This window comes from Suncus etruscus, chromosome 1, assembly GCF_024139225.1.
Source record: "Suncus etruscus isolate mSunEtr1 chromosome 1, mSunEtr1.pri.cur, whole genome shotgun sequence".
Taxonomy (NCBI): domain Eukaryota; kingdom Metazoa; phylum Chordata; class Mammalia; order Eulipotyphla; family Soricidae; genus Suncus; species Suncus etruscus.
In genome coordinates, this window is record NC_064848.1 from 38,147,875 (window position 1) to 38,219,963 (window position 72,089).

General features: G+C 32.7%; 2 non-coding genes across 2 annotated transcripts; both read left to right on the top strand.

Annotated features, from left to right (window-relative positions):
* Positions 1–31,570: 31,570 nt before the first annotated feature.
* LOC126027848 (U6 spliceosomal RNA) lies at positions 31,571–31,675 on the top strand. Its single transcript, XR_007502338.1, has one exon. It is a non-coding gene; the product is annotated as a U6 spliceosomal RNA (small nuclear RNA).
* A 20,954-nt stretch (positions 31,676–52,629) lies between these two features.
* LOC126032272 (U1 spliceosomal RNA) lies at positions 52,630–52,797 on the top strand. Its single transcript, XR_007503839.1, has one exon. It is a non-coding gene; the product is annotated as a U1 spliceosomal RNA (small nuclear RNA).
* Positions 52,798–72,089: the final 19,292 nt, after the last annotated feature.

A 72,089-nucleotide genomic window follows, 5' to 3' on the forward strand; every position in this document is an offset into this window, starting at 1 on the left:
ACAAAGAGCTTTTCTGTACTGGCATCTCTGGAAAAACAGAAACTAACACCTCCTTCATACAGTTCTTTTAAAACAAGGATAAGGATGTGTTAATGGTATAGAGTCATATATCATGGAGAAAACACTCTGAGGATTTAATTATTTGCAAAATAAGAGTTAGTACAATGATATCAAGACTGTACAAAAGTGAAATAACAGAGATGACAATTCAAGACAAAATATAATGTCACACACCAAATTTATAGAGGTTCAAGTAAAAGTTTAAATTATTACAAAATAAAGGTTGTATATTATGCATTCCTGACCATGAAGTTTCAAAAGAAATTTAAAATAGTATAATGAAAACTGAGTCAAAGAAGTTTTATTTGTGCATTAGATAGAATCGTTGAGAGAAATAGTAATTAAAATTAAATAGGTAGGCATATAGAAATAAAATTAGAAATAAGAAAAAGCTTTCATTCACTTATTAGTGGCTATATTTTGGAGTGACCCTATTTTGAGGATGGATTAATGATCTAAAAAGGACCTATATTTTTCACCCTAATTAGTTTTACAGGAAACTAATTAGGTATGTACATAACTGTTATTTGTGTAGATATTCCTCAAATGTTCTCTCTAAAGAGATAATTTCTTCAGTGAACTTCAGTTTATTCAAAAATATTCAAAAACTTATAGAGGAACAATACTGTGTAAAATTGTAAATATAATTTAAAAATGAATTAATTCCTTCTATCGTGGCAATTATAGCTCAAATTATTGTTATTTAGCAAGAAATACTTGAAAAGTGTTACATAGTTCAGCCATACTTTAGTACTAATAATAAATATGAAGTAAATAAACATGTATAAAAAGGCATGTCAAAATCGGACTACATTAAACTAAGAAGCTTCAGCAACTTAAAGAAAACAATGATTAGGATAGAAAGACTACTCATGAAATTGAAGAAACTGTTCACACAATGCCCTTTTAAAGGGCATTTAATATCCAAGATATTCAAGACACTGGTAGAACTTAGCAAGTAAAAAGGATCTAACCCCAACCAATAATTGGAAGAAGAAATAAGCAGACATTTCATCAAAGAAGAAATACACATCACCATGAAAACATGCTCCGCTTCATTAATCATTCAGGAGATATAAATTAAAATGACAATGAGATATTATCTCATGCCACAGAGACTGGCACACATCAAAAAGAAAATAAGCAACAAGTGCTTACAAGGATGTAGGGAGAAAAATACCCTTATTCAATGCTGATGGAAATGTAGACTTGTCTAGCCTTTATAGAAAACAATATGGACATTACTCAAAAAATAAATATTAAGGCTCCATATGACCTAGTAATTTCATTTCAAGGAATGCACCCTGGGAACACCAAAATACAGTGTAGAAAATAACTCTGCATCCTTATTGAAGCACTATTCACAATAGAACTGATTAGTGACAAAGAAATAGTGGTACATTTACAAATTAGAATACTATGCAGCTGCTAGGAAAAATTAAGTCATGAAATTCACCTATTATTACAAGATATGGAGAGTATTGCATTGATTGAAATGAGTCAGATGGAGAGGGATAGATATAAAATAATCATACTCATTGTGGAATATAAAAAATAAATATTGTAAGGTAATAGTGTCTAGAGACAATAGATATAATGACCAGAAAAATACAATCCATGGTAGGAAACTAGTCACAAATAGTAGTGGATTGTCCTTAAAGCTGTAAAGAGACTATTATGACAATGACAGTTTGAAATTATCACAGTGGACAAGAACTGGATTTTGTAAGGAGATAAAGTCTTGCAAACCAGTTTCTAAAAGTGAAAAAAAAAATAAAAGAAAGGATGGTAGGAATCTCAATACCTTAACTGAAGCTCTACTACAAAACCATAGTGATCAAAACATGTTTTTGGAACAAAGACAAATATTTAGACCAGTACATCAAAAAAGAATATCCAGTGACAAAGTCTCAAGTATATAGTTAGTTAATCTTTTATGTACAAAAACGTACAAGTGGTTTATGAAAATGTGGTACATATATGTAGTGAAATACTACATAGCTGTAAAGAATGATGCAGTCATGAAATTTGCAGCAACATGGATGGAAATGAAAGCTATTATGTTAAATGAAGTAAACCAGAAGAAAAAGGATAAAAACAGAATGATACCACTTTTTTGTTGTACTGAGAATAACTGCATGAAGAAATGCAATGGTTCAAATGGGAGTTGTCTTGAACACATTTGCCCCAGGGTATATAGCAAAGAGTATGAAAAAGAAATGAGTGGAGAAGAATCTCAAATATGAGAGGATGGGGATCAGTTGCTCTGAAGGAGAAAGAAAGATCAGAACCAAATATCCAAGCCTAAGTCAACAACAATGAAATCAAGAGACCCAAACTCTAATAATCTAAACTTTAAATGGGCCTGTTATACTGGCAAGCTAGGAGACAATGGGTGGTGGTTGGATAAATTTTGGAAACATGGTGGAGAAAGGTCAACACTGGTGGTGGGAATGACCCTAATTCATAGTATATCTGAAACCTAACTAAGAAGAATTTTGCAAATCACAATGATTTTAATAAAATAAAGTTAAATGTAAAAAAATAAATTATGAAAGAGAGAGAAAAGAAAATTGTCTTCCCCATAGGCAGGCAGGGCAGAGAGCAGAAGAGAAATGGGGAAAATTGGTAGTGTAAAATATGTACTAATGAAGGGTTTTTACCTTGCTTAAATAAAACTCAATCATTAATTACTGTGTATCTGTGGAAAAACAGTAACTCTTTTATGAACAACTGTGCACCTGTAATGTATAAAAAAATAAAATAATGAATAAAAATCATAATCACTTTATAGACAACACTTAATTGCCACGCCATCCCTGAAAGTAACCAAATATGACTTATACTGTGGGTTACATGTTGACTAAGATAAATCACAGCCTCCAATTCCACATTTTTTTTAACTTTGTACAGATTCTAATTCTTTTAATTTATCTCTTATACTTATGGTACCTAGAGATTTGTAAGGAAATGGAACTACTATCTTAAGTGTATGTTTCTCTCTGATGAATTACACCTTTAATGAATCCGTTGCTTGCTTAGAAATATTTCCTGGCTCCCTATAGCATATACCCAATTCTTATCATTGTCTGTAGATTCTTGTTTTAATGAAAGGCTTGTAGTGTAGCCTTTTCTTTAGTAAACTGCTATCTCTATTTTTTCCTGAATAAATTTCTCTGGAATTTCTTTTGCATAATTCCCTGGACGAAAATCCTCTAGGATTGTCACAGTAGGTTAATAGTTTAGTCACTAACCTGGGTTTTCCTATAATAGAAAGTAGTATCATGATAATTACAAGTATCAAAATTATAATAATATTGTGTAATATTAGAATAGGTTTTTATTATAATGTTTAAAGTAGTTTTGAGTATCCTCTAACAATTTTTCTAACATATTGATACTCATAATTTAAAAGTAAATAAGAATTTTTCAAAAGAATTTTTCGAGTCAGTGTTTGAGGCACTTGCCTGACTCAAAGAATTCTTTTGCATTTTCTATCTGATCGTCCATTCAAACACAAAAACTAAATATTTGGGGTTGGAGAGACAGTTGAGTGGGTAAGCCAGCCTCTCTTCAAGTGGCTCTCATCGTTCAGTCCCCACCACCATATTAGATTCTCTGGGCAACACAGGAAGTAATCCCTGAATACCTCTGATGATGCTCTGGAGATACTCCTGGATCTTAAATTAACATAAAGTAGAACAGGTCTCCTGAGGGAATGTCGAATATTAAATAAAAAGCAACTCTGCACTGACATTACAGTATATTGCTAAGGTAAATACTGGAGGACTTAAGTAGATACACATGTCATACTTATAACTCTATTACTTAGCTTTAATTTTTTCCAAGTTGATCTTTATCTGAGGAAAAATAATAGCATGTTTTCTTGAAAAAGAACTATGTTGTTAATTTTGAAACACTTAATTTTGAAATTTATTAAAAACTTCTGACATATAAGGTGGGAGTCTTAATATAAACATAAACAATTTTATGTTGTATAATAAACTATTCAGACATAATTCTGCTTATATACAGTAAATTGATTTATCACAAAACATCAAAGCCACATAAAGGTGAATAAAGAAAGTCAGAGATGTGGTTCAATGACAGAGTATATTTTGTAATTTTGCAAAGATTTTCGATTAAACCCCAGTATTTCATGCTTTCAAGAGTCTCAGGGTTTCTTGAGCACTGTTATTGCCTATGGTACAAGTACTGCTAGTGTAGCCAACATAACAACTAATTACACAACCTAATAAAAATTTGAAGGTCATGCTTTCAACATATAGTCCTATGACAAACCACTATCTAATTTTGAAAGTAAAAACACAATAACAATACAAGAACAACATTCTCTATACTATTATATAAAAATGATCTGTAAAAGGAGCATAAATGAACTTTGTATATGGCAGATATTTATTATAGTATCTTGTAAAAATCACCCCACACGCTGTGTATCTCCAACCCAGGTGAATGTGTTTGAATCCAGATTGCACATAAAATAATCCAAACCAGTCTGAGGGTGAAACACGTGTAGTCTGGCAGTCTTCTTCCTAGTATAGAGCCCCTGCTTCCTGACAGAACTGCCAGTTTTTATTTAGTACAGAGATCACCCGTGGGTGGGGCAGTAAACCCACCCAGGTTTACAAGAAAATCTTTGTTTTGGGTGAAATCAAGTTGTAAACAGATATAAAGAAACCAGGGATAAACTTTGTTTTAGATAAAATAAGGTGTAATCCAACAGTATCTTTCTTATCTTTTTTGTAAACCATGTTTTTTAGACAAGCCTAAGGGGGATTATAGGTGTTACAGACAAAGATGGTAGATGATGCCTATGGTGAAGCATATGTTTTCCAGAAACACACAAAAATTGACAAAACAAATTTTAACAAAGTATTGTTTTTTTGATTGTTAATGACTGGGATAACATGTTGAATACAAAAATATCACATGTAGAATTTTTTATCCAGGATTTATATAGTACAAATTACTATTAAAATAGACTTTATTTAAGAATTCTTATTTGTTGTACTGGAAGAGTAGTACAGGGTTAGGACCCTTGCTACACAAGCAAATAATCTCCATTTTATCACTAGCATAACACATACCTATTGGTAGCACCATGTGATACCACATAGTACCACCAAAAGTAACCCTTGAATAAAGAATCAGATATAGACCTTAAGTAGCAGCTGTGCTCCCAAAACAAACTACAAATAATTTTCTATGTAAAATATACTTAAAAATCCTATGAAAGTTTTGTTTATTGATCCCATTATTATTATTATTAGTAGTCAGAAGAAAAATATAAATTTAATGAAAATGAATTACTACTATAGACAAAGATTTTAGAGGACAAAATAATGCATTTTATATTTCTTCTCCTTACTCCCAGTACACATAGGGAGAAGTGTAAAATGTTATTTCTGAATAGATTTCAAGCTGTTTTATCTTTGTAGTCTTCTATTTCCTTTTATTCTATAGTCAGTTTAATGTTTCTTTATCTCTCTGTGTATCTTTCTATCTCTGTCTCTTCCTCTGTCTCTCTCATGTCCCTTGGTGGTACTGAATTCTTTGTTTTTGCCCAGCTTAGTTTTATTGCTATTTTCTATTTTAACATTATAATAATATTTATTTCTGCAGGATGAACTTTTCCTGTAGGCAATATTTTTGTGGCATTATATACATAAGTGATACAAGTTTATAATAGAGCATCAACTGATTTTTGCATAAAAACATTTTATAAATAATTATGTTTTACTATCATGATTAGGAGAACAAAAATCTATTACTAATTTTTTCTTCTCAAAATACATTTTTATGAGGAAGTTTGAGGCTAGTTTGATTGCTGGTAAAAGGTTGATTGTTGGTAAAAAAAGTATTGATCTCTAAGTGTGTTTGTTTTTCTCATTTGTTTGAGAATTTTTCATCTTAATTCCTTACGTAAGCAGAACTTAAATATACATCACTTTTGTCTTAGTTAAAGTTTTTAAGATAGAATCTGAAATCACATGGGATAATTATCATTCTCATTCCATTACAGTCACATGTAAATATGTTAATAGATTCCTTTTAGATTTTTTTATTATTTCATCAAATTCATAATTGATTATTTGCCATACTAGAAGAACTCAGAGGATACTGTATAATTTTCTTTATGCTCAAACATTGACAAAGAACCCCTCTTCTTTAGAGTAAGGTGAAGCAGTGATAAAAGTGAATTTCTATTCAATACTAAATTTTTCTTTTCTGTAATTCTTATATATTGGGAATTATTTGTTTCTTTTTTCTCATTCTTTGGTTCAGTCATTGGCAATGTTCAGGAAAACAACGGGCTATCAGAGATAGAACTGAGGTCGATTACATGCAAAGCCATAGACTCTGTGCTTTTATTTTTATTTATTTATTTATTTATTTATTTATTTATTTATTTATTTATTTATTTTTTGGGCCACACCCGGTAACCTTCAGGGGTTACTCCTGGCTCTGTGCTCAGAAATCGCTCCTGGCTTGGGGAACTATGGGACAATGGGGGATTGAATCGTATTTGTCCTGGGTCATCACGAAAAAGGCAAACACCTTACTGCTCTGCCAGTGCTCCAGCCCTCTGTATTTTTACTTTTAGGAAATGATGGCATAGTGGCCTTCAAGAAATATTACATTTTGGGGCTGGAGAGATAGAATGGAAGTAAGGCATTTGCCTTTCATGCAGAAGGTCATTGGTTCAAATTCCGGCATCCCATATGGTCCCCCCGAGCCTGCGAGGAGCGATTTCTGAGTGTGGAGCCAACCTGGCGCTGCTGGGTGTGACCCAAAAACCAAAAAAAAAAAAAAATTACATTTCATTTTATATTCTTTGTCACTCTTCTCTCCATATTCCCCGTCAGTTATTTTTTCTGATATTAAACTTTTTTCCCCTAGGCTCCCAAGAGCAGGTTTCACATGGTTGCTAGTCTTTGCAAACTATAACTGATAATTAAGTTGATATCTAAAATGTAAGGTGTTAACTGAAAAAATTTACAGTAACAGATCACCTTGGGATTGAAGCTATAACAAGAAACAGAGGAAAAACTCATTTTGTCACTTTCATTAGAAAGTTTGTCTTCAGTAACATTATATTTATTCTAAAACTTTAGAAAACACTTAAATTAATTAAGTTAGGGTAAAGCTATTAAATATATATTAAAATAAGATCCTATTTTTTTTGATTTCTGCACCTGTATTATTTATCACCAAAATTAAAAAATAGGCAATCTATGAACTGCAGCTACCTGGACCACATAACATAGAGCTAATTTAAGTTATTTTTATTGTCTTTGTCAGTCTGTCAATCCTAAAAAGTGACAATTAAGAAAATTGTCATTTCGGGGCCGGCGAGGTGGTGCTAGAGGTAAGGTGTCTGCCTTGCAAGCGCTAGCCAAGGAAAGATCCCCCGCGTCCCATATGGTCACCCCAAGCCAGGGGCAATTTCTGAGTGCTTAGCCAGGACTAACCCCTGAGCATTAAACGGGTGTGGCCCGAAAAGCAAAAAACAAAAAAAAAAAAAAAGAAATTGTCATTTCAAATCAAAGCATAACACAGCATATAAGAATAGCTCACCTTAGTAAAGTAACTCTTAACTTTAACTCTTAACTCTTTAACTTAGTAAAGTAACTTAGTAAAGTAACTCCCACTCACATAAAAGCAATTTTGGTAATTCCTTTATAAAGAAAAACTCAAATGATTATTTTAAGAATGTTTTCAATCATTTTACTATCATCCATCTTCTAATTAACTATACGACAGGAAATTAATATAATTTGGAAGTTGGCATATTTAATCACCTGTAAAGTCTCATAATAACAGACTATTTTATTAAATACTTGTGTATATATGTAAATATACTTTTAAATTTTGGACATAACTAGTATAACTCATGCATTAAGTCTGGTCTATTAAATTTTATTTCTATCTCTGATTTTCGTATATTTTTATATATTATATTTGGGTAATAGTCCTTAAAAAGTGTGTACTATTCTAATGAGTATAATTTAGCACTTACATTATTTTTGTTTCCAGAGGAAAAAAAAAGTTTTGTGTTGGATTTTCTATTTGCTGTTCAGACCCACACCCATGTTCAGCCCCACACCCCTGGCTATTTTTGTAAGTTTTTTTCAGTCAACCTGGCAAGGGGTTCAGAATTTGAGTCTTACAGCACAACCACAAGTGCTATCCCAATGGTGCTCAGGGACCTCCCAATACACACCCAATGGCAATAAGAGTATTGAGAGCTACATCAGGTGCTTCTCAGAGAAAATTAATTCCATTTAACTTTATTCTTGTTTGGGAGACAAACCTGATAGTATTCAAGAGTTTCCCTGGCTCTATATTCAGAGACCATGCCTGATGGTCTCACCTCATATCTGCTACTTAGTAAATTTCCTACCTGTCATCTTATAGTTTTTGCATTGAAAAAATAATTTGTAAGAAATCCTCATCTTATCACACTCTCCTAAGAATTATTTTCTATCCTTGATATATAGTTAGAATCAGTTATTGGTGATAAGATAGCTATTTTTGTAGTTGATAAAGGACTAAAATACATTAAAATCTAGATTATGAAGTGAAAAGATTAATCTATCATTAGTACAAAATGATTTAGGAGATACTGAAAGTCAGAAGACAATATTAAGGCATTAAGTGACAGTAGGATAGAAGACAATTATGAAGCCTAAATTTTTAATTTTTACAGAAGGTAGATCTTATGTTGCCAGATAGCAATGACTGAGGAGGGAGTTTACAACAGTTTTAAGAGTTAGAGTGACTATGAGTATAGAAGTGGTGCTAACTAAAATGAAAGAATATTAGAAAAGATTAAAAAAGAATCAATTTAAACTTAAAAATTCAATTTGACCTGTAAGGAAGTTATGTATTTTATTTCAAGAGTTTTAGTCACTTTTAATTTCTATAACAGAATATATTAGAATAAATGGGCTTAAAACAACAAATGCTTATCATTTAGAGTACTTCAGTCTAAAAGTCCATTAACAAGATGTTGGCAAATTTACTGCCTGGTGAAAACTTGCTACTATTGTTATATTTTCATAATATTCTTAAGTAACTGAGAGCATAATAACGTTAAAAAGAAGATAGTGAGCCCCTATATTATTACTTAACATTTATATTTCCAAGTATCTCACTTGGGAATTAGTGTTTCAACACGTAAATTTTCATTAGAAATAAACATGCTATTCATAGTGAAGAGAAATGATACTATCTCCTAGGGAATTTATAAATAAATAAAAATAGTAATAGATTATAATTACAGAAAAAATGAGAAAGGGATAATAAAATGTTATATTACGAAGAGATAATAAAATATACTTGTAACTGGTATATTTCACAGAAACAGACACATCAATAATATTTAGAATAGTGTTGTAGGCAAGAATATAGGATGAGTTATGGTAATTATGTTAGTAAAAAAGTTCCTGAAACTTGTACCAGGCTGAAAATATTGAAGCTTTTGACACAAAAGAGTCATATTAGGCACCAAGAAAGCCTTTGACATGCAGAATTCTAGGTCAAGTTTGAGGAAACTTCATGAGAGAAAAAAATGATTATGCCAAACAAAATGAGGTAAAAATTAGAAAAAAGAAAATGGAGTATTTCAGAATCTGACTTTAATTACACTGCAGTGCAAATCAAAACTCTGTGTAATATTGGAATAAAGATGAACTGAGACTAATGAACAGATTTGAAGGACCATAGAGCCTCATACTTTTTGACAGTTAATCTATGACAGAGGTGTTTAATGCGTTAGGTAAAAAAATGAGTCATTTCAACAAATGTTGCTGGGAAAATTGAATAACCACATGCTGCCATTTTAAAACAACTAAAGGAAAAATTAAATAAATCTATATCTTATATAATACATAAAGATTACCTCAAAGTGGATCAAGACTTTTAGATTTAACCAGATATTATAAACACATCTAAATCAATATAGGAAGAATTCTCTAGGATACCAAACTCAGAAATTTCTTCAATGATTCAATGCTATTGACAAAACAAAACAAAAACAAAACAAGTAAACAAGATTATATCAAGTTAACTTGTATTTCATAGCAAAATAAAATTGGGCTAATGTAGAAAGACATGTTATGAAATAGTAAAAATATTTATGTTCTACACATCTGACAAAGGGATAATGTTCAAGATACATGAAATATTCACAAGCTAAAAAACAAAAGTTATAAGACACACAAAAATGGGGAATGGATAAAGAGTATTCCCAAGGTGCTCAATAACAATTATTGAGTAAATGTAAAAAAAGTAATAATGATATATTATCCCACTCCTGTGAGAATATCATATATCAAAAATACTGTAATCAACAATTATTAACAAGATGTAATGAAAAAGAACACCAATTCATTATTAGTAGAATGTCCTTACTTTCAATTTTTATAGAAAACAGCAATAATATTAATCAAAAAGTAGAAAACCCACACTTACACCAATTCCTCATCTCAGCATCTACCAGGGGTCCTCAAACTTTTTAAACAGGAGGCCAGTTCACTGTCCTTCAGACTGTTGGAGGGACAGATTATAGTAAAAACAAAAATTATGAACAAATTTCTATGCACACTGCATATATCTTATTTAGAAGTGAAGAAACAAAATGGGAATAAATACAATATGTGGCCAGTGGGTCGTAGTTTGAGGACCATTGAACAAAATAGTACATTAAATGAAAAAGATAGATGCATACTTTTGTTCATAATAGCACTAAATAAACCAACTGGGATATTGATACAATCCAGATAGCCAATGATAAAGGAATAGAAAAATTGTTATATATTCGAATACTACTCAAAATAGAAAAATATTAAATTTTGTAATTTTTTACAAGTTGGATGAAACCATAGAATATTATATTAAATGGAAGTATTGGCAAAAAATGCAAATACAAGTTTATTTTATTCATCTGAGTGTAGAAAAAATGCACCTGTGGTAAAGCAAAACAAGGAAATGAAAAATATTGACGGATGACAACTTCTTGCTTGATTTTTAAGCATAAAACTTAAAATAACTTTAAAAAAAAGAGAAAAGGGAAAGAGAAAGAGCATATTCGAGTGACTTAACTGCTTTGCTGTGAATTCTTGGCCAGTTTGATGTGAACGTAACAAATTTTTATAACCATATAAAAAAGCTATTTCTAATGGAACCATGCTAACTAGAAAAATTAAAAGCAATCTATGTGCCAGATTTTGTATTCAATGATGAATATATTGTAACAAATTTAAAATAATATACTCTGTTATTAATATTATTAGTTCAATAGTAATCATAAATATTAGTATTAGAAAACGTAGGTGACTTACTGAATTCATGGGAATATTAAAAATCTAAAAGTTGAATTTAAAACTTCTGTGAATATTATAAAGCCACTAAACTCTATTATATTATGGCAATACAATAACTTTAAGAATGAAAGGATTTCAGAGATATTTTCCATCTAATAAGTAATTTTGAAAGAACTGCTCGAAAATATTTAACAATATTCTAATAACAAGTTTAGAAACTTAATGTCAAGGAATTACCATAATTACATAGTAGACAATATAGATAAGGACATGAAATTTAGTGTTAAAATATTATTAAATTTGGATATATACTGGATTAGAATGAAGGACATTATATTAAATGTTTTTTTTAATTAAGGATACTAGAAAACTGTATGTTCACAGTAATATTTTACATTTGTGGTATAAATGGTTCTATGCATCATTGACTCAGAGATAAAAGCTGACAACTAAAATTGCAATTTATATTCACTGATACATCACCAGAAAATGACCTAAATTAGATAGTCCTTATAAAAAGTAATTACTTAAATGGAGTAAAGAAATAAAATGTTAAAATACTAGATAAATGTATATAACCTCTTTTTTCTTCAAGAACTACTTCTTGTTTGTTTTTTTTTTTATGATATATATGTATCCATAAAACAACCTATATCATTTGGTGGTACAAATTTATAATTTTCTAAAATTTGAGTATATGTGCATATTTTAATAAGAAAGGCTGTGGCAACAATATTATATCTCTAAGTAAGAAGAAAATGTTTAGAAAAATATGTCTGATTTATCATTCTCCATACAGTATATCTATAATTTTATAAAAAATGTTACATTGTACTATCATAATCTCACTCACAGAACATTTATTTTGCTAAGAGTCACTGTTGCTGCATTGTCAGTATATTTGTTAATTTATCATTTGATTAAAAATTCTAGTTAGTTTAAAAAATTTTGAAATTTGAAAGCTAACTAAATGTAAGAAAAACTGGGCCTGCAGAGATAGCACAGCGGCGTTTGCCTTGCAAGTAGCTGATCCAGGACCAAAGGTGGTTGGTTCGAATCCTGGTTTCCCATATGGTCCCCCGTGCCTGCCAGGAGCTATTTTCTGAGCAGACAGCCAGGAGTAACCCCTGAGCACCGCCGGGTGTGGCCCAAAAACAAACAAACAAACAAAAAAAACATAAGTAAAACTAGGGCAATTGTTGCTAAGACCTATAAAAATAGAAAAAAATTTAACTTATTGATATATGAATTTCATTGTTGAACAGAAGACAAATACTCTTTTATCCTGTAGTGTCTCACATCTAATTAAACAAGCAATCAACCACTCTGACAGTAAAGAATTTTTTTTTTTTTTTTGGTTTTTGGCCACACCTGGTTACTCCTAGCTATGCACTCAGAAACTGCTCCTGACTTGGGGACCATATGGGACACGGGGAGATTGAACTGCAGTCCATCCTAAGTTAGCATGCGCTTGTGCCACTGCTACGGCCAAAAAAGTATTATAGATTCCTAACATAATATATATAATTCTGGTCAAGTATTGGAAAATTAAGATCACATTCAATATTTTCGTATATTTCAAATAATTTATCATACTCAGTTAAATTGTTATCAAATTTTGCTATTTTATTATTTCAGTAAATGCTAGTTTGATATAGATAACTATATATATCTGTAAGTATTTATGTTATTATTTCTGTAGAAGAAAACAAAAAAATATTCAAATTTTTGACATACAGTAAAAATAATTACAACCTTTCCTCCAAAAAATTAAGTTATGGAGCTATAAAATGTTTATTTAATATAGTCTTTCATTTTATTTTTGTAACATGATTAAATTATTTAAATGGAAATATTATAAAAGTATACTTAATTTTATAAGTAAAATAATATAAGTAAATTTTTACTAAAATCGTACATAATAATAGTTATAGTGATTGTAGATTTACCTCACATGGTTTGAAATGCATGTGTTTTTATGTGGGAGCCTTATTTGCTCCTGTGTATCACATGGTCCTCAAAGCAGTGCCAAAAAGAGACCTCTGACATCCGCACTCAAAGTTGCTCCTAAAAACCAACAATGTGACCATCTCAAAATAAAGTAAATAATAACTCAGAAGTTGGTATCTGCTCTTATACATATGAGATATATTTAATGTCCATTAAAGGAAAATGATAATCATTTTCTAGTTTTTAACATTTCAAAAGATCATTAACATCAATTTACTCTTTTTTTTCTATATCACTTTCTCAAGAAGCATCATAAGGTTTAATTTATAGTCTTACCATTCTAGTAATTAAAATATAATTACATTTGAATTGCTTTCTCGATTACTATGAGTTGAATTTAATTCTTTTTTGTTTTCAGGAGTAGGTGACATAGAAAATAAACAAAATATTCCCTTGTATTTACAGTACTAAACCAAATGCCACAAAGATCTGGAGCTAAGACAAAGGGCATTACATTAACTTTTACTGTTTCCAAATAGAAATTCTGTAGTATAGATTGAGCATAGAATAAAGTATTTAATGTTGACTTTAAAAAAGAAAATGAGATGTTTCTTTGATGTATGTATTTTGTATGTTCTGTTTATTTGTATAATTTGGAGGAGAAATTGCTAAAGTATTCCTTAGAAATAAGAGGGGGAGATCTGCCTAGAAATTGTGATTTTAGGACAGTAATTGAAATACCTGAAGTGATGTGAATTAAATGGGATTTAAACGAAAACACTTAGCAAGGCTTATTTTTCTAACCTTTGAATGGTTAAAATGGAAAAAAAAGTATGGAAAACAGGCTAGGGAATGTATGTACAATAAAAATAAAATGCATATTGTGTATTACCAGAAACATAAGAACAATAATAAATAAATAACCTGAAAAATGCAGGCTTTGTCATTCAGGCATCAAAGACCTTTATACCAAGAAGAAATTTCTTTAAAATAAATGGAAGAAAATCCCAAATAGAGGATATTGTTCAATTTAAAAATTTATAAGCTCCATCATTCTTCACAAAAAAGTAATACAGTGCTGAATAACACCAAATTGCCATTCCGCCCTCATGCTATGCCTGAGGAGTACATAACTGTTAGAAAGACAGATTTCAAGTGATATGAGAGAAATGTATAGAGAAAAAATGTACAGAAAGAAATTCTAGGTGTGTTTAATTAGATGCCAGTAATGCAGTAAACAATATTAAAGAAGGCATGAAAACAGAGTGCTAATGAGATTCAAGTTAATCAGATATCACTGTTGGACTGGAGATAAAAGATAAACTGCAGTATATCTGAATTTTAATAAGCCAGAGTTTTTATGATTGTACCAAAAGGACTGTTCTTTGCTCTGTTTTCACAGTGAGCGAAAAGCAACAAAAGGAGCAGTTTTGATTCTCACACTTCTTGTCAGATAAGTCATATGGAATTAATGTTGGGATTCATAAAAGATTGTTTTTAACAAAGATCATAGTTTTCACTTCATATACAAATTGTCTTTTTTATAAATGTGATATTTAGAAGCTTGGTTAGCTAATTAACTTGTTTCAGCAACTGGGCAGGACCTTAAGATATACCTGAGCATGATTTAGATGCACGTGTAAATTGACAGAAAGAAAAATGCATATTCTTAGCCCAAGTTTTCTGAAACAAGAACATCCATTAAGATACACTAATAAAGTAAAAAAACTTGAATATGCTGCTAGTGAAATTTCATATCATTAAAAATTAAGCTTATGCTCAATGTATAAAAGCTAAATTTTATAAATTAGTTTTATTTTAAACGAATTTCATTTTTAATATATTTTACTTTTAGAATATTTTATTCAAGTTGGTTCATTATAACATGAATTGTCATTCATTAAAATTCTATATTGTTAGCACTATAAATTTACATCATTGAAGTTACCTGGTTTATATCCTTTGATAAAATGTCATACTTGCTTTTTTTAGGAGTTGTAGATAAGATATAAGACCTTAAAGAAGCTCATAAATTTCTGGAAGAGAAATGGCCTTTGCTCAGCTCTTGCCCTGCTCAGCTTCATTTGGCATCCGAGAACTATCCCAGCCATAACAACTCATGAATATCAGCAGAGGTAGGCTGTCTCCTCCCACAAAGGATGGAGACTGTTTCCTGACACGTTTTTCTAGGGAAACATTTTAAATGTATTTCTGGAAGGTTGCTTGTGACATTCAATATCCATTAGTAGTAATCAAAGTGAAAGTGAAATATAAGTGCATAGTCAAGATTTCTTGGAGTGTAGAATATCACCTGGATGCTATTTATCAGAGGAAACATTTAACTTCTCTCTTTAAGAGTGAAATAAGTAACTATATATTAATAAATGTGTATTTAATAGCATTTTATGCATTGCCATGTTTAACACTTTGTTAGGCAAAGTTAAATATTGTGGTCAGGGGCCAGAGAGATAGCATGGAGGTAAAGACTTTTGCCTTGCATGCAGGACGGTGGTTCGAATCCTGACATCTCATATGGTCCTCTGAGCCTGCCAGGAGCAATTTCTGAGCATAGAGCCAGGAGTAGCCCCTGAGCACTGCCGGTTGTGACCCAAAAGCCAAAAACCAAAAACCAAAAAAAAAAAAAAAAATGTGGTCAAAGTGCGTAGAAGAGAAAAGTTTATTCATAGGGACCAAGATTTCAGGTAGCTATGCCAGCTTTCTGTCCAGAACAAAGGTTCTACTAAATTTTAATGTCTTCAAATGTGGAAGCAAATATGCAAGTAGCAAGTGGATTGATACAAGCAAAATTACAGTTACGTTTGATGGAGCTTTGAAGAACAAAGGGTTTTTCACTAAACTAACTTTTGGTGCAGTTTCAATGCACTGATGATCTTAGTGCCTCTAACCTCTCTACTTTGTTTTCACCTTCTTATAACTGTAAATCTTCACCATCTATATTTTCTCTGATGCTCTGAAGTCCTTGTAACCTGCTTTCATACTTCAACTTTCCTCAATTTCCTTCATTACCTACATTTCCTCCCTGTGGCTGCAGATCTAACAGAATTAAAAAAATTAAGAGAATCTAAATCAGAATTAAAAAATTAGAAATTAATTAATTAAAAATTAATCTAGGATTTTTAAAGTCTTCAATGAGCTATTTCACAGTTTCTATTTGCCCCACTAGGCATACTTCAGGACCTAGTTGTCATCCACTTGTTCTGTCTAGTGTGGAAGTTAGTCAGCAAAAGCTGATTTTACTGGAAGCATTGGACTCAGGTTGGATTGATGGATTCCTATTGCAGGAAAGTCAGTCTTACTCTGTTGCCATTCTCTCAGAAAATAATTTTAGGAGAAGACATAAAACAAGTTTTATTTGGAGGTACTGAGGAAAGGAAGGGAGAGGATATGAAAGAGTGTACCTCACTCAAGAGAGAGAATGTACTCCAGAGAGAGAATAGGATATTTTTTGTGTGTGTGGCTTTTGGGTCACACCTGGCAGTGCTCAGGGGTTACTCCTGGCTCCATGCTCAGAAATTGCTCCTGGCAGGCACAGGGGACCATATGGGACGCCGGGATTCGAACCGATGACCTTCTGCATGAAAGGCAAACGCCTTACCTCCATGCTATCTCTCCGGCCCTGAGAATAGGATTTTTAAGAGGGCATAAAGTCCCTGTACACATACAAGAGTTAATGTATAAAAGTTTATTAGAGATGTACAAAATGTATACAAGAGAGAAGATGCTAGTGGCATGTGGATGGAATGCAACACACACATGCACACGGAATTTTATAGGATTTTCCCTACCTGCTCCTTGTGGGATTTTCTACCTAGGTAACATCCCTGGAATTAAAAGAGTTTCCAGAGTGAAAGGTTCAAAGTAGTTGATAGTTTTTTTTATATTCCATTCCTGCTATGCTTCTCTAGTACCAAATTGAGATTCTCTGGGTCTGAAATTGCACCTTGTGAGATTCTTATCTCTCACTGTATATATAATGCAGTGAAAGGTGAGAGGCAGTCCTGACAGTGAGTACAGTCTCAATAATTAATTACCAACACCATGCAAAAAGATACAATCAAAATGGATTAAAGACCTGGATATTAAGCTAGAAACTATAAGGCATATAAAAGGAAACATAGGCAAATCACTTCATGCCATTGAGACTAAAGGCATCTTTAACTAGGAAACACCACTGACCAAACAAGTATTAACAGAGATAAACAAATGGGATTACATTAATCTGAGAAGTTTCTGCATTTCAAAGGAGGGAGTTCAACACTGGTGGTGGGAATGACCCTAATTTACTAACACTATGTTTTTGAAATACAACTGTGAAAAACTTGTAAAAAATAAATAATAATAATAATAATAATTAAATAATAAATAAGAATAAAAATAATTCATTACCTGCTTAATTTAGGTTTGAGAAATGGCTCAGGAAGACCATTGGTCCATAGACTTAGGAGGACCAGGTTTAATCTCATGTGTTCTGAGTACTGCCCAGAGCATCTCCTGAGTGCCACAAGGTGATGAACCCAATAAGGAAATAAATAACTAATTATAAAATACTATAAGACATATAGTAATAGACAACTGCATGACTAATCTAACATGAAACTTTGGACAATATTGTTTTTAAAGCAAATGTAGTGTCTTGCGATATTAATATAACCTGTCACCTAATATGACTTCAACTTTAGATTTCCTAATGTAAAACAATAGGCATTTCATTTTGTAAAAGTTTTACAATTTAGTTTATATCCAGACAAATTAAATAGATTTATACAGCTTTCAGTTTATGTTATAAGTAAATTAGTTTGAAGGGCCACTTAAAGTAGTGTAGGACTGAGAGAAAACGTACAGCCTGGACTTTTCTTGAGTGGCATCCTTCTGTCTAAGGACTAGGAAGTTTCTTTGGTATTCATTCAGATTTGAAATTCATAATGACATGTCTGAATTAGTCTCATATGATTTTAGACAGACTTCTTTGATAGTAGCCATATCAGCAATCCATTGATTAGTGAAACTAACTTTAGAGTGATGGGTTTCCAATAAGCTGGCTATCTGGAAAAAGATAAATATGCAACAAACTAACTATGGGGCTAAAGAGCTAGCACAGTGATTAAGGTGTTTGCCTTAAATGCAGCCAACCCAAGTTTAATCCCTGGCATCCCATATGTTCCCCTGAGCCTGCTAGGAGTGATCTATGATCACAGAGCCAGGAAAAACCCATATGAGTCACTGAATATGACCCAGAAATCAATAAATAATAAAAAATATAAACTAGAGAAAAGTATTATTTTATGTAAAACAGAAAATGTTAAAAGTGTGTTATCTGTTGGGAGCTGCTGGCTAGTGGGCACATGCATAAGGAGCTGCCCTAAGAAAAGGGTCCATGTGTAATCAAATGTCGCAAAAGAATATAGCTCTTCAAGAAATCCTAAATGGAGCAGGGAAAGCCTATTCAACAAGTGGTGTTGGCACAACTGGTTAGCCACTTGCAAAAAAGCGAACTCAGACCCACAGCTAACACCATGTACAAAGGTAAAATCCAAATGGATTAAAGACCTTGATATCAGAACTGAAACTATAAGGTATATAGAACAACATGTAAGTGAAACACTCCAAGACATTGAGACTAAAGGCATCTTTAAGGAGGAGACAGCACTTTCCAAGCAAGTGGAAGCAGAGATAAACAGATGGGACTATATTAAGCTGAGAAGCATCTGCATCTCAAAGGAAATAGTGCCCAGAATACAAAGGCCACCCACTGAGTGGGAGAAATTATTCACCCAATACTCATCAGATAAAGGGCTAATATACAAAATTTACAAGGTACTGACAGAACTATACAAGAAAAAAACAACTAACCTCATCAAAAAATGGGAAGGAGAAATGAACAGACACTTTGAAAAAGAAGAAAGGCAAATGGCCAAGAGGCACATGAAAAGATGTTCAACATCACTAATCGTCAGGGAGATGCAAATCAAAACTACTATGAGGTACCACCTCACGCCACTGAGATTGGCACACATCACAAAAAAGGAAAACAAGCAGTGCTGGCGGGGATGTGCAGAAAAAGGAACTCTTTTTCACTGCTGGTGGGAATGCCGTCTAGTACAACCTTTATGGAAAGCGATATGGAGATTCCTTCACAAACTGGAAATTGAGCTTCCATACGATCCAGCTATACCACTCCTAGGAATATACCCAAGGAACACAAAAATACAATGCAAAAATCCCTTCCTTACTCCTATATTCATTGCAGCGCTACAATAGCCAGACTCTGGAAACAACCAAGATGCCCTTCAACAGATGACTGGCTGAAGAAACTGTGGTACATATACACAATGGAATACTATGCAGCCATCAGGAGAGATGAAGTCATGAAATTTTCCTATACATGGATGTACATGGAATCTATTATGCTAAGTGAAGTAAGTCAGAGGGAGAGAGAAAGATGCAGAATGGTTTCACTCATCTATGGGCTTTAAGAAAATTGAAGGACATTTTTAACAGTATCTCAGAGACAAGAGAGATGAGGGCTGGTAGGTGCAGCTCAGGACATGCAGCTCATCACATAGAGTGATGAGTGCAGTTGCAGAGATGACTACACTGAAAACTATCATAACAATGTGAATGAATGAGGGAAGTAGAAAGCCTGTCTCGAGTACAGGTGTAGGGTGTTGGGGAGGAGGGAGATCTGGGATGGTGGTGGGAATGTTGCACCAGTGAAGGGGGGTGTTCTTTACATGACTGTAATCATACAACTATAATCATGTTTGTAATCACGGTGTTTAAATAAAGATAAAAAAAAAAGAATATAGCTCTTAATGCAAAGTCATAGCTCTCGCTATTCCTGCCCTATTTGGTGAAGAACAAAATACTCCAGCAAGTAGCCATTTGTTGAGTACATGAAGAACTTATATGGGATGAAAATATGTAAACATTCATGGTTTATATAATCCTAACATGTGATTCTTATGTAACCACGTTATGTAACTGTGCCTTAAAATATGAGTTTAGAACAGTAAACTCTGGCCATTTTTCAGGTTGACCTTCTGCCCTCCTTCTTTCTTATCTTTCATCCAAATCCCTGAGGGTGAGACTTGAAAAACATTGATAAACAATTGAGTGAAGTGCTACAGGCATTATTTATCTAAAGAAAGTGGTTAAAATTCAGTACAATTAAAAGTATACAATAAGTTAAAAAATTGCCTTTGGGAGACTGGCAAAAGAATAATCTGGGCCCCAAAATCTATGAGAAATGAAAACTGTGTAAGTCACATTCACAAGAATCAGATTGTTACTGCTGAACAATGAATGAAGCTTATACAGAGACATTTTACCAAAGTAAAAGATTATTACTACTTTTTTCCACCACATCCTCATAAAATCTCCTTTAACCCTCTTTAATATATGTAGTCCTCTATGTTGTGAGATGATTTCTCATAACAAGAGACCTTCAGCACATTCTATATACTTCCTGACTGATCAACCATACTCAATAGAAATATATATTCAGCTCCATTTTTGGTGGGGTATTTTATCGGATGTATGGTATAAAAATATTACTTCCAGTCAGCAGAATACTTTTAAATTTTAGTCTATTTCACTTGCCATGCAAAAATCTCTTTGGGCCTGGAGAGATATAACAGGGTTTAAGACAATTGCCTTGAATATGATCAGCCAGGGTTCAACCCATAATACCCACAATATGGCACTGCATGCTCTCCGAAAGGCTGCTGGGAGTCACCGAACCTGGCAGTAGCCCTAAATACTACCATTATGGCCCAACAAACCCAACCCCACTCAAAAAAACAAAGAACAAACAAACAAAACCCCACTTTTTTAAATTATCTTTTTTTAATTATAATTTTTATTTTAATAATAGTGGCTTACATATCGTTCACAGCAATATTTTAGGTACATATTAACATTGAATCAGGGGAATTCCCACCATCGAATTGTCCTTCCTCTACCTCCGCTCCCATCCTGCCTCCCATAGCCTCCACCCTCATGTTTTTTATCTCAAGACAAGGCAAGTATGCGATGCCTATCTTTATTGCTGTAGTGCTCACTGGATATTTTATTCAATACTTCTTTTTATATTGATGTGGTGTTCCACCTTCTTTTTTCCCTTTGTCTCTCAAACTGAGGATGAGAGCCTCTAGAAGGACTCTGCCCATTTTCGGCATATTTGATTTTTACCCCATTTTATTACTTTTCTCTTCTTCAAACAAAAACCACACAACTTTAACTATCTAGTCCCACCTCCTAATTAGAGGGAAATATAATGGAGGTACCATGACCAAATAGTTGAAAGATCACTAAGTTTGATGTAATCTTATTAAGTCATTTTCATTTTTGTCTTTCAAGAAATTGAGTTTTAATGCTATAATTAGTCATTTTGCTATCCCATCAAGGTCATTGTTATTTAAATTTATATTGTTTATGACAATGGAGTTACATCAAAGTGCAAATTTTCAGTATGTTGAGGCCCATTTATTCTATTATTTGATTCATGTAAGAGTGGAAACATTTTCTTTCACTATTTTGCCAGTTTCCCATTTTAAAGTGTAAATAAATGTCTTACCATTCATACATTCAAACAATTCATATTGAATAAGTTTGAACTGCCAATTGCCTGAAAATACTTGAATATGTTTAATAATGATACTTTAGAAATCAGTTTGACTTTGTAAAATATTACAATCAAGTAGCTATTTGCTCTGAGAAATAATTTATCTCTTTGATGTTAACCTCCAGTAAATTACTATACATCTTAATATGACTGGCATAACACATTTTTTACAACTGCTTACTCATCATATTGTTTATAAGGAAATTTTTTACTCTAAAAATGTGCTTTGTTTTAAAAACTAATTCTGTGTTCATCTAATCAACTATAGTAGACATTATTTATGTATATGTTAACATGATATAAGATAAATACGGTGTAACATATATATGAGATAATTATTTAATGTCATTTATCTTATATTAGAAAATTGCACATGTTTGTTCTTAGACATTTATTTTGTCCATAAGGTGCATCACAACACTGGAAATCAAAGTACCAACTGCATATCACTGAATAGCAATGGCACACATGCTTTCAAATTTGAGTAATGTTTCAAATTACTTACAATCTTTTAAAAAGGACAAAATTCCTCATTTTAAGACGACTTTATTTTTGGTTTTGTCTTTTAAGCAAGTAATGTGACTGACTACAAGGTAAAACATTCAAATTCTGATGTTATAACAGTGCAAACATTCTTACATAAAAATGCATAATACAATGGTTATTCAAACCAAAAAATAATAACATATAAGTCTAGACTAAATTTTATTTACTTATTCTATATTTATGGTAACTATATCCATCTTTAAGTATCTTCTGGGGTCTTCATAATATCATCTGAGAAATCATATTAACAAGTTGGACTCTGTGCCATACCTTGAAACTTGCTATTTAGGGCATGAAATGTTTTGATTTTTAACTACTTTTAGTTTTGAAAGTTTTAAAATTGTGATTTTGTACAAGTACATTAATAATAATTGTTTAATTTAACTTTAATTTTATTTGTAATGCAAGTTTTAAAGATTCAAAATTATTCCCAAAGTTTGTAGTCACTCACTAATTTATGAAAATCTATTTAATTATTCATTAATTTTCTATAGTTATATATAAATTTTTTATAATTCTATAATTATGGTTTATATTGAACAACTCAGTGATTTTGCTTTCCTGAGGGGTTAGGTATTGTGGTCATAACTAGCTGTGCACTGAGATTATTCCCAGAGGTGTTCAGAGGACCATAATATTGTGCTAGGGATAGAACCAAGGTCAGCTATGTGTACAGCAAGAAGTCTAACTTTTGCACTATCTCTCAAGTTATCTGTGATTTTTCTTAATTAAAATTAAAACGTTCTCAAGGTTCTCAGGCCAAACATTAAATGTGAGCTTTAAAATTACTAAATTAGAAAGCCAATAGAAAGTTTCTAATGAGTCATAGCTGAACTTAACTGGAGAACTTTGAAAAATAAAAGACACAATGACAAATTTAATACCATGGATGAATCAGTAGGTAGTTTATACTAAACATCTGTTTCTACATGTAATTTTGATAAAAATAATTGGAATGTATTTATATTCTTCTTAAAAAAACAACTATGAGTATTTTATCAACAATAACAGGCTTTACTTTTATCAAATACATAACCTAATGCAAATTTCTTTGTGTACTATGTCCAGGTGTTAGTACAAATTGGAGAAATTTGGAAGTTATGCTTGTACTTAATTTTGGAAATTATGAAAAGGCAAAAAACGTGTTTCAAAAATTATTTGACTTAATTTTATTAAATTAGAGAAATTATATATTAAAACAATTAAGAGTATAAGGTATTTGAGTTTATTTTAGACAATTGTTCCAATTGTATGTGTTGCATACATTTTAATGCTGTGATGTTTCATGGACTTATATGCCAGACAGAAATAATAAGTTGAAATAATCAAAATTGCTTTTTAATATCTACTTCTCTTAGTACCCATACTACTTGTCCTTAGTCTGATAAATGAGGTACTTTACTCTCCAGCATTATTTTGGAAATAACAAGGTATAATTTATACTGTGGCAGCATCTTGATGTCTCCAAAAAAACACACAAACTATTTATTACTCTCATAGTGAATCTGACCGAGATAAGAGAATGTCAAATTTAAAAATGAAGAGTCATTATAATGACTCCATTACTAATAATATATATGTAGTGTACATAAAGAAAGTATGCATATAAAATAGGATATGTATTCCTACAAGTATAAGATATGTGCACACTGAAATTAAACCTAGTATATATTTCCTTTTAAATATCCCATGACTAAGCAGAGAATTAATGAGTTATTGAAAATAGCAATGCAAAGCACACCATATTTCTAGGTATTACATATAGCAGAGTGATAAAGTATGATCTCTAATTGCTATGATAAATCAGTAGCATGCTTTTCCAGTAGGTATTTCCCTAAAATTTAGTCCAATAGTTTAATTAGACTTTATTTGATATTTTCAAAGAAGCAGAATGTGAGGAATATATAATAATTAGATATCAAATATCACTAGATACATTGTATGTAATAGTCATAGTATATATTTTCCCATGGAATCGTTGGTTTGTAGTACCAAAGGTACCTAGGCTACACACAGAAGTACAGGGGACCTCTAACGTTTAATCTGGCTGTACTTTGAAGTTCTGAGAAAGATACCCAGGTTGGGTGTCCTTATTGCTGTTCTATCTGGAGATGTCTAGCTTATTCTTAATTTGAATTTACTCTGCTTTGTTTATATGAAAATCAGTGTGACCTGTCAACAGATTAAAAATAGCTCTTCAATATTTCCAATAAATTCTAGTTGTTAGCATCTACCTCTGAAAGACACAAAATATAATTTCAAAGTATATATTACACCTTTATTCAATATGGCATTATGAACATAAAAGAGCAAATCAAACAAACTAATAATGAATAAGAAAACTAACAGACTCAGTGGAAAAATAGTTAAAATAAGGGGAAAAAAAGAGTTAGTCAAAGGGTTCTTTAAGTAGTGTCACAACTTTGTATGTTAATGCTGGTAGTTCTGATAATTATGGGGATTTAAATAAAGATACAAAATTCATTATACTGGAAAGAGAATATAAAGTAACTAGGCAAAAAAAGCAACTTGTGATGGGCAATTGTTAGAAATAGAAACCTAAAATGAATCTGCAGAATGCTCACAGTATTGGGAAATTCAGCACTTAGTTCTTTATAATTTAAGGAATAAGGTGATTTTGTCAATGTAAGTATTACCTGAAAATCCAGTCAAGTCAGCATTGCAAAGTATCCATTGGACTTGGCAGTTTACACCATGACATGTTGCATCTAATTAATTACACTTTCTTCTTTTGATATTTGGCAGTCACATCAATCTACTAATTTATCCTGACTGAGAACTATGTCATGGTGCTAATGTTTTTTGTATGATCTGATTTTATGTTATTCTGCTGTCATATAGTGGATTTCAATAGTTTAAACAAATGCCATATCTTAATTACTACAAAGAATTTTCATTTTGACATATTATAATGTTAATAAGTTGCAGGGCTATCATTTTTTTAATTTTCACTTGAAGTCAACAGTAAATATCAAAAATGCTTTACTAAGTATTGTGACAATGGTCAACTGAACTTATTTAAAACAGTTTGTGATATTAAAGGTATGAGTTAATTATAAAGAATAAAGTTAATGTTATGTAAAAATTATACTTAAAATAAAATAAAGCAATTAAATGGTGTTAAGGTGTTTTCTCATAAATAATTTTAATCAAAAGAAATTAGTACATACTACTTAAACAATGTGTTTCAAATTAACCTTTCTTAAGTTAAGGAATGCATGATCTTATACTGTTGATTTACTGATATACAATTTCATATTATCACATTGATATAAATATATGCACATATATTTATTTTTATTTGCTCTGAGGCCACATCCTCAAAAGACTCAGGTTACTTCTGACTCTGTGCTCAGAAATCACTACTGGCAGGCTTGGGGGACCAGATGGGATTCTAGGGATCAAACCAGGGACTGTTCTGGTTCCGCCACATGCAGGGCAAATAAATGCCCTCCCTCTGTGCTATTGCTCCAGCCCATCTATTTAAAAAAAATATATATATATATATTTAATACTATATATTTATAATAAATGCCTCATCCATTATTTGAATTATTCATTGTTTGATTACCTGCATATATGTAAATATATATGCTTACTAAAGACATGGAAGTCGGAGTCAAAAATTAATTTGGTTACATTGCTAATGTTGAGCCTTTTTTGTTGTGTTTTTGTTTTTTAGGAGTCACACCTGGCAGTGCTCAGAGGTTACTCCTGGTTCAGTGCTCAGATGCTCCTATCAGGCTCAGGGGACCATATGGGATGTCAAAGATCGAACACAGGTCTGTCTTCGGTAGGCATCGTGCAAGGCAAATGCCCTACCATTGTGCTATCACTCTCCCCTGTTAAATCATTTTTAAATCATTGAATTAATTTGAATAGAAAAATCAATGATGAAATATACATGTAAAATATATAAACTGAACCACATTTAATACTACAAGTTATTCTTGTAGCTTTAAAGAAATCAGATGTCACTTGGTTGGGAACATTCTTAAGTTCATAAACAATGAATAATAAGATAAAATCCCAATACAAAACTAAACTATGAAACATATTAATAAAATAGGAATATTGTTCCAAAACATAGTATACAGAAATTAGTAAAAACAAAGCAGGAAATACAAAAAAATTTTATAAATTAAAACTAAAAGTTAATGATGCATGAGGTAAAAATATTATTTACTTGGATAAAGAGAAACAAGTAGTAAAAGTTATAATAAACTGTTTTAATGAGAGCTATATAGGTCCAAAAAGGTGTTCAACAGAATAAATCTACTGAAAAACAGAAAGTGGGAGATATTTTAAAGTTAGAAATGGTCACTTATTTTAAGTATATTATTGTTCTTTTTATTAAATCACATTTTAACAATTTATTTCAGCAAAGTAAATTGTACCCTAAGATCTGCCACAGTTAATATATCTCTATAAACTCAGCTATTAGGTACTTTCCAATGACATTTGGAAAATCACTGCCTTCTATGTAGAAAGGAATTTCACATATTAGGGTATTAATAAATCGATTCGTATGGGAAAATAAAGCAGGATTTAAAAAAAATAAAGTTAAACTGGATTAGATTTTTATGCATATGGCTAGAAGTACAAAAAATCAACATGTTGCAATTATTTAAAATATTATTTCTTATTATTTATTTCTTGAGATACTTTAAATATATATGTGCCTAGAAAATTACTTTAGTAAGAGCAAAGAAATGTCTTTATTCAGAGCTACACATGATTCCACAAGAAACTCTATAGGGATTTGTGTAGCAAGAGTCTAATTAGAACATTTATCTAACATGTTGTTATACATTTTATAATATATTCAATTACATGTATATTCACTCTTTAAAATGCTGTATTGGCACTTTTGTATTCATGCTTTCTAGATTCTTTAAAATATGTACCAGCATTTGATAAGAACATAAATAGTTGTGCCTTGTGGCAGGAGTTCTTTGACCCTATTATAGACAATAAGTGCAGTGAGGTTCCATGAATTTTACAGAACAGTTTCATAGCAATAGACAAAGTAGTTTCATTACCTCAGGATCAGTTTTCTCTTGTGAGTCTTAGGCAATTCTTTTACTGTCCTTATTGCAACCTATTTTTTATTTTAACTGTTTTTCTTTGAAGTCAAGTTGTTGCTTTGAGATCCTTAGTCTGGCTCATCTCTCAAGGCTCTCTTTAACCTAATGTCATTCTGATAGGACTATGAGACAGGAGTTACTCACAAAATCAATTTGAAGATTACAAAAATATTTAGTGTGGTATTTGGAATAAATATTACTTTAAATTGAAGCACCCATCCCTGAAGGGCAGGAAGTAATAGAGTTCAAGTAATATGCTTTTGCCAGAACTTAAATAAGTTCTATTCTCTCATGGGTTCAGAGCCATATAGTTTATGCTTCATGAGAGCTAAGATTCTTGTCATAGCTACATTAAAAATGACCATCTATCTATCCAGAAGACCATTCCATCTATTTAAAAATTTTAAGTGTGTATACTTTATTGGTTTTAAGAAAATATATCTATTTTTTCAATATTTCACCCTCTTGACATCATTAGCAGATTTTCTTATTTCCAAGCACATTGCCAAAAGCAAATACCATAAAATTTAGTGATAGATTGTTCAGGATTATGAATTGCATCCCATATAGTCCCCCAAGTCAGGCAATTTCTAAGCACATAGCCAGGAGTAACCCCTAAGCATCACCTGTTGTGTCCCCAGAATAAAAAGAGAGAGAGAGAGAGAGAGAGAGAGAGAGAGAGAGAGAGAGAGAGAGAGAGAGAGAGAGAGAGAGAGAGAGAGAGAGAAAGTTTATGGCAAGCATTGCTACCATCACATAAGCTTTCTAAGAGATGGATTAAAGGCTAGAGTGATGGTGCTTTGCACGCAACCAACCTGGGATGGACCTGGGTTCCATCCCCAGTGACCCATATGGTTCCCCAAGCCAGGAGTAATTTCTGAGCACATAGCCAGAAGTAACCCCTGAGGAAAAAAAAAAGTATTTCTTTTTATTTATTTATTTATTTTAACATGTACATTTACTTTGTCCCTCGAGTCCCCAGATTGTAGTACATTATAATATTTCTTACACAAAGCAATCCAAAGCCACAAAATTTATGCAACTCCCTTAACATTAAAAGCTGTATTATTTTTGATACAATTGATCATAATACAATAATTCATTAAGAATGAGTCAAAGGAGCACAGCAAAGACTATGTTAGTTTGGAAATTGTTTGCATAGGCCCAGCAAAATATAGGGGACATGGAAAGAAAAAAACCTTAGCCTAAATATAAGGAAACCTTACCCCTGAAGTTTTATGGCATAAGACCAACTCTAGGCTTCAGACATATTAGGTTGTCCAACCCAAGTCATTATCTGTAGTACCAATACACTTTTATTTTTCACATAGTCACTGTTGTTGGTGTCAGGTTTCTGTAGCCAAGGAACTCGGAATATGTCCATGTCCTATATAAGAGTCAGGATGATGCGGAGCACCCATTAGTTTCACTCACAATTAGAGGATGATGCAGAGAGCTCAGTCTTTAAAGCAGGTTGTTATTGTTAAGTTCTCTGGGTGTTGAAGGGAAGTCTCTTTTGAATAGGTCTATGCCAGAGCAATGGTAGGATCTTCCCTGGTAGAAGATTGCATTCAGGTGATATAGTACACAACCATGGTTGTTTTGTAGATGGCATCAGGGGTAAATGGACAATGCCCATTCAAGACATGACCCAGGTCTTTATGACAATATTCAGGGTGTAAGGTCCTACTGCATTACAAGATTTGTGTGTTCCCATCTCTATAAGATAAGAACGTGTTTGTATATAATTTCCCATTTTAATGTGCCTATGCAAAAAAAAGAACAGTATCACATGGCGAGATTGGTGCCTATGGGGATGCTGCAACAAGTTCCAACAATCCAATTGACTTGGTTCTTATGTAAACGTTAAATGGAGGGGCACTTCTACAAACTTCCTTATTTAATTTGAATTTGAATATATATGGTACATGCGGGGGCGCTAACCGCCGTGAGGTTTTTAAAATGGAGACCAATGAGAGAAAAAAAAATACCAGTGAATGTCACAACATTCACCAGTGCTGCATTGGCCCACCCTCCACCCCTTGCGCCACCCCCCTTAGTGTAGGACAGGGGTCTCAAACTCAATTACCTGAGGGCTGCAGGAGGCAAAGTCAGGATGATCCTTGAATTCAAAGTCAGTAGTAAGCCTTGAACATTGGGGGGTGTGACCCAAACAACTAAAACAAAACAAAACAAAACAAAAAAGATTCCTCTAGGACAGAGCCACAAAATGTTGTATGGAGGGCCACAAACAGCCCGTGAGCTGCGAGTTTGAGACCCCTGGTGTAGAGAGAGAAAAGGGGAAAGCCTGAGGACCACTATAGAGTCCACCTGAGCCGGCACCAGGGAATTCCTGGAGTAAAGGGGGGAAAGAAGGGAATGGCTGGAGGCCTGCCAAACCTCCCAGCACCCCCCAAGCTAGGGAGTAGGCCTCCGGCATGGGGTGTCCCCTAACCCCCATACCTGAGAAGAGCTGGCCTTCAGGATCAAGGAACCGGAAGCCAGATATCTGCCTGTCCTGTCCCCATGCTCCTTCCCCCTAGAGTAGGGAGGGGGGAGGAAGCTTGAGGACCCCTAAAAGAGTCCACCTGGAACCCACTTCAGGCCACCTGAGCTGGCACCAAGGGAAGGCCTAGAGTCCAGGGGGAAATAGGGGAACGGCTGAGGCCTGCCAAGCCTCCCAGCACCCCCCAAGCTAGGGAGTAGGCCTCTGGCAAGGGGTGTCCCCTAACCCCATATCTGGGAAGAGCTGGCCTCCAGGATCAAGGAACTGGAAGCCAGATATCTGCCAGGCCCCTCCCCATGCTCCTCCTCTCTAGTATTTCTTTATAAATCCTTTGTTGTCTTTCAGAATCTACACATTATAATCTGAGTTGTTCTTTTTTCTTTTCTTTTTCTTTCTGTCTTTTTTCTTTTCTTCCTTTCTTTCTGTCTTTTTTCTTTTCCTTCCTTCCTTCCTTCCTTCCTTCCTTCCTTCCTTCCTTCCTTCCTTCCTTCCTTCCTTCCTTCCTTCCTTCCTTCCTTCCTTCCTTCCTTCCTTCCTTCCTTCCTATCTTTCTTTCTTTCTTTCTTTCTTTCTTTCTTTCTTTCTTTTTTCTTTCTTCTTTCTTCTTTCTTTCTTCTTTCTTCTTTCTTTCTTTCTTTCTTTTTTCTTTCTTCTTTCTTCTTTCTTTCTTCTTTCTTCTTTCTTTCTTTCTTTCTTTCTTCTTTCTTTCTTTTCTTCTTCTTTCTTCTTTATCTTCTTTCTTTCTTTCTTTCTTTCTTTCTTTCTTTTTCTTTCTTCTTTTTATTTCTTTCTTCTTTTTATAAATAAGTATCAAATAAATGTTTTTCTGACAGAATTTAAATACAAATATATGTACATTTTATTGTATTATAATTATAGGTTATTAACAGTGAATAATTGTGCACATAAAGAACCTTTGTGTTTTCTGTATTTAAAAATATAATCAGGTTAAATTATATCATTAGAGTTTCTGATTTTGCTCCTGATAAACTATGATCCTTAATTATAAAATATTTTCTATTTGTTCCTTTTCATTGCAGTTTTTGTTTGCTTGTTTGTTTTTGTTTGGGCCACATCCAGTAGAGCTCAGGAATTACTCGTGGGTCTGTGCTTCAAAAATAGCTCCTGGCAGGCTCAGGAGATCATATGGGATATCGGGGATTGAACCCGGTAGGCAGCATGTAAGACAAATGCCCTACTGCTGTACTATCTCTCTGGCTCCAACCCATTAAAACCTGCTAATGCTGAATTTCGAACAATGGCTTCAAGTATTCTGGAGTCCAGGATGGACTCTGTCTGTTGGCACATAGGTTTATAACTCTGTAAGAACAAGGTGTGTGTGTGTGTGTGTGTGTGTGTGTGTGTGTGTGTGTGTGTGTGTGTGTGTTAAGTTTATATAGTGGTTGTGCTCACTTAGGCAGCACATATACTAAAATTGGAACTATACAGAGAAGATTAACATGGTCCCTGCTCAAGGATAACACCCAAATTTGTGGTGTTCCATATTTTAAAAAAAAAGTTATACACTGCCTAAGGCACTTATCTGAAGCAGCATTTTTCATCTAGGTCCCCAGTGAAGAATATGACTCTTGGTGTCTGCTCTTGCGACCAGTCACTCATTTTGCAGACACAGGTGCTCTTTGCAGATTAATGGGTTACAATAGTTTCTGCTCCATCAGTCTATGGTATGAATTGGTGAGCCAGTCCTTACAGCTGCAATAGCTATGCAGCCCTGGTTTGGGGCATCATTGCTGGAGGAGGGGAGCCTTCCCTCACTCTAGTACTCAAGACTGGTCTCAAGAACGTGAGACTGGTTTGCAAAGCTTTTTCACATAATGTCACTACTGAGGCCTGCTTCTCTCTCCTTGGGGAAGGCTGTTGGAACACACAAGCCCCAGGCAGGGTCCAGGCCTGAGCCAGCTCCATATTCATTCCTCAGATCACGATAGAAACTCAGTAAGCCAGTGTGGTAAACTGACAATCTGGCTCAGGCGGCTCTGGTAGGACATCCTCTAGTCTGGTCATCATGCAGCTGGGCCAATCAGGTCTCTGTCCTTACCCACTAGAAACACTGGTGACTTCCTGGCTAGAATATGGCCACCTGCATGCAGGCTTTGGCGCTTATCTCTCCAACACTGAAACTATTCATTCTTATCAGGAAACACATGTCTCTATTATATAGTCTGTTAATAGAATAAGGCAGAAATAATTTACAAAATATCAATAGTTATTTAGAATATTATAGAATTAGAAAAAATGAAGAATAGAAAATATTAGTAGGATTTTTTTTATTTTTGTGGTCAAACATTTCAATTTTTCCTGAGTTAATATATTTATTCTATTTTTTAAACATGATGTTTATACAGACATTTTAATAGTTGTTTTATATATCTGAGTTGTAGTTATGTTATATTATTACAGAATCATTTTTATCAGTGGAATTTGAATAGCTACAGTAATAGAGTTATAAAGAGGTATTTGGGAGCAGGAATGATAGCACAGCAGATAGGGAATTTGCCTTTCATGTAGCCAACCTGGGTTCAAACCCTCACATCGCATATGATTCCCTGAGTCTTCTAGGTACAATTTCTAAGTAGCTAGCTAGGAGTAACCTCTGACTGTCTATGGAATCTTGAGTGTCTCTGGGTGTGGCATAAAATAAAAAAGTAGATATTTGATGGAATTAATAAATTAGTAAATTATCTGTCAAACATATAAATCATAATTCTGTAATTTCAGGATATTTTAATTTTCCTAAAAAGCAACCCAATGATCATAGTGCACTATTTTCTGTTTTCTTTTATAATTTTACTATTTTTAAAAGTGTTTACATATACATTTACAGTTTACATTAATATTTTTTGAATCTGTCTGTGTTTGTTTTCTCATGGATTGCAACTTTAATCAAATTTTGACCAGTAATATGTAAGTGTAAGAACAGCTGGCTCATTTAGTCAAAATTATTGTGCAATTTTCAAATTAAAAAAAAAACTTCAAAAGTTCTGAATGAAAAAATTTAGAATCATGTAGATACTTTATATAATTCAGTCATATGAACTATATTAAAAGGGAGAATGAGTCACACTTGTAAGAAGATGGAATAGTTGAAAAAGAATAGTCTTTCTCTTCACACTAAAGGTCATTCCTTCTAAGCTTCACTAAATTGCATTTCAGGACAATTGAACATTCTATATTTCCTGTTATCTTTCTTTTTCTGCTAGTAGGCATATATTTAAACAGAACAGATTATTTATTTGTTTGCTTGTTTTATGTAGGGGCCACACTATACTTTGAGTAAGATTGAATCCTGACTCTTGTGGTGTTTGGGGACCATATGTGGAATCAGCGATCAGACCTAGCTGGCCTTCTGGAAGGTAAGTGCATTTTTATAATTTGTACTTTTTCTCAAGATGAAATTAAGTAAGAAAAATGAGTGATCATTTTTTTTCAAATATCACTCACTCTCCTAATTTGATATCTTTCTTCATCTCCCATATTATGAAAACAGTCACTAATACTTTACACACATAAAATGTTTATATAGTAAGTAATTTGACTAAAATTTTAATTTTGCTTAACATTGCACAGCATAAAATACAGTACACAAATATATCTAAACTATTGCTACATAAAATATCTTGGAAAATGTCCATTTCTACACCTTGTTGCTGTCTGTGCATGTATTCAGTGAAATATTTTGAGCTTACTATAATCTAAAGTTCTTTAAGTAGATTCTGACAGTTTGATTAATTATTCATTATAGATGAAATATAGGATAAAAAATTAAATGTTTCAAGAAAGAATTGACTATACTCTGTCACTTTGAAATTAATATGACACTAAATTTGCTTGGTACACTTACATTTTAAATATAAAGTAATTATAATAAATTACTTCTATACATTATTGTACATTGCTTAGTCATAGGATATGTAACTTGAATGGTTGTTGATTAATCTAAAAAACACAATTATTAAAATTTTACACAAATTATTAAAATAAGTATACAGAACATTGAAATCAAAAAATTATCACTCACATATAAAGAACATGAAAAAATTTATCACCTATACTATTGTTTTAAGAAAGTTCTACATATAAATGTATAAAATGTCACAAAATTTTCAAAAATAAATTTGCAATTTTTTTTTGTTTGTTTTTGGGCCACACCCGGCGGTGCTCAGGGGTTACTCCTGGCTATCTGCTCAGAAATAGCTCCTGGCAGGCACGGGGGACCATATGGGACACCGGGATTCGAACCAACCACCTTTGGTCTTGGATCGGCTGCTTGCAAGGCAAACGCCGCTGTGCTATCTCTCCGGGCCCTAAATTTGCAATTTTAAATCAGTGTTTCAAACTTCAATTTGCTGTTTATTTTCAACAGTGTAATATATCATATTTAAGGTAAACTTTTATATATTTGCCAATCTTTATAGAATCTTAACTGTACTTTAAATCTTGTCTATTTTTGATAATTGCTTCTATATATAAATCATAGCCTAGGAGAATTAGGAACATTCACTCCATAATTTCATATTTTCAGGATCTACTATAATTTAATCCTATGTTATAGGATTAATCCTATAATAATTTAATTCTATATTTATATTTCCTTAATATTCACAATCATATATAAATAATAAAAATGCCCTTGTTCATCTATATAAAATCTTGAGTCTCCTCATTACATTATACTGTACTAGAAGTCTACAAAATTAAAAAATATAAGTAAAGAAAATAGAAAGAAAATTTATTTATATAGTATAGTATAATATAATATAGTATATTCTGTAAACTATTTTAAATATATTTCATTAATTTCATTGTGAGCTATAACATAAATAAGCACATGCTTATTACTGGACATGCACAACTTATATATAGCATGGCTAAATTAATTATAAAAGTTAGTTAAATAATTTAAAAGTAATTATGTTTAAAATTTGGGTAAATTATACTTTAAAATAAAAACTATGTACAGTTGATATTTAATTAAATAGGATTGCACTCAGTTCAGAATTGAGTTGAAATTTTTTGTTTGTTTGTTTTTTCGGGCCACATCCATTTGATGCTCAGGGATTACTCCTGGCTAAGGGCTCAGAAATTGCCCCTGGCTTGGGGGGGACCATATGGGATGCCCAGGGATCGAATCGCGGTCCTTCCTTGGCTAACACTTGCAAAGCAGACACCTTACCTCTAGCGCCACCTCGCCAGCCCCTGAGTTGAAATATTTTAAAGTGAATGATGTGCTATAGATCCTTATTCAATTAGCACTTCAGAAAACTGATTACGAAATGTAAGTTAGGAGATTAAATTAAAAAATAAAAAGTGAATCATTTGAAAATAGTGAAATAAATGCTTGGGTCTATAACTGATTTTATTGTTAGTCTGTCACTTACTTTGATTCCACATGTTAGGATAACAGTACCTGTTTTTGTTACTATCACTACCATTTAGATTGGTTATAAGGATAGATATTTAGTGCCTACAGAGAGTTATTATTATTATTTATTCTTCAGTATTATGATAATTTGCATATAATTGAATATTCAGTTAGGGCATATTGCTACAGATGATTTGTCCCTAGCAATTTATCTGCTGTGATAAATTATCTGTTCTGAGAAAGTTGAAATTCCTGGAGTGAGTGAAAATACCTGGTCACTCAGCATGAGGTCACAATGCAACTTCTTTCTTATATTCATAGGATCCCTAAAGGCTTCAGCACTTTAATTTATTCTTTTATATTTTTCTTCGTGAATTAATTAAGAAAGCATCACATATTCTTGAACTTTTGTATCAAAATTACAATAATACATGCCAAAAACGTATTGAAATCACTTATTTCAGAAACCCATCATATTCATTAAAATGTGGTAAGTTCTTTAACATACTTGCATTCTTTAATTTAAAAATATGGCTAAAATATGTAGAAGATAAAAATCGCTTCAAGAAATAAAAGAAAAGACAAAAAAGTTAATTTCTTCCTTTCCTTGGATGTACTTTTATTTTTTCTTTGTTATTACTTCTTATTTTTTTTATAAAATTTATATTTAAGCACTATTTTTACAAGCATGATTATAGTTGGGTTTCAGTCATAAACAAGACACCCCCTTTCACCAGTGAAACATTCCCACCACCAATGCACTTTTAATATTTTTCTAGCTTCATTGTTATAGTACATCTAACTAGTACTCTAGTACTTCTAGTACTATATTGAATAGTAGTGGCAAGAGGGGGCAAACTTGTCTCATGTCAGATCTTAGAGGAAAGGTTTCAGGTTTTACTCATTTGAGTAAAATATTTGCCATAGACTTGTGATAAATGGCCTTCACTTTGTTGAGAAATGTTCCTTCAATTTTCTTTTTGTTGAGAATTAGCATAATGATTGGGTGCTTGACCTTGTCAAATGCTTTCTCTGCATATATAGGTATGATCATGATTTTCACTTTTGTTTATATGGTGTATTATATTGATTGACTTGCAAATGTGAAATCATCCTTGTATCTGTTGAATGAATCCTACTTGGTCCTAGTGTATGAAAATCTTGATGAACTGTTAAATTTTATTTGCTAGTATTTGGTTGAAGATCTTCATATCTGTTCATTAGGGATATCAGTCTGTAGTTCTCTCTTTATGAATGCTCTCTCTCTCTCTATGCTTTTGATATCAAGATGATGAAAGATGCATAGAAACTACTTGGGACAATTTCTGTTTCTTCAATTTCCTGAAGAGCTTAAAAGGAATTGGCAATGGGGCCGGAGCTATAGCAGAGCATTAAGGTGTTTGCCTTACACGCGGCCAACACAGGAAGGACCCAAGTTTGAAGCCTAACATCCCATATGATCTCCTGAGACTACCAGGAGCGATTTCTGAGCACAGAGCTGGAAGTAACCCCTGAGTGCCCCCGGGGAACAGGTTTTGTTGTTTAGGGAAGATTTTTGGTTACTATTTCAATTTCTTCAATAGTGATAGATCTGTTCAGGTATTCCAGATAAACTTTGGGAGATTATAGGATTCTAAGAATTTTATCCATTTATTTCATGTTCTGTTGTATGTAAAGATTTTCAAAGTAATCTCTGATTACACTTAATATCTATGGTGTCTGTACTGACATCGCCTTTTCATTTTCTGATTCAAATTACTGTTTCTACTTATTTCTTTGTAAATTTTAATATAATGGTTTATTGATCTTAGTTATTTTTTCAAAGGACTTTCACTTTCTTTGTTCTTTTGCGTTGTTTTTGGCTTTTCATTTCATTAATTTCTGATCAAAGTTTTATTATTTCCTTTCTCCTATCTGCTTTTAGCTACTTCTGTTTATCATCTTCCAATACCTTAAACTGTGCCATTTATCTATCTATGTAGACTTTTTTCTCCTTCCTAATGAATGTTTGTAAATATATAAACAAATGGTATTACATTAAGCTTCTTCACCTCACAGAAAACATGACTAGGATACATAGAGTACCTACAGAGTAGGAGAAACTATTAATCCAATATCCGTCTAATAAAAAATTATTATAAAATATATACAAGCAACAGGGGAGAACTTAGCAAGAAAAAAACATCTAACCACATCCTAAAATGGGGAGAAGAAATAAGAACATCTCCTCAATGAAGAAATACAGATGAACAACTGAAATACAAATGAAATACAAATAAAAAATTTCTTTACATCACTAATCATAAGGGATATGCAAATAAAAACAAGTACGAAATAGCATCTCACATCACAATAACTTTCACACATCACAAAGAAAAAAAATAGACTTGTGCAGGCACTGATACAGTGCCTGCAGATAGTACATAAGACCAGGTACTTGATTTTTGTGCTTGCCATTCTACAACAGCTGACTGCAGTTGATATTTAGAAGCATAGTTCCCCATGCACTGTTCAGGATTTATTTCTGAGAAAAGAGGAACACCAAACATTCAGGAATTTTGCATCTCATTTAAAATAATATAACAAAAAGGGTAGAAGCTAGCATTATTCCCTTTTGAAATACCGAAACATAGAATTTTATTCTGTTCAAATTCTAAACTAAATCAGGAAAATATGTGAAACATGATTATTAGCACTTTAATAAAATAAAACCTTTAGGACATCATTCTGGAAATTAGTCTAACTAAATTTTCCAAATCACATTTATTAAGTAGCACAGTACTTTTAAAATTTGTAACTATTATTTGTTGTTAGCCTTCTCATCATATCCCTAGCAACATGTACAAATTATATAGTTCATTTCATTTATCTATTTTCTTTTTTGTGAAGTGGGTAGTTTGGACCACATTCCATAGTGCTCATAATTTACTCCTGGCAGTACTCAGGAGATCAGATATATTTAGTGCCTGGATCAAAACAGGGTCAACCACATGCAAGACCAGCGCTTTAATCCCTGAACTTTTAGAATATACCTTTAAGTTTAAATATTTTATAAATACACAATTTTATTTACATGAATTAGAGAGATATAAATGGCATTTATAAAAAAGCTAAATTCTACAAGATATTAAACATTCAACATTTTGTTCAATCATCATTCAACATTTGCCTACAAGTTTTCTATAACATATAACTAGAATGTTCTTATTTAGTATATTTGATATTAATTTTTTGCATCTTAGGACATTATCACTCTTATTTTTATAAAAAGAAATTAAGATTTTTAAATTCAAAACCACCAAAATAAACATAAAATTCATATAAAATTATAACAGTCCCATCTTGAATAATTGACGATCTGTATTATAATAAAACAATAAATAATAAATCAGAATACTCAAGTTTTATATTTTTGTTTTCACAAAGTAGTTAAATCAGAAAGACTTTATAGTAATTATGCCATTATTTGTCTGGGGATAGTTTTCAGAACACAGTACAAAATATGCGTATTGTATATATTAAATTTTAGTCATGATAAAAAGTAAAGATCTACCAATAAATTATTATAGACAAATCAAGATGATTAAAGCACTTGGGTTTGATTGCATGAATTAATCTCCACTACTTTGCACAAATCTAATTAAAGTCTCATGCAAGCTACATTTCTTTTTAATTTATTAGCTTGTTGGCATTTGATGCTCTTGCGAAACAATAATATGTAAGTATATGAAGGGAGGGAGTCACCTTTCCTCTCACAGTAAAAACATAAGACTAAAATAAGTGGTTTTGTTTTATAAGTCCTAGCAATTTTTTTTTTTTTGGTTTTTGTGTCACTCAGAGCTCAGGGGTTACTCCTGGCTCCAAGCTCAGAAATCGCTCCTGGCAGGCTCGGGGGACCGGGACTGTATGGGATGCCTGGATTCGAACCAATGACCTTTTGCCTGAAAAGCAAAATCTTACCTCGATGCTATCTCTCCGGCCCCAAGTCTACCAATTTTTATTCTTAGAATAAGATACTGTTGAATACAATGCTTATGTTACTTAAATTAATGCTTGATGCAAACATATGAACTACCCTGTTCTGATAGCCTAAGGAAGAGAAATATTTTTAGTTAATGAAATTATATGCATATACAGGATAAATAAGAAACAGTTTTTTAAAACATAGTTACATAGAAGAAAAATACAATTATTTCAATTGATTATAATTATATATTTTATTGTTTATGTTTGATTTAAATTCAGTTACTCAGATGAGAAGATATTTCTCAAATGTTAATTGGAAACCACACCTATAAACACAGTTACAATGCCTGCACAAGGCTGGTGTCTTAGATTCACTCTGTTCACAAAAGAGATATAAACCAAGCCATAAAAAACATAGGTACACCAGCTATACAAACAAAACATGACAATCTTGGAATAGAGTTGGCAAGCCCCACCCTGTCAAGCCATGTCTGCATAATCGCCACTTTACCTGTGGCCTTGTTTCACTACTTTTTGATTCTGCAGTGACAGCAATATGACCAAACTCCAGGTATGTTGTATTTGGGCTTTTTGGAATTGGGTGTGGGCATTGCCCTTTCCTCTCCACTAGCTTCTCTTACTTCTGGAAGACCTGGCAGCTGATAACAGTCTCAAAATAGTTGCAGTATTAGCAATGATAATTTGAATTCTGGAACACAAGGCCACATTCACAGTCACATGACAACTTAATTTTTGTTTAACACTGTTTTATCTATGCAAACACACCAACTTAAATGCTAATATGTAAATTTATATAATGAAATTATGATATAAATATAGTAATTGTCAACCAAAGATAATTCAATTTTGTATACAAATAAATAATACAATTTATTATACAATTGCTAAACAATTATAAGATTATTGCAAAATAATTGTAAACTTCTTAGCTTCTAGAAATAACCACCAGTACAAGTTGAACACTCTAGAAATTGCTGACCTAAAATTGGAAGAGTTGTCAATCAAAAATCTTTCTCTGCAACACTGGTTCTAGGTTTATGCCTTCATCTTTGCACACACACACACACACACACACAGAAAGAAAAAGAAAAAGATTATTTTGCATTTTTCTATTATCCTTGATTAAACTAGAGAACAAAAGAAATTCTGATGCCAATCAATAGTAAAATCAAATTGTCTTGAACATGTTTCATAGCAGGAAATTCACTCATCAAATAAATTATCTCCTCAGAGTACTCTATTCTTACCTTTCAAATCACCTGTATATTTCACTTATGGAAGTAACTACATCAACTTAAAAATTTTAAAAACTAGACAATTAGAGTTTACTTATTTATTACAAGGAAAAATAACAATATAAAATGAGAAAAATATATAGATAATAATTTTGTTGAATGATTCTTAACATTTATTAAAATAAATGAAATTTAATTAGAAAAATATTTATTTTTACAATACCAATTTAAAATATCAATATGCTGCATTTTAGTTAAACTTATGATATATTCCAAAATTAAAAATATGTAATAAAAATTTGTTTTTGTATTCCAAATACTTTTAATAATTGGCCAAATAGAAAAGCTAATTTTTTTTCTGTTTGTTTCTGCATTCAATGTATTTTACATACCTTTGAATTAATGTACAAAGAATATTTCATTTCACTCAAATATGTCATTGAGAAGAGAAAAATTGAGTTTTGGAAATTTTCTTTGTATACTAGTTCAAAGTTATTAAAATATATTGAATGCAAAATCAAACAAGTACGTACAAATAATGGTTTTCTGTTTGCTTTTCTTTTTTGTGTGCCTTATTCATGAAACTGTTCTGGCCTTCAAACCAGGTATTAATAGTGGATAAATGATGCACCATCTGCTTTGTCCCTGACTGATCTATGAGCAACACTACCTGGTATGTCTTTCTTTGTTTATTGCCAGAGATAATATTAAAATTTATTTTAAACTTTGTGTATTCTGAATTTTTAAGAGTAAATATATATAAGTATAAATACAGATATATGTACTCTCATAGAATCATAAAAACACATTTCAATTTTTAAAAATAGGCAATAAATCTTCTTCCTCATATGTATAACAAAACAGATCTTTTAATGCACCAGAGATTTTCCCTTTTGAGACTACTATGTAGTCTGGATCATACAGTCAGTAGCTGTTCAGCTTATTTCCTTCCACTGATTAATGTGATTTTAAAGCTCTTCTGTGATTTTTATGAGTTAGTGGATTATTTCACTTTTGTGTGGCTAGTAGTACATTAACATTTTTATGTACATTTGTTTATACCATTTTAAAATAAAACAAATATCCTAAATTTTCAATTACTTAGAAAAGACTAAACATAATTTTGGCTTCATATGGAATCAAAAAAAATTATCCAAAAACATTTTTCCTTCATTTATATTCCATAAAATTCTAACTTGCGATATCCCACCCCCACCCCCCAAGAATGAAGAACTATAGTGGTTTTGTTTTTTAAATGGTTGATTAGTAAAGACAATTTCACACTGAGACTTTGTGGAATACATAAAAAGAGGAAGGAATTTAAGCCCTTCCAGTTAATGGACTGCACTTGCAATTATAGTTCAGTTGGATTAAGTGACTGTAGGGGAAATCAATTTACTCCTCATCACCAGTGAATGTCCTTATTATACATAGCAGTTGCCAATTAAAATGATGTTTAAGAAATAAACACATTCAAAAAACAATTTTTATTTTATATTATGTCACTGGTTTTTAGATATTTTTCTTACTGTCCCTATGATGAAGCAGTAAAGGCAATGATTTCACTAAATTCTTAGAGAGAAAAATTAAAGAACATTAATTATGGTTTCAAATGGATGTATAATTACCTGTCTAAGATCTTGTCAATTTCACATAAAGAAGTAATTTAAGAAGATGCAATGAATAAATTAAAGCTGCGAAGGTTTAAAGTGTTTAATAAAATACTTAAAATGGAGAACTCTGTACTAAAAGACATGTATGTATGTATTTTCATCATATAAAAACATGGTGGCATCTAAACCAAGCTATATTATTCTCTGTTTTGGGAGGTGAGTATATTAGACTATGTGAATTTATAATTTATGTCTGAAATATTAAGACAGAACAAAACTCATTTTTCTACTACCATCTAACTTTGTTTCTTTACCACTTTTCACTTACTTTCTCATTTGATATTATGATAAGTGGAGAAATATCTCCAATATTATTTTCTGTGGAAGTAAAATGCTCATAAAAACCTTACTTAAGAGACAAGGACATAATGTGAGAAGAGTTTTGTTCTGTGCCACTTGAACCTTGGTCTTTCCACACAAGCATTTGACAAGAGTGCTAAATCTGGTAGCAGCCTCCAATTTATCCTATGATGTGTATTTGTGTCCCTTAAGCATTGTGCCGAAACCTTCTATCCATTTCCAAGAGACCTTGTTCACTCACCATATGGTGGCTCTTTTATTTAAAACAAAACTGAGTTTTAACTTCTGATGAATCAAACTGTTGTATACTGTATTTCCTTATGACATATGTTGCCTTTTTTTATCAAGAAAATGTAATGCTTATTACTCTTCAAATTTATAGCTAATTGTAATGAATAGATAATTGTAATATTGATAACAAATTATTTTCTATTTTATTAGATTATATTTGTGAATTTTCTAATTATTATTTGATAAAACTCAATTATAATTGATCTATTTTGTGTGCCGAGCACATATATTACCATTTTCATTTCATTACTCAAAATCTAATTACTCAAGGTGATATGCTGAAGTAATTATCAGCATCATTTTATGGACAAAGAAACCATAGCTCAAGGTGATACGTTATATTTTTAAGACTCACAACCAGTCAGCAATATACTAACCTGAACAAAAATGTGAGTATCCTTGACGTTCATGTTCATTTCATTCCATTTAAGAACTGGTTATATTCTTCCTTGAAAATTCCCTGATCATGTACAGATATCAAAATTTTCTTCAACTCGTTTCTTGCAAAGTTTATAGTTATAAAGATGTATCACATTTTAACTTTGAAGTGAAATCATACTATATGACATTACAATATCATACATTTGCAATTGTTCTAAAAATTTTTTTCTTTTTTTAATTGTTCTAAAATTTTACACTGTCCCTGCAAAATTAAGTATTTTTCTTCAAATATATGAAATAAATCCATATCCTCAAATGTTTTACTGTATTCACTATATTACTTTATCCATTAATTATATATTTTGTACTTAAAATTAGAGGAATATAAACTATATTGAAAATCATAGCACAACACAATAAAGAGAATAAGTAGCTTCAATAATTGTAGTGGGGCAAAAATTATCTTGAGAGGCAATTTTTTTTTATTGAAGGTCAGAAATAATGTACACATAAAGATATATTTGAGCTAAAAAATATAAATGGGGATATATAATGGAGGGATCAAGCACTTTGTCTGTGGAAGTGACTTTGTCCAGCATTCTGACAGAAATTAACACTGTGGTAGCCTTGTTACCTAAATTATAAAATATAGAAAAAGAAATCATAAGTTATAGTCATTCCTATTAATTAGCATCACCAGAAAGCAAGTTACATGTCTACTGCAATTAAGCATAATTTTAATAAATTAAATAGTAATGTACTATTTGTTAAAAACTATTAACGAATATTTTTAAAGCATGTTTTTTATCTTAAGATATTAACTACTGGCAGTAGAAAACCTTGAGCATCGCTGTGTGTGACACCAGGCGGGGAAAATCCGCGAAAGTACACCAGCCCTGTGGGGCCCAACTGTGAAAAACTGTGAGTGTGATCTGTCTATGTCTGTCTACTGTCCTCTTGCGTGAAACTCTAACCAGTGGGGCAAAAAGAGGCTCCAGAAACCTCGCTCGCCCAGACGCCATTTTCAGGGAGGGACTACAGAGCATGAAAACCGGCAAGGCTTTGCAAAAGCCGGCTCCCTGTGTGTGACACCAGGCGGGGAAAATCCGTGAAAGTATACCAGCCCAGTGGGGCCCAACTGTGAAAAACTGTGAGTGTGACCTGTCTATGTCTGTCTACTGTCCTCTTGCGTGAAACTCTTGCGAGTGGGGCAAAAAGAGGCTCCAGTGGAGCACGGCCGCTCCGCATCGCTACGAGGCCGTGCACTCTTTCTAAGGAAAGAACACCATTGCAACAAAAAGGAAAAATCACAATAAGAACGGCACTATATCACAGAAGCAAACATTTCTCTCTGCACTGTCTTCTCTGTTGCATGCTCGGGCCTAAGATTTGACCCAGTGTGAGGCTTCATCCACGGAGGACTCCCCTCCCTTAGAGGCAAGTCAGCCCATCCAGAAAGGGAGGAGCCAGAGGAGTGTGCTGCCTGCATCATATAGACAATGAATACCACCACATCACGTAGAAAAACCCACAATACAAGTGTGACAATGGGGAAACAACGCAAGCCAGCATCAGACATAGAGAATGAAGATGACAATTCTGAGGACCAGATAATGACCAATCAACTAATCAACCTCTCAGATAAGGACTTTAGACTAGCAATATGGAAGATGCTCAACGGACTCCAAGAAACCATGGATCGAGTTGAACAGAACACTAATAAGAACCAAGAAAATATGAAGACAGAAATCACAAAACTCCAAACTGAAATAACATGTCAACTAACAGGACTGAAAAAGTCAGTAAACGAAGTGAATGACAAAATGGATAAGCTCTGGGACAGGGTATCAGAAGCTGAGAATAGACTTGGTGCTGTGGAAGATGAGATACATAACAATTCCATACAGCAGGAGAGATTGGACAAAAAACTTAAAGCAAATGAGCAGACAATGAAAAAATTAGTCAAAGAATGGGAACAGATGAAAATAGAAGTCTATGATAAGATCAACAGAAACAACTTAAGAATCATTGGAGTACCAGAGACCCAGGAAGAAAATTTCCAGGAAGAATCAACGGTCAAGAACATCATTAAAGAGAAACTTCCAGAGCTAAAGGATATATGTGATCAAATCCTGCATGCCCGAAGAGTACCAACCAAAAGAGACCCCAGAAAAACCACTCCAAGACACATCCTAGTCACAATGACAAATCCCACAGATAGAGACAGAATTCTGAAAACAGCAAGATCAAAAGGGGAAATCACGTTCAAGCAAGCTTCCCTGAGATTTACAGCAGACCTGTCAATAGAAACACTCAATGCCAGAAAGCAGTGGTGGGATATTGTGACAAGACTGAATGAAATGAATGCTTCACCCAGAATACTATACCCAGCAAAACTCACTTTCCGGTTTGACGGAAGAATACATGGTTTCACAGACAAAAAACAGCTCAGAAACTTCACAGACACAAAACCAGTCTTAAGAGAAAAACTGAAAGACCTAATCTAAGACAAGACTACCCAAAAGACACACCAAATTTTGAAATAAAGATGGTGTTAAATCCCAGGACAATTCTTTCTCTCAACGTCAATGGAATAAATGCACCAGTTAAGAGACACAGAGTGGCTAAATGGATCAAAAAACTCAATCCAACCTTCTGCTGCCTACAAGAAACGCACCTGAATAGTCAGAACAAACATAGACTCAAAATAAAAGGCTGGAGAAAAATTATCCAAGCAAACAACACCCATAAAAAAGCTGGAGTGGCCATACTAATATCAGATAATGCAAACTTTATACTCAGGAAGGTTGTAAGGGACAAAGACGGACAATTTATATTAATCAAGGGGTACGTAGAGCAGGAAGAATTCACTCTCCTAAACATATATGCACCGAATGAGGGGCCAGCAAAATATTTAAAACAACTGTTGACAAATCTGAAAAATAATATCAACAACAACACAATATTTCTGGGGGACCTTAACACGGCTTTGTCAACACTGGATAGGTCAACCAGACTGAAACCCAACAAGAATATACTAGACCTGAGGAGAGAAATGGAAGAATGAGGCCTAGTGGATATATAGAGGACACTCCATCCCCAGAAACCTGGATACACATTCTTCTCCAATGTACATGGACATTCTCCAGGATAGACTACATGCTGGCACATAAAACATACTTCCATAAGATCAAGAGGATAGAAATTTTGCAGACTACCTTCGCTGAGCACAAGGCTCTGAAATTATTTGTGAACTCCAAAGGGACTCAGAAGAGACACTTTAACACCTGGAAGTTAAAAAGCCTCATGCTCAATAACCAGTGGGTTCGAGACGAAATCAAGGAGGAAATCAAAAGGTTCCTGGAAACAAATGACAATAAAGACACAAACTATCAGAACTTATGGGACACAGCAAAAGTAGTACTGAGAGGAAAATTTATAGATTTGCAAACACACATCAGGAAGGAAGAAGGAGCTTACCTGAGTAGCTTAATGACACAGCTAATAGAACTAGAAAATGCTCAACAAAAGGACCCAAGACTAGGAAGACAGAAGGAAATAACAAAGCTGAGAGCAGAAATCAACGAAGTGGAAACTCAAAAAACAATCCGAAAGATCAACGAAAGCAGAAGTTGGTTCTTTGAAAAAATAAACAAGATTGATAGACCACTGGCAAACCTAACAAAGAAAGAGAGAGAGAAACTTGATAACTCGTATTAGGAATGAAAAAGGAGAGATCACTACTGATATGACAGAGATTCAAAGGTTAATCAGAAACAACTTTGAAAAACTCTACGCCACTAAAAATGAGAACCTGGAAGAAATGGATAAATTCTTGGACTCTTATAATCTTCCATGGTTGAAGGAAGAGGATGTAGCATATCTAAACACCCCCATCACCATTGATGAAATTAAAACAGTAATCAAATGTCTGCCGAAAAACAAAAGCCCAGGTCCAGATGGATTCACTAATGAATTCTATCAAACTTTCCAAGAGAAACTACTGCCAATCTTGGCAAGACTCTTTCATAAAATTGAACAAACAGAAACACTTCCAAATAGCTTTTATGAAGCCTACATCACCTTGATACCTAAACCACACAGAGATGCTACCAAAAAAGAAAATTACAGACCAATATCACTGATGAATGCAGATGCAAAGATCCTCAACAAAATCCTGGCAAATAGGATTCAATGCCTCGTTAAAAAGATCATCCACTACGATCAAGTAGGTTTCATCCCAGGAATGCAAGGCTGGTTTAACATCCATAAATCTATCAACATAATACACAACATCAATAACAAGAAAAATAAAAACCACATGATCATATCAATAGATGCAGAGAAAGCATTTGATAAGGTCCAACACCCATTCTTGATCAAAACTCTCAGCAAGATGGGAATGGAGGGAACCTTTCTCAATATAGTGAAGGCCATCTCCCACAAGCCAGTGGCAAATATTATCCTCAATGGAGAAAAACTGAAAGCCTTCCCTCTAAATTCTGGCACAAGACAAGGCTGTCCTCTCTCACCACTCCTATTCAACATAGCACTGGAAGTACTTGCTATAGCGATTAGGCAAGAAAAGGATATCAAGGGAATCCAGATAGGAAAGGAAGAAGTCAAGCTCTCACTGTTTGCAGATGACATGATACTCTACTTAGAAAACCCTAAAGACTCTATCAAAAAGCTTCTAGAAACAATAGACTCATATAGCAAGGTGGCAGGCTACAAAATTAACACACAAAAATCAATGGCCTTTCTCTACACCAATAGTAATAAGGATGAAATCGACATTAAGAAAACAACCCCATTCACAATAGTGCCACACAAACTCAAATATCTTGGAATCAACTTGACTAAATATGTGAAGGACCTATACAAGGAAAACTATAAAACTCTGCTCCAAGAAATAAGAGAGGACACACGGAAATGGAAACGCATACCCTGCTCATGGTTTGGCAGGATTAACATCATCAAAATGGCAATACTCCCCAAGGCATTATACAGATTTAATGCCATCCCTCTAAATATACCCATGACATTCTTCAAGAAGTGGATCAGACACTTTTGAAATTCATTTGGAACAATAAATACCCTCGAATAGCTAAAGCAATCATTGGGAAAAAGAATATGGGAGGAATTACTTTCCCCAACTTTAAACTGTACTACAAAGCAATAGTTATCAAAACAGCTTGGTATTGGAATAAGGACAGGTCCTCAGATCAGTGGAATAGGCTTGAATACTCAGAAAATGTTCCCCAGACATACAACCACCTAATTTTTGATAAAGGAGCAGGAAATCCTAAATGGAGCAAGGAAAGCCTCTTCAACAAGTGGTGTTGGCACAATTGGATAGCACTTGCAAAAAATTGAATTTAGATCCCCAGCTAACATCATGTACGAAGGAAAATCAAATGGATTAAAGACCTCGATATCAGCCCCAAAACCATAAAATATATAGAACAGCACATAGGCAAAACACTCCAGGACATTACAGGCATCTTCAAGGAGGAAACTGCACTCTCCAAGCAAGTGAAAGCAGAGATTAACAGATGGGAATATATTAAGCTGAGAAGCTTCTGCACCTCAAAGGAAATAGTGCCCAGGATACAAGAGCCACCCACTGAGTGGGAGAAACTATTCACCCAATAGCCATCAGATAAGGGGCTATTCTCCAAAATATACAAGGCACTGACAGAACTTTACAAGAAAAAAACATCTAACCCCATCAAAAAATGGGGAGAAAAATGAACAGACACTTTGACAAAGAAGAAATACACATGGCCAAAAGACACATGAATAAATGTTCCACAACACTAATCATCAGGGAGATGCAAATCAAAACAACGATGAGATACCACCTCACACCTCAGAGAATGGCACACATCACAAAGAATGGGAATAAACAGTGTTGGCGGGGATGTGGAGAGAAAGGAACTCTTATCCACTGCTGGTGGGAATGCCGTCTAGTTCAACCTTTATGTAAAGCGATATGGAGATTCCTCCAAAAACTGGATATCGAGCTCCCATACGACCCAGCTATACCACTCCTAGGAATATACCCTAGGAACACAAAAATACAATACAAAAACCCCTTCCTTACACCTATATTCATTGCAGCACTGTTTACCATAGCAAGACTCTGGAAACAACCAAGATGCCCTTCAACAGACGAATGGCTAAAGAAACTGTGGTACATATACACAATGGAATATTATGCAGCTGTCAGGAGAGATGAAGTCATGAAATTTTCCTATACATGGATGTACACGGAATCTATTATGCTGAGTGAAATAAGTCAGAGAGAGAGAGAGAGAGAAAAACGCAGAATGGTCTCACTCATCTATGGGTTTTAAGAAAAATGAAAGACACCCTTGTAATAATAATTTTCAGACACAAAAGAGAAAAGAGCTGGAAGTTCCAGCTCACCTCAGGAAGCTCACCACAAAGAGTGATGAGTTTAGTTAGGGAAATAACTACATTTTGAACTGTCCTAATAACGAGAATGTATGAGGAAAATGGAGAGCCTGTCTAGAGTATAGTCGGGGGTCGGGTGGGGAGGAGGGAGACTTGGGACATTGGTGATGGGAATGTTGCACTGGTGATGGGTGGTGTTCTTTACATGACTGAAACCCAAACACAATCATGTATGTAATTGAGGTGTTTAAATAAATTGAAAAAAAAGATATTAACTACTGGGATATGAGAAGGCACATGAAATGAATAGATCATTTTTTATAATTAAACAATGATGCATAAGAACCATATAATATGGTATTATATCTGAGGTATTATTCCCTAGTGATTTGAGCAAGTTTGGAAAGTAGGACACAATTATTTTAAAAGCATAATGCTGTAATAAATACTAAGTTCTGTGTCAGGTCAAGTAAAAAAAAAAATTGTCCACACTAGGAAAAGTAGAATAGCCTGTAAAGAGCAATAAACAAGATAAGTTCCTTTAAAATGTTGACATGGACTGGTTGAATTTTTCCTTTGTTACTATCTTTTTTGCTTTACAGGGCTGGGCTCATTCCTGCTCTGTGATGAAAAGTCCCTCTGGCTCACAAACCATTTGTAGTTCAGGAACCACTTGGATCCAACCTAGGTGGGCCACATGGAAGGCAAGAACCTTACTTTCTATACTATATCTCCAATTAATTAGTGTCCTTATAAACACTTATTTACTGTCTGTCCTACCGAAAAACTATATAAAGAACTAGGCTTTTAGATTATCCCTCCTACTTAGCTAATTCTAGACAGAGCATTCACAAGACTAGGAAATATATAAATATATATAAATTGTTAAGAGTTTATCTCTTTCTTGATGCTGGAGAAAGAGTGGACAGGGAATTTTCCATGTTCAATCAATGGCATCCAAACTGTCCTCTGAGCCCTACCAGAAGTGATCCCAGAAAAGATAGCCAGGATGAAGCCCTGAATCATGCCAGATGTGGCACAAAATCCAAAAAGGAAAGAAAGGAAAGGAAAAGAAAAAAGAAGTTTTACTTTCTATACTTTCAGTAACGTGATAAACTGTTGTCCCAAATATACAAAAAAACATACAAAAATATATGAAAAAGAGGAAACAGACTATCTTAACTTTATTTTCTGTATGAGAGTACATAATTAATTATTTAATATTATCTTAATATGCAAAATTTATAATAAGTATATATACAAATTAGTTCTTAATTTGGTGACCAGTGTAGTTAATTTGTAGTATACTTCTGTGACATTTAAAAGGCCATAATTTGATTCCTGAAACCACCTAAAATTACCTCCTTCTTCAGGATTGCATTGTTGTTGTTTATTTTTGTGATATATGCTCGATTTTATTTTGTTCTGTTTTTTTTGGCCACACCGTTTGATGCTCAGGGGTTACTCCTGGCTAAGCGTTCAGAAATTGCCCTGGCTTGGGGGGACCATATGGGACACCGGGGGATCGAATCGAGTTCCTTCCTTGGCTAGTGCTTGCAAGGAAGACACCTTACTTCTAGAGCCACCTCACCGGCCCCAATATGCTTAGTTTTTTAATTCATATTTTGAATGTTCATTTTTAAAGGTGACTACAATTTTAAAATATAATTTTTATTAAATATGTAATCATAGGTTCAATCTTTGTATTTAAATTTTAAAAGAATTTTCTACATTTGTAAATAGTTTATTATGAGAATACTATAGGTTACACTCTTAAATTTTCCTCTTTATAAACTTATAAATGAAATATAGCAAAGGGACTACTTTGTGGTCTCTAAAAATATTAAATCATATACTTTTCTTTTCAAAAGGAAATATTTCAAAATCTTTAAAGATTTTTTTAGTAGTAAAACCATGTCCTGTATACTAAACGCTATGAAATTTTATTCAGATAATGAGGTTATGAGGACTATAGGTCTGGATCAATAGTATAAGCACCATCAAGTTTTCTTAAGCCATGGATAAAATTTATAGGACATCACAAGGACTCAATTTTTTTTAAATGTTTTGTGTCCTTTCACCAAATAAATAATTGCAATAGTGTTTACTTTTCTCTCTTCTATGATCAGTTTTTCAAGTTTATTTTTGAATCTAACAGAGCATGTTTTATTTTTACTTAGAAGCTTAGTTCTTTGCAAGAGAAGATGCATATTTTAAGGTGTATATAGAATAGCAGATAAAGTCAGATTTAATAAGATAAAATATTGTTAAGTGTTTGGCAATAAAGGACAAATGACAGGAAAATTAGAAGTTACAATTTTAAAGCATCCTTTTTAAATAAAGGATGCAAAGTACTGAGTAAATGAGTAATGTTTAAATAGTAATTAGATGATGATAGAAAAAAATGAAAGTAATAACAGAGGAAATTATTTTAAAATCTAAAATCAGATAAATAAAAGTTAAATAAAGTTAAGAAATATGTGGTCCTTAAAAAGCAATACTAAGGGGGCCGGAGAGATAGCATGGAGGTAAGGTGTTTGCCTTTCATGCAGGAGGTCATCTGTTCAAATCCTGGTGTCCCATATGGTCCCCCGTGCCTGCCAGGAGCAATTTCTGAGCCTGGAGCCAGGAATAACCCCTGAAACATGCTGGGTGTGACCCAAAAATCACACACACACACATACACACACACACACACACACACACACACAAAAAGCAATACTAAGGAAATAATATTTTACTCTTATTTAACAAATGTTATAATGGAATGTGAAGAATAAAGACATTATGTTATATACTTACCTGGCAGGGTAAATACCATGATCACAAAAGTTTGTTTCTCCAGGGGGAAGCTCACCCATTCTCACTCCACTCTGGTTGTGCTGACCCCTGTGATTTCTCCAATGTGGGAAACTCAACTGCATAATTTGTGGTAGTGGGAGACTGTGTTCAAGCTCTCCCCTGAATAAGAAAAAAAAGTAAGACATTATGCTAAAATATATTGTATTTTTGGGTTGGAGCTTATGATATGGAAAAAAGTTCCCTGTATTTCAAACAGAAGAAATTTAAAATCTAGTAAATAAAGATTACCTAAAGTAAGCATTAGACAAACTTGTACTTAGAATGTTAAAATTATATGTAATTTATGGTAAAATTATAAATGGTCTTATATGTAATATGTTATTGTGTTTAATGTGTTCTTATATGTAATGTGTTCTCACATGTAATGTATGTATACATGCAATTATATTATGATATATGAATTATCTGTAATATATAATATGTAATATGTTATATAGAAAATTATAATTTAATCTAAATCTAGATAAGTTGCCCATATTGCATACTAAACATATCTGTTAATATATAATTTAAAATTAGTTTCAGACATTGCACATATTTGTAATTATGTTGTAAGTAGTACATCAATAAGTTATACTGAGTATATCTGCCCAGACTATATGATAATAAATTTCTTATTTACATAAATTATCTGGTATGAATCACATAGATTAACAAATTTAGATGTTATAATAAGGATGTTTCTCTTACCTTAATGAACTTAGAATCAAACAAGCATTTAACAGGGGAACAACCATGGCTCTAGTTCAAAAAATCTCATGTCAAGATACAGTTATAGTTGTGAAATGGGAAGAGTTCGTTATTCATGCATAAGGAATTTTTATTTTTTAATATGAGAGATTAATCTTTAGCAGATTTATAAAATTAATAAAGAAAGCAGAAGATGAAAGTGAAATATATCATTATATTATACATAATAACATGTATTATTGCATTCTTGACTTAAGTGGCTTTTCACAAAGGGAAGAGCATAATAATGGTAGAAAATTTCTCTTTTCTTTTTGTCATTCAGACCCTTCTATAAAATGACACTGTATATTTATTTTCTCCATTTGAAATAATTGCTGTAGTTTCTTCCCTTTTTTTTTTTTATTCTGACCAGAATATTTTCTTAGAAACCAACCCAGGCACTGAAAGTTTCTAATACATCCAGAATTCCTCACTACTGACTTTTTACCTGAATATACTCTGATCTTAACTAAGACTATTTAGTCTCCTTCTTTTAAAAATACATTCTTATTCATGTTTTCAGTCATGCAGTTGAAAATAAAATATATATTTTATATTTTTTTATGTTTCAGCTATAATAATAACAGAATATATTCTCAGACTCAATAAAAATTCAGTGAAGAAAATTGGAGTGGGATTTAAAATAGTTTCTGGTCTTGGTGATTTCCATCATCATCATCATAATTTAACCTTAAAAATTTTAACTTTGTGAGGTTTTTTTTTGCTTACTTGTTTTGTTCCATGGACAGTATTGGTAATGACTTCATCAAGGGATTACTTTCTAAAAATATTTTAATTATATATAAAACTTGTAAAACTTATACTTGAATTTTCCATCAATATACTTTCTTGGAGATTGGGATGATTAGACTTTGGTTGAGATTGCATCCCAAACACAAGAAATTGAAAAAACTGTTATTCTCTTTAATTAACATGATCTTTTAAGAAAGGGGTCAGTGAATTCTAGTGTTAAGAACAGTGTAAAAACTCTCCCTTCTTTTCTGTCATTATTCAAGATGTCCTTCCATAAGCAGAGGACTCCATTAAAGTTAAATTAACTTCTGTGTAAGAAGAAATAGATTTTATGGAGATTTCTTATTTTCATTCTCAGGAATTCTAGAACTTCAAACAAAAAGCAAAATTATATTAGATCAACTAATAGAAAGCACAATAATATATACAGTTATGAAATCATTAATGTAATTTATAAATAATAAGTATAAGATTAAATGATTATTAGTCATTTTTATTTATTTGTAAGTATTTATATACATTTGTTATTAGATGTTTATTTTATTATTATTATTATTATTATTATTATTATTATTAAGTTCTTTTGGTATTTTGGTTACACCCAGTGACTCTCAAGGTTTACTCTTGGCTCTATACTCAGAGATAACTCCTTGTAAGCACAGGGGAACAAATGGGATGCAGGGACTTGAACCACCGTGTCCTGAATCAGCTGCATACGAAGCAAATACCTTACCGCTGTGCTTTTCCAGCGGCCCTAAAGTTTATTTATTTTTAAATGAATTGATAATATGTCTTTCAAATTTGATTCAAGAATAGATAAACAGGTATGAATTTCACAAAAGAGTCAAAAATGTAAGTTTATGTTCCTGAGCAATGAAACAGAAATCTACATTGTTTAAATTATGGACTATTTCAGTTTTAGTCTATGATAAACTAAATTGACAATTGTTTTAATTGAAAATTTTTAATTTCAACATTAAATATTAGTATAAATATAAACATATAAAATATGGTCAATTTGGGGCCAGACTGATGGCACAGCAGTAGGGCGTTTGCCTTGCATATATATGGCTTACCCAGGATGGGCTGAGGTTCGATCCCTGTATATCCCAGATGGTCCTCCAAGCCAGGAGCGATTTCTTAGTGCATAGCCAGGAGTAACTCCTAAGCATCACGGGTGTGTCCCAAAATTTAAAGAAAAGTTAAAAAAATATGGTCGAATTACTTTGTACATAGCACATTATAATCATCATGATCATCATAATTATTATTATATGAGGATTTTGGATCATATCTTGGTAGTGCTCTATTCTGTTTCTGTGCTCATGTATCACCAAGTATGTATTCAATTATCTATATACAGTTCTGGTGATCAAACTGGGGTTAGACAAAAATCAAACACCTTAAATCATCTCTTTGTTAATAATGTATTTTTTTAAATATAATTTTTATTTTGATCATAGTGGTTTACATGTTGTTGACAATAATATTTACATAACATCAGGGGGGATTCCCATCACCAAATTGTCCTCCCTACACCTCCGTTTTTGTCCTATCTCCCGTATCCTCTTCCCTCACCCCCAGGGCTGCTGGAATATGTGGTCCCCTATGTACCTATCCAACTACATAGTAGTCTTGCATCTGATTGGTCTAGGTGCCTCCCTAATTTCCCCCTCTAACTGGGAGGCAGGCCTAGCTAGTTAAATTTGCGTGGTTTGGTTTGAAGAAGAGAAAAGTAGTAAACTGGGGTAAAAGTCTAATACTCCGAAAGTGGGCAGAGTCCTTCTAGAGGCTCTTATCATCGATTTGAGGGGTGAAGGAGAAAAAAGAAAATGAAACATTCCATCAGTACAAAAACAAAAAAGTGTCCAATATCCAGTGAGGACTCCAACAATAATGGCAAGCACCACACACGCACAAAAAAAACAAAACAAAAAAACCCACAAAAACCGCCATGGTCTTGAGATAAGAAACATGACATAGCCCATAAAGAAAGAAAAGAAAAGAAGAGAAAAAAATAGGTATATCTGGGGACAACAGCTTCAATAACCACACCCAAACAGAGAAATCGACCAAAAATAGTTAGGTAAGTAAAAATAATAATAATAATAATAATAATAATAATTAATAATAATAAATGAAGGTAAAACATAATATATAAAAAGTAAACAATGTTTTGTGCTTTTTTTTCCCTCCTGCCCTGGCACAGTAAATATTGGGGTCATTCGAAAGGAATTCACTTGGCCTAAGAGTTATGGGTTATTGTCATGGGATCAACTATAGACTCTGTTCAGGATCATTTCCTCTCCCGGTGGTCTTTTGTCGTGTTTGGGAGTCTTCTGTTCTGTTCTGGGTGGTACAATCAGACCTCTGTGTCTAGAGTTCTCAGTATCTGCACAGATTCAGGGCTGGGACTTATGATGATGTCAGTCTTTGTGGTTCAGGAGTTCTGTTCCCTCAGTGTCATTTTAATCCATCTTCTGTGGTTGGTGGTCTTGGTCTTTGCACTGTACCTAGGATGGCACTTAGGATAGCATCTTTCTTTGTGCTTCCAGAAGCCAGATTCCATTACAGTTGTCTCTGCTAGACCTTTGGAAGTGAGGTTCATGGTTGTTGTGCAGGTCGTAGTTCAAACCCTAGACTAGGGCTTTTTTATTTGTCCCATGGTGTATACCGTCTGGTCATGGTTCTAGCAGCCAGTCATCTGTAAATCGCGATACTGGCTTTTGGATCTACCAAAGGGTGACAAGTCTTCTGATTTTGTCTTATTGTTAGCTGGTAAGGTAGGGTAACCTGCTCTTAGGTCAAGTTGTTCCCATTTTCCTCATTGTCAGGATATCATATTGGAGCTGGGACTTGTTGGTGACCCTGCCTTATTAAGGCTGTCCTGGCTGGGATTTGTTTCTTGTAATTGTCGTGGAGAACTGTGCCATTTCTATGTCTGGGATCCAGAGTTCAAGGCTGGACGGATGGTATCTAATCACCTGAGGTCTAAGTTGATTCCACATGGCATTTTTTCGTATTTTTATACAATATCTTCATTTACTACTATTCCCCCCAAATAAACAAAAATCTTAATTGACAGTGTAACCATCATATTTGTAGGATATTTAGGGTGTCTTTATATATTTTTGAATCTAACTTATTGTTTCAAATAATGATAAGGAATATACTCATTACATTTTAATTAGTCTGGTAACAATTTAGAAAATAATATAAATAGTAAAGTATTTGAAAAGTCAAAAATAGATATGCCTTTCATATGTTACAATAATAGTAATTATATATAATAACAGATAAATCACAAAATATTACCAGTGGAAATTTTACACTTAAATATCACTTAATGATAAATTACACAAACAGCACTCTATTTTAAAGACTATTTAAAAGGAATAATTGCACTTTATTTAAAAGGAACAGATATGTTCATAAGCATCATTAGAGTATTTTAAAATTCTGAATTTTCTAATATTTTTATAGTTTTATAAAAATCAAATAGATATTAAATAATCTAACTCATCAATATATTTCAATCCTATTTAAAAATACAATTGTGTAATTAATGACCTTATTATATTTTATTTCAGTCTTATAAAAACTGAGGGAGACATTTTTTAAAATAATATAAAAAACATTGAATTCGGGTTGGCAAAAAATGAAATCTCTAACCTGTTGGCATAATAAAAGCCAGGGTGTGATCTAGTAACCATCAATAACAAATAACAGCAATAGCAGTATTACAGAGTAATAAACCTTTCTCCAAATCACCACTAAAATTTAGCCAACAATCTAAACCACTAATTAATTATTTTTATTTTCAAATTTATTCTTTTGGCTATCTATTTTAAATAGAAAATTATTATGATTTTAAAATTGAAGTTATTAAAACTGAATGAAAACTAAATTTATCTCATGCATATCATCTCTAGGGTCATTATATTTATAAATACATGTTCCAAATGCTATTTTCTTAATGCAATAAAATGTTTTGGAGTAAAAAGTATGGATGAGCAGATTTGCAGAGCTATTTCTTTTATCTATCAAAAGAGTACATTGCAAAGAACATTTTTCATTTATCTTACATTAAAAGTAGGAAAGTATGTCACCTATCCAATTTTCAATGCTTCTTTGCTGAAGGGTGAATTCTTTTGCTTTCCAATCACTGATTTTCCAACTGGTGAATAGTAAGAACAGAAAACATGCAAACTCAAAATTGACATGCTTTGCAGTATCTGAGACAGAATGTTTCTCTGCCTATCAGTTCAGGCAGAACTTATAATTATTTTCACATCTCATAGGAGTAGTCCTTTCAGTGTTAGATTTTCTTAATGCTGTGAGTTTCCAATGACAAGGAGAAAAAGGAGGATAAGACACATTTGGGGACTGTCATTTGCAGTCAGTTCTTTGAAACTAATTTTAGCATGACTTTTAAGTTCTGCAAAACATTTATCAGGCAATTCTCCTGATGGAGAAAACAGTTATTTCTCAGTTAAATTTGCCATAAAGTTTTCCCAACTCTTTGTCTTATTTTTGACATACTATTTTTAGTATTTACTAACCATATGGAAAAAAAATCTAGAAATACAGCTACTGTCTGAAAAAACTTTTGTTAATGTCTATTCTTTGTCCAACTCTAAAATAATATTAGTTATTTGGGTATTGATATGATTTATCTACTAAAATAGGTAAAAGTCAAAACCATATTACTATGGACTTTGGGACTCAGTTTAAAAACTAGAAGATGAATGATCTTGATATACCATAAAAACTCTTTATTCTGTTAGTCACAGAGTTTATGGGTGGTTCCTGAGGTCAATTTAAAATAAGATGTTTTAAGTGAGGTAAAAACAGTTGATACCAATTACTGGAGGTCACAAAGTATAAAATAGAAATATTGTTTCTTTGTGTTCTAAAAGAATATATAAACTTAGTAGAAAAATATAACAGAGATGTTTACTAATATGTAGACTCTTAATTTTGTACATCATTAGATTTTTCATTTTCATAAAAAATTAAACAAAGAATGACTAATATTACTTCTGATATGTGTCTATGGGATTGAGCATTTAAGATTTATTTTGAGACAAATTTTATTACCTGTAAGAACTTCTGAATAGTGATCTAATTAATGATTATTTAAAAATATTGTCATTGGTTAAATAAGGAACAGTCACAGAAGATCTCAAAATTACAATCTGAAATTTTGTTACTATCATTTTCCACTGAAATCAAGGGGAATATGTATAGAGTCATTAAGTTATCACCACTAAGACTAGAATAATTCATGAAATTTTAGCATTAGACTACATTCTGTTATATGATCTACAGTCACTCTTATCTGTATTAGTTTCCTATCACCTTTTTTTCTCTACTGAATACAATTTTGTCATGTCAAAATTTATCATTTGTCATATCAAAATCTAAATGATTAAAAAGTCAATAAATATGAGTATGTGTATTTTATTCACATATGTTTTGCTCAAAATGCTAGCTTTCTGCACAACTCTTTATCAAAATAGGAGCCATCAAAATGTCTTTTATAAATAAAATAAAATAAAAAATGTCTTTTATATAATAATCCATGGTTGACTCTCAGTAATACATCGAAAGAAAACAAATATCTTCAATTTTGACACATCTATTTTACCTGCACTTCTAAGTCATATATATCTGTTCTACTGACTTCTATATTCCCCTTAATGATAAAACATAATAGGAGATAAGAGAAATTCTATTACATAATTCATAGATATATCGATCTGTGTTACATGCTACTTGACTATGATTATGAACAAATGAGAGAAAATAAGTAAAAGAGCAAGATGGGTCATGAGATACAAAAAGAGAAGAATTTAGCACGTGGGAATACATAATAAAGCAAAATAATAGAATACATAGTAACTGGCAATTTCATTACAGTTGCAAATTTCTGGCTGAAATGAAAAAGTGAAGACATATAGCAGGATAATTTGTTAGAAGCTACACATAGAAATTCAAATTATAAGACTACATTCAATATATTTATTAGAGCTACCTCTCAAATACATGAGGGATGAAGGAATTAAATATAGGCTACAGATAATAGTAAAAAACGTCAAAGTAATATATTAAATAAATAACCTTCAAATTGTAGATTTCTTATAATATCTGTTTTTATTTACTTTGCTACAAAATAATTACATCTCTACTAACTTCCAATAAACAATTCTGAGTATCTGTTACATAAATATAATGTAATTTAAGTAATCATCACAGACATCAAGTGTTAAATTTTATAAGGTTTTATGGCAACTTTAAATAATTATAACATTACTGCAGATGAAAATTAGATATACAGAAGTGATTTTAAAATGTAATTCATAAAATTGGGGCCCGGAGAGATAGCACAGTGGCGTTTGCCTTGCAAGCAGCCGATCCAGGACCAAAGGTGGTTGGTTCGAATCCCGGTGTCCCATATGATCCCCCGTGCCTGCCAGGAGCTATTTCTGAGCAGACAGCCAGGAGTAAACCCTGAGCACTGCCGGGTGTGACCCAAAAACCAAAAAAAAAACAAAAAAAAATGTAATTCATAAAATAGAGAGAATATGGATTAAAAGAAAGTTTCTTTAACCTATTTAATATATATTTTGCAGTAATTCTATTTACATGTTCTCTTATATTTGCTCTAGAAAAATAACAATACGATTTTATAGTTAAATTTTATTTGCCTTTATTTTATGAATGTTTACTAAAATATCATATTACATTAAATATACTGTCATTTTTAAGTGTCATAAATACTCTAAAATATAAAATAACATTTTATTTTCTTCCCTACCGCTTACTATTTACAAAAATGTCCATTTAAGCCACCACTTGGGAGTTAATTTGACAGCATACAAATTATAAACAATGTAATTTCCCTCTATTCATACCCCAGAGGACAAAGTCTTAAGACAATTTTATTTAGTCTGATTTGAATATTAGATGAAAAAGATTTAGTTTTCCTTTCTTACTTTCAAAGCTGGTAAAGACTTTTCCAAGTTAGGAGATAAAAAACAGAAAGGAATTGAGACTATGGATATTAGGGAACATAATCTAGAGTACTTGTCCTTTTTTTCTGAGCAATGTTGTCAGAGATTTCTTATAAACATAAATTTTCAAAGAGGTTAATTTTATTATGGGATTATATCAATAAAATAAAGCATATTTATTGTTAAAGATACAGAATAGTAAATCTATATTACATTCTTATAGGAATAGTGTTGGCTCAGTACCTGCCCATACTCAGAATGTACTCCTAAGTTCATCTCTAGAAAAAATATACTGTTGTTATTATTTATTTATTTACTTTTCCACTTCTAGCTGTGCTCAGAGGTTACTTCCAAATTTGCAGTCAGGAATAACTCCTGACTAACTCAGGGAAACAGATGGGATGCCAAGGATTAAACCCAAGTAGGCCACATATAAGGCAGATGTCTTACCAGCTCAACTATCACTCCATCTCCAATTTTACTGTTCTTACTGTCTGAGACAGCTAATGTTGATGCACATAGGCCATAAAGGAATATCATTTTAAATTGATCTCTTTGTATGTTATAAAAATTGAAATATTTATACCCATTGCTAAAGCAGTGCCTGCACTGTCTTCCTTTGGTACAGTAAATGACATACTTGCTAAGTATTTGTGATGATACATATATAGTACGGCAGAGACAGATATCTGCCTTTATAAAAGCAAATGCTAACCATGTTAAAATGAATTGACTCTCACATCTTTTATTTTTCCTTCATCACAATGAGTCGGAACACACAAAAAAAGGCATGCTTTTCTTAGTAAGACCTTTATTTAGTGACTTGTGAAAGCATTGCTTTAAAGGCCTTACCATTTCTCTAATGCAGAATGCCTGATTAACTATTTTTTATTTCTTACAATGTCCCTAAAGCTTATTACTGGGTCTACTGTGATACTGTGATAAAAAAAACTTCTTTTATTTTCTATCTTTAAATTTATGTTAGGCACTGTGATTTAAAACACTGTTAAGGGTCTGTGAGATAGCACAACTGGTAGGTAGTGTGCTTGCCTTGCATGCAGCAAATCTAGGTTTAATACCCAGCATCTTCTATGGTCCCCTGAGCCCTCCAAGACTGATTCCTGAGTGCAAAGCCAAGAGTAACCCCTCAGTTTCAAGAGGTGTGGCCCCCAAACAAACTATCAAATAATACTTCAATTGTGAGATTTCTTGCATAAAATATCCCAGTACATCCACCTTCACCAGGGTGTTCAGTTCCATCCACCATTTTCCCAGTACCACTACACCCCTTGTGAAACTCCAGTATCCCGTTATGGCAAGCTTTACTAATAAAGATCAGTTACCAATTTCTGTTGCATTTTTGTTTTTATAATTTCATTCTTGTGTGTGTTCACACACCAACTATGAGGGAGATAATTCTAAAACTGGCCTTTCCTTCTTTCACTCAACTTTATACCGAACAGATACATTCATGTAGCAGAAAATTGCATGATTTCATCTTTTCTTATAGCCAAGGAGTATTATATAATTCTATACATACCATAGTTTCTACTCAATTTATATTGAGATGTAGCTCTCTAAATACCAAATTCATCTTATTCTTTTCTTATGGACAAAACTACAATGGTTCTTAACAGTATTCAGAAAGAAGGTTGTAAGATAATATTTTGGAAGTCTATAGGCTTGCAAAATGATGTATTGTGGTAAATTTATTTTTTGTTTTTGTTTGTTGTTTGTTTGGTGTTTCTTAGGGGTCTACAAATGGTGAATTTCACGGGTTACTCCTGGCTCTGTATTCAGAAATCATTCCTGGCACACTTGAGAACCATATGGGACGCTAGGGATGGAACTCAATTTGGCTGAGTTTTATACTCAGTTCAAGGCAAATGTTCTCTATACACTACTATTGCTTCAGTCACACAGTGATAAATTGTTGCTTACATCTAGAAGCTCCTGTCTAAGCTAATAGGTTTTATTTATAAGGAATGTGAGAAAAATAATAACTGTAAGGACAATGGAATTGGGTTATATAATGACATGAATGATCAAAAAAGATAAAAAATAAGAAAAAGCTGCTACCAATAACAAACAATTGAGTCATTAAAAAATAAATCTCCTTATCAGACTGAAGTCGTACTTTCCACATAGAATGCTAAAAGAGAAGTAGCCTAGGAATTTAATAGTCAGAAATAAGTATTTTGTTTATGTAATTATTTCCCTCAGGAAGACAGCAATTTTGTTGGTGAGAATAAGGGCATAGATAAGGAAAACAATTAGTATTGTTTGTAACTCTAAGACCACTTATCATCAATACAAGCTGTGCTTCAAGGTCAGTTGGATAATTTAGCATGTCTACATTGTTCTCAAGTAGATTAGATAAAAATTCTAATTTTGCATGAGAGAGGGTGTGTTCTACTATGCTCAGGGTTTACTCCTGGCTCTCCATGCAGTTTTTAAATCTGGCAGAATTTGGGGAACCATACTGGGTGCTGGATATTGAAACTAAGTAGCTGGGTGTAAGGCTACCTATCCATTGTATAATATCCCAGCTGGAGAATGAAACTAGAGTCTGTTCTTTCAGTGACTTTGAAGAGATGGAACCAAACTAATGTGATGGACTACATTGAACATTAGTATTTTTAGTCAGTTGCTATTTTGCACATGAACTTATTGCTATATTACCAGATAGTATCCATTTGTAAAAAAAATTCTGCATGTGTCTCAACTTTAGAAAACTACCTTGTTCAAGGGAATTAATTTTATGGAGTGGCTTATTTATAACTGATCTTAGTGAGAATATAATATGTAATGATATAATGGTTTAGATACTTAGAAACAACTCAGATTATTTTAATGATGTTTTGTTCCTGAGCTCTTTGCGTAGTTATCCTACAATATAAATACAGGTTATAGATGTTCATCTTCAGTAAATACTTCATACACTAAATTGTATCTCACTCATCTGCTAGAAAGTTCAATTGACTTAAGCAGTGTTATAATTGCTATGGTTCATGAGAAATGTTTTTAGAGATCTCTTTTATGAATATATCACAGCTGGTATCCCCCTTTAACTTTAAAAAATAACTCCCCGTTTGGAGACTTCCTGGCCTGATTAGAAGTAGAGCAAGGAATTTAGTGAATTTGAAAATAACTGTGACACAAATATGTCACATTTTGAAAGAAGATGCATAATTAACTTTTACTTAGTTGTCATTTTACTAACCCTGAAAGTCAGAATCTCATTTATGCTTATTCATGTATTATTTACTTCTTACTACATTATCAGCATTTCAGGATGATGGGATAAAATTAATGAAAATTTTATTTTATCCCCAGTACCCCATGTTGTTTCCTGTTCTCCAGGAATGATTCCTGAGCACAGAGCCAGGGTAAGCTCTGAACATAGTAGAATCCAAAAACAACTTAGCATGTTTTAAAAATAAAAAACAATGAAAAAACATTCTTTATAGAAAATAAAAGATCAAATAATAAAAAGATACAGGAGATAACTATGAGAGGAGATAAAAAGTAATATAAATGGAAAAAATTTAATAAAAAATCAAAAATTAATAATCTGCTTTTTATTTTGATTGATATTTACTACAGTGGGTTCTCCTTTGGGTGGAGCTAAGAGAATCTTAAACTTTCATGATAAAACGAACATTACTTTGTGTAGTATTAATTGCTTACTGGCTTTAGATTTGTTATTTGATACTTGTCAGAAATTTAAACATGTACCCAAATTGTATTTTTTCCAAAGATATAAACCTAGTACCAGACGTATGAAACATTCACAATATCATTATTTGTTTGTGTCAAGTACTTTAAAAATTAAAACAAAATTTTATTATTTAATATTAATACAAATAATTATAATTATTGGCAAGATATGGAGAAAAGAAACCTCTGTGCTCTATTAGCTGCTCTATTACATGCTTAATTGATATGGAAAGAAGTACAGAGTGATTTAAAATTAATAATGTTAGTGCCATCTGCTCTATTAATACTATGTCTAAGAATATAGTAAAATAATACAAAAGTATTATCTTGAAAATATAATTTTTATTCAATGCATATTGTAATATTGGTACATTTAGAATTCCAATGTATGATTGTGTATTCATAGATATACAAAATTTAATTTAGCTTTAGAAAAGAAATAAGGGAATATTTATGTATATCTTCAATGATCTAAGGGAATTTTGCTAAATTGAATGTGCTAAACATGGAAAAAAGTAATATTGCATTATCTCACAAAATGCTTTTAAAAAGATGAATTTGGGGCCAGAGAGATAGTACTGGAGATAAAATACCCACCTTGCCTGTAAACAACCTAAGTTGATATATGGCATCATGTATCATCCAGTTAGCACAGAGGCAATATTGATCTTGAGAACAACTACATTTTCCTCATTCCCCATACTAACAAAATATAAAACTCAAGAAAGTATAAAATAGAATGGTGAATTCCAGGGGATACAGAAAAGGAATCAGAATATTAAAATGTTAATCCAATGTTTGTAGTAAGCAGCTTTAATAAGTTCTGTATATATAATAAATGATATAGTTAGTATCCATAATTATTAATACAGCAGTTTCTTGATGAACTTATTTTTGGCCATTGGATATCTTACTATGTAAAGGAGAAAAATATTAATTCTATCCAGGGCTATTGTTTATGTAGAGATTGCATATGCTTTAGTTTTATCAAAGTATGGCATACTACAATGACTTGCTTTGTTGGCATGTCTAAATTGGTCCAGATTGAATGTGTTTGTACCAAAGAACAGCTATTTGAATGTTCTCCAGTTGCTCAGGGGCGAGTCTTGTCTCTAGCAGTGCTTAGGGGTACATACATGGAGTCAAGGATTAAATCCAAGTTTGATAAAATACAAGGCAAGTGTCTTAAGCACTCTACATACAATCTCTCTAACCCCACCAAATTTACATTTAAGAGTGTTAAATAAATCTTAAAATATATGTATTGTCTTTTGTTTAAGTATTAGAAAATTAATTCAGGAAGAATCGATAATTTTCTCATTAATGTTAGACCCAACAGTATCTGTTTGAATGTAGTTTTTGAGCAATAGATTTATCGAATATAACTGTCATATCTTTAAAGCAATAATTTATTAGCATAAATATTTTTATTACGGCACAATAACTCAAAGAGAAAAATATAGTTATAATAGTATAAGGCTTATTGTTGTGTGAACAAGAGTTAGTTTAAAATAACCATCGAGTTCATAGTAGTAGAGCTATGGACAGCTGGTATAAGTTAAGACATGCATAGTAAATTAATTCAGACCTAAAATAACCTATGATACTGCTCATCTAACATATCATCATGTGTCTTGCTGCTTAGGCTGTTCTTTGAAATTCACTAAGGGTGTAATCATGTTGCCCTTGCTTTTGTTAATGTTCAAATAATTCACATGAGCATTGCTCAAAGTTCAGCATACCAGAAACCTAAGAGTGATATTTCTCTGCATTTCCAGTTTTCAATAGCTTTACAGTAATAGATATTTAGCAACACATTATCTCTAACGAGGGGACATTAGCAAAAAAATAAGAAAACTGCAGGGAAGCCAGTCTCCTACAGTAGAAAATTTGTGCTGTGCCACATTATATGCTGCTCTGGTAGAGTACCAGCTGCCTAGAATCACCTCAGGGCTGTAGGCTGTGGGAAGTAAGCTTTATTGGCCATATGTACACCTGATTGGCTGTATGACAGTAATATCTTCTAGTCCAAAAATTTCTGTCCCAGTGTTCATCAGATGCAATTAGCAAAGGCAGAAGGAAGTAACTTAAAACTGCCAAAATAGGTCAGATAATTCATTGTTTGTCCATTAATAACCACAGGAGATATATTTATAGTCTCAAAAGGTCTAATTACATCTATGCAAAAATGTACCCACTCCACTAAAATTTGTCATAATTCTTCCATTTGTAAATGTTATATAAAAGTTTTTAAAAAGGGGCCGGGAAGGTGGTGCTAGAGGTAAGGTGTCTGCCTTGCAAGCGCTAGCATAGGACGGACAGTGGTTCGATCCTCCGGCATCCCACATGGTCCCCCCAAGCCAGGGGCGATTTCTGAGAGCATAGCCAGGAGTAACCCCTGAGCATCAAATGGGTGTGGCCCAAAAAAACCAAAAAAAAAAAAAGTTTTTAAAAAATAAAAGATGTTCATAAGTTATCGATTTCAAAGAAAACTAATATTTGGAGAATCAAGAATCAAATAAAAACTGATTTTTGAATGTTACTGAACATGCCTTTTATCATTCTTAAACTTTATATTTCTCTTGAATAATAAGAGAAATTCTGTACACTGTTTTCCTTATACTTCCATAAATCATTTTTCTTAACTAAACAAAGTTATATATGAAATACAATTAGCATAGATATTTTAAAAGTTGAAAATAATGTGCTTCTCTTATAATCATAAACAGTGCAGAGATGTTTCAATTGTCCAGAGAGCATGATATGTAATGCACTGAGACCCAGAATGTGGCACTAGTAATCACTAGCACTGCAAGACTGAACAACTCTGTATTCAGGGTCCTTAGCATCAAAACCCAGATTCTCCTCTTCAAACATCACTAGAAGTGACCAGAGGCTACCTGAGAATTTTCTGTGAACACCCCTAAAACATAAACAGGATAGAAGGCAACAAAACGTATTCCTTACAGCACAATGTTTTACTTTATCTTTCTGATAAATGTGCTGTCCTTGGAATTTGAGTGACACCTAAATTTAATGTTTTTCTTGAAATGTTGCCACTCTAACATCTTAGTAGGTAAAATACAAATTATATTCTCAAAAATGCTTAAACGTCTTTTCAAACTTTTGTAACACCAACAAATTAACAAGTAAATTAAAAACTATAGTAGAAGAGATAAAATGAAAAAAGTATAGGTATGCGTTTCATGCTTTTGCAAGAAAAGTATAGCAATTTTTTTACAGATTATTTTAGTTCTTTATTAAAATTAAGTGCACATGTGTTATGACTAATCATATGTAAATCACTGGGATAATGGCATTATAATTAGTGGCTTAACTCACTCTGAGCACTTTCAATATTAATAACCAAAATAAAATTTTTATTTTAATGTAAATAGGAAAATATTTTTTATTATTTTTTCTTACTAAAGTTTTAAATAACGTATTAAGTTATTAAACTGGTAATCCTACCTGGATTTTGGTCAGCATCTTGGTTTGGTGCAGATCACAAGAATACCAGCCAATGTTCTGTTATGTCTTGGAGAAACGCTGTCTTATTTAATTAGCTTTCCACTGCACTTTTACGTCTATTCTCAAGGTAGTGAAAGACAATATGAGACAGTTCAGATATAATAGTTTTCTTGATCAAACAAAACAAAACAGAACAAAACCAGGCAAACAAACAAAACTGGAATAGCCATCAAAGCAACTTCTGTCTCTTTCTAGGTTTGAATCAGAAATCCTCTTCAAAAAGATTCAACATCAAGTCATGTTATTTGCTAGTAGTAAAAAGAACCTTTTCTATTTAAATTTGCTTTGTGTTCACAAATATTAGATAAAGATCACCTAACATTATATATTTTTGTACCTCAAACATATGTAGAATATGTCTCTGTTTATGATTATTTTCTAACCTGATTTGATTATTTGATTACTTGTTTCATTTTAAATCATTTTTACTATATTTTAATTTAGCCTGAAGAATAATTTTATGATTACATTAATAGAAGAACTAACAAGAAAAGACACATGTATGTATGTATATATGTATGCATATATATTCAATTAAATCTATCATTGCAATTTCTTATGGAATAAAAAACCTAGTTTATGAGAATAATTTTATTTAATGATTTCTTGCTTTCTACCTATTCTGTTCTTATTTAAAGTATGATATTTAACTTGTTTTGTCTGTTTCTTGGGGTCATACCCAGTGGTGCTCAGGGCTACTCCTCGCTCTGCACTCAGAAATCCCTCCTGGAAGGCACCGGGTACCATATGGGATGCCAGGATTATAACTACCATCTGTCCTGGATCGGCTGTGTGCAAGGCAAATGCCCTTCTGCTGTGTTATCTCTCCAGCCCCTAAAGTATGATATTTAATTTATATCTAAAAGATGATAATTTGAAATGCAATCCATTTAAATTATAAATGACATTAAATAATTTCATGTCAAAAGTTTGGTTGTGAGATATAGTAAAGCTTGCTCTGAATGTGGCTAAACTGTTTTATTTGCTTGGGGTCACACCTAGAGGTGCTCAGGAATCACTACTGAAATTTTTTATAAGTTACTTTCTGAAGGTTTAGGGGACCCTATGGGGTACTGGGCATTTGGCAAAACAAATGCCCTCCCCATGTACTATTATTCTGGCCTTTCTTGCAGAGCATCCCATATATTCTACTAGCTCTCTTGGAGAAAACCTACAGAGATATATGTGGCCCCATAACAAATCAAAATAAAAAACTTCTAATACCATTTAGCTAGCTGTAGTTTTACACAGATCCAGATTTTTTTTTAGATTTAATTTTCTAACCTCATAAAATACATTAACACATTATAATGTAATTATGGAGCAAGCACCTACTAATTTTGTTACAATAAACAGAAAAGGTATTTTTTATAATTATAATTTTAAATAACTGTATTATAATCATTAATAGTTATTAAACCGATCATTAATAATTTAAAATCAGTACATAAGAGATGAAGAGGCAATGACAAAATGCCTTTGAGTGCATATGTGTGCATTAATATATATAAGGTTATATAGTATATATATTAATAGGGAGATAGAGCTACATTATAGGCATTCTATCTTTTATTATACTTATAGCATTTCTTAGATTGCTAGAAGTGATTATTGAACTCCAATATCATTAAAGTCATAAAATATACATTTGAAATGACTTGTTCAAAACTTCACCATATTATTGGCTAGAAAAGTTACCTTTATTTGGGGCCGGGAAGGTGGCGCTAGGGGTAAGGTGTCTGCCTTGCAAGCACTAGCGTAGGACGGACCGTGGTTCTATCCCCCAGCGTCCCATATGGTCCCCCTCAAGCCAGGAGTGATTTCTGAGCTCATAGCCAGGAGTAACCCCTGAGCGTCAAACGGGTATGGCCCAAAAACCAAAAAAAAAAAAGTTACCTTTATTTGAACCCTTATTAACTTTGCAATTTTTTTACTTGTATAACCTACTCATTACAAGTAATTTTAATATTATTTAAATAGATTAGCAATAGTTAAAACACCCTGTGCCGAAAATATGGCATATAGAGGGCAATATGTATTCTTTGTACATGGTAAACAGCAATTAAATTCCCAGAAATGTTTATGATCCTCAAGGACAGCCTGAGAACAGAGCCGAGAGTAAGACCTAATCACATAAATACGGCCAATAAAAATAAAACTGCAAGGAAAAAACAATGTTATACCTGTAATGGAATATTTCACCTTTAAGGAAAAGATGATCACTTCTATTTGTTAGCCATAACGTCTATTTCACTGCTTAAACAATTCTAACCATGAAATCATTTGACAATATTAAATATACATTATATACAGACAATGCATGGTAAATTGTAAAGGAAGAGAGATTTTATTGAGAGAAAACAATTGCTCATAGTATCCAAACTATCATCATATGTTATTTTATCAGCAAAATTAAACTCTTAGGTCTTAAGTAAAACATACTCAAATTTTCACAGTGAAGTACCAATTAAAAAATCATAAAAACATAAAACATAAAAAACAGACACAAAAAAGCATAAAACAATGTGGCGCCATCTCACACCACAGAGACTGGCACACATCACAAACAAAAAGAACAGTCAGTGCTGGTAGGGATGTGGGGAGAAAGGAACTCTCATTCACCGCTGGTGGGAATGCCATCTAGTCCAGCCCTTATGTAAAACAATATGGATATTCCTCAAAAAACTGGAAATTGATCTCATTTGATCCAGCTATACCACTTGTAGGGATATACCGTAGGCACTCAAAAACGCAATACAAAAATCCATTCCTCACACCTGTATTCATTGCGATTTACAATAGCCAGACCCTGAAAACAACCAAGATGCCCTTCAACAGATGAATGACTCAAGAAACTGGGGTTCGGGCCAGAGCGGTAGCACAGCAGTAGGGCAATTGCCTTGTGCGCAGCTGATCCAGGATAGACCTCGGTTCAATAACCGACGTCCCATATGGTTTCCCAAGCCAGGAATGATTCCTACAATCATGTTTGTAATCACGGAGTTTAAATAAAGATATTATTAAAAAATAAAAATAAAAAGATTTATTGAAAAAAATTGCCTGAAGAGCTAGAGAAATACAAAGCAGGATCTGAAGGAGCCTGAGAAGTACAGCAGAAGAAATGGTATTTGCCTTCCATGTGGCTGACCCAAGTATAATTCCTGCATTCCATGTTGCGCCCCCTCAATCCTCAAGGCATGTCATTCTTGAATGCAGAACCAGGAGCTTTTTAAGCACTGACAGGTGTAACTCCCAACATCCAAAACTAATTTGTCTAAAATTACTATTATTTTAATAGGAAGTTAACAGCTAAAATAAAATGATAACAATAGCACAGTTCAGGGCCGGCACTGTGGTGCTAGAGGTAAGGTGCCTGCCTTGCCTGCACTAGCCTAGCATGGACCGCAGTTTGATCCCCCGGCGTCCCATATGGTCCCCCAAGCCAGGAGCGACTTCTGAGCACATAGCCCAGAGTAAAACCCTGAGCGTCACCGAGTGTGGCCCAAAAACAAAACAAAACAAAAAAAATAGCACAGAAAAATATTATGAGATATTTATATTAGAATGATTGATTTATCGTAAGTAGTATGTCAATATTGAAGTAATTGAGGCATTTAGGACCTTTGATACTCTTAGAAACGGA